We start from the raw sequence: 72,089 nt of genomic DNA, 5'->3' as shown, positions 1-72,089 counted from the left end.
CAAAACCGCTCCTTTATCATCTTCTTCCTTTTATTTGCCTCCGGGTTGAAGCCCAAATGGACTGGTTTATTAGCTAATATGCCATTTAGCTCGTAAAGGCTCAAAATATTTTAGCAGCAAGAAAGAATGAAAATGCATGTGAACATCTTTTATCGTTAGATAAGAGAAGTTGAAGAAATAGCTAAAATCACATAATTCATGTCACTAAAGGAATTATTTTTTCAGGCTTAGGCTAGACTGCTAAGGAGAGGTCCTGGACTGAAAGAAATCAATGGTCGTCTTCTCGATCGGGGTAGGTTAGAAGCAAGAAGAGGGATGAAATGAGGAAAAGTCTAGACTGTTCGGGGCCGCCCTTCCTATTTACCATCTTTAGTAGGAAGAGGAGTAGGAGAGGCTTTTATAGAATCACTGTTCTCATTTCGTAAGCTAGAACAATTCCATCAATTTTCTTTTCTCTTTTTAGAAAGAAATCCTAATTCATCAGCGGGAAGTACGAAAAGGGCACATCTGGAGTCATACTTAGTAAGAGAGTCAGCTAGATCGGTAGAAAGGAGGCCTATGAGAAAGAACTACTCTTTGACAAGGTAATTATCAGTTTCCTCATATCAGCACGTAAGGAGGCTGAATAGAAAGAGATGAGAATAATTTGAGTCCTAGGCTTTCTTTCTCTTAGTAGGTATAAGTTTCGAAAAGGTTTGAATTGAAACCCACTACGCGCAATCAATGAACAAGGGCGAGACTGGTCCTCCAGACTTGTGAATAAAGGGTGAAAAGACTATTTCAGAATAAAGTTCATTGAATTTTGATGCTTGATGGGAGTGAAGGCCTAGGGTGAGTAAGGCATAAGAAGAACCTTCCCTTGGGAGGGGAACAAGAGCTGGAAAGGGCTGCTAATACCCCGTACGCTAAGGAGCAAAAGGAGGACCGAGGAGGGACTCACCTTAGCTAGTTGGTGAGGCCTTACCAAGGCAATGATTAGTAGCTGGTTCGAGAGGCAGCCACACTGGGACTGAGACAGGGCCCAGACTGGGAGGCAGCAGTGGGAATTGCAAGCATTGCTTTCTAAGTAGTCATTTTCTAAGGATTCCAAAAGGCTACTTCTTTCTGCCCTTCTCTAGGGTTTGGCCCATTTAGGCACCCTTTACATGGTGTAGAAGGAGTCTTTATATAGGCAACTTTCGATGGAGAACTTCTCTTCTAATCATGTCAGCACCGATTGCAGCTTTGTTAAGTCACATCAACTCCAACTACAATTCTTGTCCTTTAGTAAATCGTCATTAAGCGATGACATAGCTCCTCGCCTAGAAGTTATACTTGTTAGATGGGCTCTTCTCATGTAGCTCTTGTACAAGATCCTCTGCGACTCACGAAAAACATGGTAAAACAAGTATGGAGGCTTATGTACAACGCATTTCCAAATACTTATGAATTTACAACATAACTTATGCGTTTTGACTCTTTTACTACGTATTTTGACTTTATTATTCTATCTAAAAGGTATAATAACTTGTATTTCTACAATTATCACCTGTGCATAAGACTAGACACTCGCTCCATGTATCGTGTGCATTGCTCTATGCATAAATGTTCTTGCCTACACGTGCATGGCATCCCACATGGACTAGGCGTGTGCCTCATGTCACCTATCCATGTCGTGGACACGCTCTCGTGTGCTCCAAGGCTTAAATAACCTTTCTTGTCTAATTTGCATGCCCATCCACACTGTCATCCTTGCACTCAACACACCTTAGGCCTTTGCCCAGAAACTCTACTCAATTTTGAAGCTTAATAACTTAAAATCTAGAACTAAAATTAACTTCTACAAACTTTTTTAGAAATGTCTTAACTAGCTTATCTGAAAAGTTTAGCCAAGTAATTTCAAGTATTGAGTTTCGTAGCTTCAAAATATTCAACACTGCCTAGTTTTCCTTCAAAAATGACCTTTATGGCTTTCTTCACTTCAACGTCTCCATTCCTGGCATCTTATCTTCTTAGGAATCCTTTCCTTGACACTAGACTTAATTTAAGAGATTCCAAGTGACCCAATTAGCATGAGTGGATTATGAACACCATTCATCCAAAGTTCCCTTTATATAAGGATCCTTACATGATCCTTAATTAACACCTTCTCTTTTCCTTTTACTCATCATCCCTGTCACTTTCCACCTTTTCCTCTTACCTTACACCTCCTACTTGGCAAACCCTAGGTGTCTTGCATGTCATCCACTTGTCCTTCACCTCACCTCTTGGCCCATTATGCTTGTGTCATCCTTGGCCGCCTACCCTCTATGCCTTTAGAGGTTCTTTAGTTAATTATTGTTACCGAACTCAAGTGTAGAACGCCTAGGACTTCCTTTTGCTCGCCTGACCTCTCAATCATCTCTCAATGCCTTCAGTAACCATGTCATCCAAAGATTAGCATCTGGCCGCATGGATCTTGGCCGCTCAACATCTTCTTATGTGGCCAACCTTCCTCACTTAGATACTTAGCAAGTCTTGGTTGCTTAGCCTAATGCCTAGCATGTCATGTTCAGCCGCATAGTCTCCCCCTTTAGAGGTTATCTTGACACTCCAAGCGCCTAGCTATCCTTGCCACACATGTCCTTGGTCGGCTAGCCTTGTCCTACAAAGGTTGTCTCGACACTTCTTAGCCACACCAAATTAACTTTTTGGCCATCCAACTTGTGTCCTTAAAGATTCTCGTGACCTTCTTTTGCAATCAAGAGTACTCCAAAATGTATAATCTATACTTAGCCATACTTTACACGTTCCTTGAGCCTACCTTGGCTACGATAACACTTAATCTTTGTCATTTTAACCATGATATACTAAAATAATGGCACACCTTCCATAATACTTATTCCTTTCCGATTTTTCTTGTAACACTAATTTTAAATGATTTTTTCCAACTAAACTCGACTCCTATTTCTTTAAAGTTCTTAGAAGACTTACACAAGGAATCGTTATGCATTTTAAGCTTACTCCACCAGGAGGTAGTGATGTCATCCTTATATAAGCAAATCGGCGATTGATTTGACCTTGTCGTTCAATCCAAATTCAGGATAAGAAAGTGGCATAGACACGTGACATTTTGACATTACACCAATTCTCACCGCTGACAGAAGTAATCATTCTGACATGAAAAACTTAACCGAAAAAAGCCTATAAATAGGTGAAAATCCGATCATTTTGAAGCTGCTCCTACTCTAAGCTTACTTGGGAAAGAGTTGAGAAAATTTTTAAGGTTTTTAAATATTCAAAACGAGTTAGAAGTTGGCAAGCACTACAAGAAAATGCAAGGAGCTCGTGACTAAAAAGCTAGCTAATTGTAATTGTAAGTGGTTCATATAAAATGCTCTCCAAAATCAAAAGGATTTCTAAAATGTCTTTCAATCCTCACTATATTTCTACTGAGACCATGAACAATATGATTTCTAAATGCTTTTTTATTCTTAAAAATGTATATGATTTATAAATGAGTTAGACTTATTATGGACTAAAATGATGTGATGAGATAATGTGTATTTGAGGAATGCATAAGATTTGATAAAAATTTGAAATAATGAAATGGGATGATCTTTTGTGCCATATGCGATGAGATGTCTTATCCTTTCTGTGTAACTTGGGATAAGATGCTCTATTCTTGTTGTGTGTTCTACAATAGCATGCCTTATTCATACTGTGTGATCTTGAGTAAGATGTCTCATACTTGTTGTGTGATCTAGTATGGAAAGCCCTTTGCTTGCTTATGATCGGACATTAAAAGACTCGTTATGCGTAATGAAAATGATGGAACTTACTAAATGCATTGAGATTACTCCGCACAGTTGCAACTTGGCAAAAGAGTGTGGTAAACTGTTGAACTAAGCTAAGGATATAAAAATGTAATTAAACCTACAAAATAATTCTACAACATGATTATGTTATATGTGAGATGCATACCATGGGATATGATTTATGATGAAAGAGTTGAAAAAAAATGATTTCCATATGAATTATGATTTATGAAAATTGTTGATAAAATTAGCTAATACATTGAAATGATTTGATTTATATTCAATGTCTTATTGATTAAATTGCATATTAATTATACCACATGATTTGGTGAAATGATTATAACGTGTCAAGGCAAAGTTTGTTTTATCAAAGGAGTTGATAAAAGACCCCACTCACTAGACATTTCCGTCTAACCTTTCATATGTTTTGTATCAATCTCCTCCCCCCCCCCCTCCCACCCCCCCAGATAGTGAAGGACATTCATTGCTGAACTTGTAGCCTTGAACTGCTAATGTGTCATTCGTGAAACGCATCATTTTGGTAGTGGTCACTATCAACTTGCATAGCTCGTAGAAGCTAGGCGAAAAGAGCCTAAATGTAGTTTTAAGTTGTATATAGTTCTTTTGAAAGAAACTCTGTATTAAGTACTAAATGTACTTTGTTATTTAAAATATCAATGAAGTCTTCTTATTTCAATTAAGTTCACATTCCACGTTTAAGTTTGTTGGTTGCATTTATTTTCACTTACTAGGTGTTCTGCATATCATCTCGCAGAGAGACTCGCATAGAATGTCTAAGCGGTCACATCCCCACTTAGTCGCTTAAAGTGACTTTTAAGGCAAGGCGTGACAAGTTAGTAGTTCAAGTTGTTAGTAAAGCATTTAGCTTGTGTTACTTCCTTCAAGCAAGCATTGCTGGTGTTATGACTATTAGTTGAGTCAGGATAGGTTGGTTGAGAAGTATTTCTAGAATATGGCAATGTTTGCTAACCCTCATACCATCTTTTAAGGCCATGTTTAGAGTTAGAGAAGGGGCTACAAGAGAGGTGTCACAAAAAGGGAGGGAATAATAAACAGAGGGAAAGCGCAACGAATAAGAGAAAAGGGAGAGGAAGTGGCAATAATGAATAGTTGAAGAAGAAACGAGGATTAAGCATGATAAGCATAAAGTACTATAATATCCATGAATTAACATTAAACATTAACCTAAATCCATATGTGATTCAACCAACACCCTAAAACTAATGAATCTAGCCACTCATGGCTTTCAAAGTCTTATACAAAAATGAAATCATAAAGCTAAAGAAGTGTAAAAACCAAGGAAAACACTCTCATATACTTCTCTTATGATACGAACCGTAGATCTCCACTCGAACAACACCTCGAAATCTTAAATGACTATTAAAGCAGTCTTCACACTCTCCAACTTTGTAGGGAAAAAGTACACTCTTTTAAGTCATAAAATTAGGATAAACTTCGTACCTTGAGTCTTGAAAAAGTCCTAAATATATAAAGGAGGAAACCTTGGGCAAATAAGATCTTTCCAAAATTAAAATTTTTGTAAAAAATAAAAGTTGGTGTCTTGGTACCTTAGGAAGTGTTGCAACGCTTTACTCATGAACGAGGAAATCTATCGGAGCGATGTGACACTCTAATAAGGCATTCCAACGCTTCATAATATGCATGAAATTGAAGCTCTTGGGAAAAAGCGACAGAGCAAGCTTCTACCCTTAATTTAGGATATTTCTTTTTTTCTTCACCTTTTCATCCAATTTTGACTTGGTTTGATGTTACTTCTAACAATCTTTATGAAAACGCTTTCAAAACACTAGCAAACACATCAAATCTAATAAAAATAGTCATGGCAAAATATGCACATTTCAAGTGCATATCACCACGCCAAACTTAGAATTTTACTAGTCCTGAGCAAATGAAAGAATGAAATTGTAGAAAAGTTTAAAACAATTGTGCTAGTGACTCAGGACTCAGAGAATAACTAGATAAAGACTTGAAGAGAAATATTCAAGTAAGTCTATTGTTACAACAATGTATTTCTAAACCCAATAATCTCCTATGTGTGTGGACAAGCCACATTTAATTCAAAACGTAGGTGATAACATCAATGCATTATCAGCTCTAACACATACATATCCTATCATATCATGTCATATCATGTCGTATCATCTCAATCACAATAGTGTATCGATAAAATGTAGGTGATAACATCAATGCATTATCAGCTCTAACACATAGTCATCCGCAGTCAAAATTACAATATCAGTTTCTATCTGTAAATTTAAGTTCCGTAACTAGCCATCATCAGTACATAACCATTCATACACGCGGTCTCTTTAAATTACACTCGAGGGTCTAGTAGTAGAATCTTTTACCTGGAGATTTGTTCAAACGAATTCTAGCAGTAAAATCATGCTTCCCAAGCAGCGACGTCCTAAATAGTCAAAAAACACCAATTTACGTAACTTAATCATCAAACGACCAAAGACCCAAGAATTTAGCCGAAATAATTTACCCGAGGTTGAGGTTGCAATGAATAAGCCCTTAACTGGAGAAATCTAACGCTCCAAAATCACTTGGTCCAAACTGTCTTTTAAGAGAAATAATTTAATTTAATGCAAATTAAATTATTTAGGTCCAAAAGTTTTATCTCAGTTGGGTGTACCAAAAACCCAACCAAAACTTACCAAAAAGAATAGGCGGAAAGAGATAAAAATGATCAGGTGGCTAAAATGGCTTGGAGGCTCGACTGAAAGGCAGAACGGCTCGCGGATGGGGAGATGTGACTCGGTTGTGGCGGAGACGGCTCCAGACGCGTGCGCGGGCTCGACTCGAGCGGGATGAGTGGCTCGTGGCTCCTCTTGTGCAGTTTGCAGGGACGACAAGCTTGAATGACCCACGTGCGGCTTGGCTTCTCAACGACCTTCGACACAACTCGCGACTGGTGGAGCTCCGGTAACTTAGTCTGACAACGGAAGGACGGAGGCCAATCGACCAATGACCACGAACGACTGAAGAAAATGAGTGACGTGGCGGCTTCAAGCAGCATCGCTCTCGACAAGGCTTCGACCTCGTTGCTGCGAACGGAAAACGATGCTTAGCGGCGCTCGACCTCTCCGATGATCGGTGACAAAGGACACACACGACGGACGGCGGAGTGGTGGCAGCGGCGGTTACAAGGAGGCTAAGGTTTGGAACCAAGAAATTAGGGTTAGTGATTTCTTTTTTTTTCCTTTGTGCACGGATCCCTATGCCTATTTAAACACAATTAATAAACCAATATTATTTTCTCTTTCCTTTTCCTTATTTTAAACCAACAAAATCAAATCTTCTTTCTCTTCATTTAAAACCCACAAAAACTCACTTTTTAAACCAATAATTCCACCAATCACATCAACCCCTTTTTTTCTAAATAAAATACAATTATCTTTTACCAAATAATAATTATATTTTTCATTATATAATTATTATTTTAAATTTCTTTCTCTCTCTCCACACAAAACTTCTCCAAAACAACTATCCTTACATAACAATACTATCCACATAGTATAATTACCCTAAATAATTACATTAACCTTATAATATAATTATTTTGACTTCACAATAATTAATCAATGCACAAATAAGCAACTTTCCACCAACACAATGATTGGATATTTTCCAATAAGATCCAATCTTCAAAAATTAAATTAAAATAGCAAAGTAACACCCAAAATTACAACAATTTAAACTTAAGACAATTAAAATAAATTCCTCAAATTTTGGGGCGTTACATGAGAAGTTTATATATGAAATTTACATGCAAATTGCATGCAAATTATTTCATATAATCTCAACATATAATTAATCTATTAACTCTTTAATAGAATTAGTGGCTTCTAATTCACAATAGGTTGCCACATTGCCCACTAACTTTTAATTAATTAAGTAATTAGTCAAAGAGGCATTTTGGTCATTTGACCAATTAAGTCAAAATCAAACTTTGACTTTTCTTAGTCAAAAGTCAACTTTTTGACTTTTTTGCTATTTTATCTGTCTTGACTAATTCTAACCTCCCGAGTATGAATCCATATTCATTTTTCTAAAATTCAAATCATATTTGAATATAAATCCGGTCAAAGTTCAAAGTTAAAAGTCAACATGTTGACTTTTACAACTTTGACCGTTTCAAAACTTTCCAAGCTTCTAAATATGAATCTATATTCATTAAATCATATTTAAACACAAAGCTTAAAGTTTATATCTACCAACTTATATCTTATATATTTGTCGGTTTCTCTCTCTTTTCTTAATTCAAACAATTCGAGTTACTTCAATATATTGTTCTTAGTTAAATCCATATGAGCTAGTAGGGGAACCTAATGGACCTATAGATCATGGGCTCCAACGATTCGAGATTAACTGGCTAAACTCTTTTAAACCAAGCTTAATCAACATTCGTTAACTACAGAGTCATTCCACTAAAGACTCTTAGTTGCACTCCCCTCACTCTAGATATATTTTTGTCCACCTGATATAACCATGAGGAGTAAGTTGATCCTTCACAGGTTGTTCATAATCTTGGCTGGGTCAAAATATCATTTTATCCCCGAGATTACATCTTGCTCCTTAAGACCCACGATCCATTATTGAACAATTGGTTTAAGGTCCAACCTATAATCTGAATCCTTCTCGGGCCAATGAGAAGGTGGGGCCCCTTGTTCAAGACTTGAATTCAGTTCTTAAGGGAACAACCTATCTACTATCCCAGAAGTAGGTGGGAGTGAATTCTGTTTTGTACCCTATGTCTCTAGCTATCCACTCGGTCTTATCCCTGAAATTGGAGGCTTATTGGGCCAGCGATAATGAGCTGCCCTCACCTATGCAGATCTAAGGATACTACCGAATGAACAGAAGTTCATAGTTAGCTCAGGATTAAGATCAAGTTACCTAGGCCATCATAATTGAAATAGTCAGTTTATATTTTACGGTGTTATAACTAAAAGTGACGTATTTCGTGGTTCCAGTCTTATGTAAACTATTTACATAAGACGCCCCCACTCCCATGTCTCTACATGAACGATTCAGGATTACATCATTTGTACTAACTACAGAGTGGGCCGCATCCATAGTGTTTTTCTAGAATAAGGCACCCAACCTTATTCATACACTATAAACTATTTGGGCTATTAACTCGAACTTAATCCATATTTATGTCTCTACATAAAGTTCAAGTGTATTTGACAAACTCAGTAAAATAGCCTCGGGATCTTAATTTATTGGTTTTAAGATTATAGCATTCAATAATAAATTTTATTGAATCAAATAACAAAGTACGAGTTTTAGGACACAAATTCCAACAATATTTAATCCTTTCTTTGAGAATTTCTCTGTAACTTTTCATGTAACTAGGGTTTGATTCAATCTTGATTTTGATGTAAATTTTTGTTGGAATCCTTAATTCTTTTGTATCAAGAATTAAACCCATGTTTCAATTTCAATAACTCTTGTCAAATTCACTCTTGATTTCAATTTTGATTCAATCTTTGTATGCAAGATACTTAGGTATGACAATTAATGCAAGACTAATTGGATTACTTTTCTCTACAAAAAAATTTACTTGATTCTTGATTGTTTCTCACCAATTCTTGAAATTGAATGATGTTCAATGAATTTTCCTTGTTCTTGGCATTTTTCTTTGAAATTAATTGCATATATTTTTTTAGTGCATAATTAATTCCCAATTAATTCTTGATTTGCCAAAATTGTGAAGGAAACTTCACTTTTCTTTAAAGAACAAGTTAAGAGCTTTAGTTAATATTGCAAGAATTAAACTAATTCCCTATGGAAATCATCTTTTTTCTTGTCTTGATCAAAATTCTTCCAAGATCAACGAAGTTGATCTTATGAAGAGTATTGAATCAAGAACCCCTCTTAATTAAGCATGATTCAATTCTTAATCATCTTTGATTCAATGATAAGAATAGATTAATAGCCTAAACTCATTCCTCTCTTTTCTTATTGAGTTTCAATCTTTAATTTCTTTTTCTTGTGAATTGACTTACAATTTAAAGTTTTCCTTAATTCTTGGTACTTATTGATTTTTCCAAAATTTTTTCAATGCTTTTCTTTTCTTTTTTATTACTACTCCCATCTATTTGAAGCTTTTATTCAAAAAATTTTACTTAGCCTCACTCTCTTGGGTTTGACACTCGTGTTTGCATCTATCTACGGTAAGAGTAAAGGTAAACTACAAATATTTTTTTTGTCAAAGTGAATCTAGGAAAGCACCTTTTTTCAACAATTTTCATTTCCAAATGTACTTTTGTTTAATAACGTCCTTACCTACATTGCATAATGTTTTACGCATACAAAATCACCTTTGTCAGCTTTCCATCATCTATAAAGCATGTTCTTCATCTTTTCCAGTCAGTTTGAGAGTGTAAGCTTGAGGTTTGAGTGAAGAATATCTCATTTCTCATTTCCCCCAACTTGTAATATCATTTTTATTATTTTCATTCTTTATATTCCTTTATAATGTACTTGTTCATATTGTACAGTGGCCGAAGGTCTATATTTTTAATGCATTATATATTTATACCAGTTCCAATCCTCCATCTCTTTACTGTTCATTCATCCTTGTGTTATTGGTAGCTTAAGATTTATGATAGATTTGTGATAAGAAGGTTAGCTTATATTTCTTATCGCGTTAGTTGAGTTGTTCTCATCATTTGACCAGTGTATATCGTCGACTATCCAAGATGGCAAGTAGCAAGGATATGGTTAACGCACGCAAGAAGGAGTTTAAAGACAAACTCCACCTTAGCGAGATAACTTCCATGATTTATGTCCCAAAAGGAGAACAAGTGTGGGTATTAGGCGTCGAGAGGTTGTCACCCTTAGATGCGAAGCTTTATAAGGCTTTGCTTAATGCAACTTGGTCATTTAGATCCCGAGAGGTGAGTAAGTGTGGCGTTTAAAGACACTGAGAGGTACTCGCCTTAATCATAAGCTCATTAACTAAGTTATATCACATCAGGGATATTTTGTTGCTTAGTCGCCAGGTAATGCATAGACTTTCCTTCACCCCCTTCTTTTGTACAAGTTAATTCGCAATTCCATCTCACATCCATCTTAATTCTCCTTTACAAATTCTCTAGTGTAAATAAGTAGATATAGTTTATACTTACATTCTTTCACAATGTATAGTTTATTCTTTTATACTGCCTAAATGCCTAGTGAACCCTAGAACTAAGCTTTGATATCAATTCCTTATGTTCGACGCTAGATCACCCAGATAAACCTATTTTTTCGTTTACACTTGCAAGAACAATAGAAAAACTTATACTCAACGAGGACTTAGAAGTTACATGATGGAGAGATACATAGAGAGCATCTAGTATGCAATGACAATGATCAATGATACTTCATGTAGACTTAAATATCAATGTAAGCAATAGCACTATTCCCCTAAGATCCAAAGCTAACTTAACTAGCCACAAGCAAGTTTTTTGAGCTGTTGAGTTGGCTACACAAGTAGTAACAAGAAAAAGTATAACACATAAAAGGAAGGAAATGTATACTTAGAGAAATAATTGATTCAAGAAAGAGCATGTACACAATTACAAAAAAAAGAAAATAAATAAGGTGAGATAAAAATAAAAATAAAAAACCACAAAAGGTAGAAACACCCTCAAATTTAATCTACTTGGCAGGGATCAGGATCACCAAGGTTAGCTGGTTGGATTGGTAGGTTAGATTGGTGGGTTAGATTGGTAGGAACGGTGCTTCCACGTCATGTGAAATGATAGGAGTTGGTACACGTTGAACAAACATTGCGTGGGTATATTCCATTGAGGCTTGAAACTGCCTAGCATGCCACGTAGCCATCTGTTGCACCATTTTGGATTGCACGATAACCAGTGAACTAAGGTTAAAAACTACTGAAGACATCAAATCTTGGCCCATCGACATTGCATCCAACTTCCCTTACTATTAGACCATTTTTTCTTTAAGCTCGACGTTTTCGGTTTGCAACTCTTCTATTATTTTCTTCATCGCTTCAAGTTGCTCATTGTGATGCTTTTGCACAGTCAAGACTTCTTCCATGTAGTCAAAGGTTGACTTGCAAATGTCTATGCCAATAAAGTCTAACATGTTGTCATCATCACTCTGTGTGGTGGACTCTTTTGGTTATTGGTGGCGGCGCAGAGGAGCAGGAAATGCCAGCTACTCCAAGGATAGATTGTTTTCCCTTGAAGAGTGGGTCATGAACATTAGCTCGCGTCTCTTATCTCTGTTATGGCTTGTTGATAGTGGCTGCATCCAGACGCATTTCGTCCCCTTTTGATATGACAACTTTAAGACTTTCTACGGTACTTCCTCCACTGGAAGGGGAATCACTTCAGTTGTAACAGCCTTTTAGATCAGATAAAGGCTTGTTGAGGTTAAGGTGTAATGAGGCTTGGTCATGTTTAGGTGATTGATGGGATGGCAAAATAAGGACAGGCAACGTAGTGGTTCATCGCCTTGGAGAGATGGTGGGGGGAGGTAGAGTTTAGTCTTTTTAAGGAGGAAGGGAGTTTGATGAAGATAGTGATGAAGTGTGGTGGTGGTATGGTATTTTTAAGGAAGAAAGAGAGAATTTTCTTTTCGAGGGGAGGTGAGAGGTTGTCCTTGCGAGGTGGGTGCTAGAGGACTTTCTTGCTTTTTGGAGGGAATTTAAGCGGGGTAGGGTCAAGGGTCGCATCAACCTTGGGTTTCTTCGCAAGCTGCTTTGAGGTTGATGCGACATTTCTCTTTAATGGCACAAGTGGAGGTATTTCTTCTTCATTTTCATTTCCTTCAGGGTCTTTAGCTTGCCCAATGTCTTTAGGCGACGATCTTCCTCCTTGTTTTGATATATTGTAATTACTCTATTCAGCGCCGCCTAGTTGCAAACACCACCTATGATGATTTCTTGAGGGTGTGTCGTCAAAGAAGAAATGACGCGTAGACAAATCTTCTCCACTGTTGAGGGGAAAGGCATGACACCTTTAGAACTTTCCACCCACGTGATGATGGGGCCTTGGATGATTGTGCCCAAGTTAAATACCTGTGTAGGACATGATACACGATTGTGTAGTTCTTTTTAGCGATGTAAAAAATGCTGTGTAATTTTTCTTCTAAACGATCATGATACCTGATCATGTAGGAGATGATATACATTCGTGTAGTTCTTTTTAACTATGGAAAAAATGCTTCATGTAGTTCTTCTTCTAAATAATCATGATACGTGATTGTGTAGGAAATTATACACGATCGTGTAGTTCTTTTTAACCATGAGAAAAATGCTTCATGTAGTTCTTCTTCTAAACAATCATGATATGTGATCGTGTAGGAAATGACACATGATGGTGTAGGAAATGATATATGATCGTGTAATTCATTTTAACGATTGAAAAAATGCTTTAAATCTAAACGATCGTTTAGATCATATTAAAGTGATATTTAAATGATTTTGATATTCTAGAAGAGAAGTTGTGAGAAAGAAAGAGAAGATAAAGAAAGAAAAAAAGAAAAAGAAGAATGAAAATAGAAGAAAGAAAATCTTGGAAGAAATCTGTATTTTATTTACCCAAAAAAAGATGAACGGAGAGTTGAAGAAATTTGAAATAAAAATAAAAATAGAAGAAAAAAGAGCTAAAGAAATTTGGGAGAGAAGATGAATAAATCACAAAGAAGAAGAAGAAAGATAAGTGACGAATCGTTAGCAATATCAATGACAAGCTGGGATTTATGAAAAATTTCTAACAGCTTTATGAGTATTTTGATTTTGTTACATGGATCATAAATACTTTGTGTTTTGTTATATTTATAAAAATTAACAATTTATTTATTTAGAAAATATTTTAGAATTGAGGAAATTATGAATTATATGCGAGTTTTTTTAATTTAGAAATTACTTTAGAATTTAGAAAATTAGGATTTATATGATATAACATTTTTTTAGTATATTAAGAAAACAAATTTAAAAATGAGAGAGAAAAAAAGAAGATTGGTGTGGTAGTCGATAACACAACAAATTCAATCTTTCGAACCTAATCTAATTGCTAGTAATCTTGATTACATCCCAACAAATTCTATCGTAATCTAAATCTTCTGATTACATTCCGGCCCCAAAACGACTCAAGGTTCACATCTCTACTCCTTGTTTGATTTACTAAATAACTTTGGTTCTTGTCCTAGAGGTTCATATGTCTATTGGTCCCTAAGTTTTGGGTTTAGTTTCTAGTTAAGTCTCAGGTTTCAAGATACTACACATTTGGTTCTTAAATTTTGAGTTTGATTTAAATAATAGTCCCTAGGTTTCATATAAAATTTTACAATTTTACCATTCATGAATTTTGTTTCAATTTGGACCTAGATTTCAATATTTTATATTTTTAACCTCAAATTTTTACTAAATACTTAGTTTCCATTTCTCGTGGTAGTGTAACCAATAAATTTAAAATAATTAAAATTAATTAAATTTCACTATTTCCGTCACTTTTCAAATTGAATTTGAAATTGCACTTCATAATTAATTTAAATTAACTAATAAACATTCGCTTTGCATGAGTATTTATTTTTAGTTAAAAAATGAGATTAAAAATATAAAATATTAAATTATAAGAATCAAATTGAGACACGATTTATATCTTAAAGGGTGTTTGGGGGAAGGAAAGGAATAAGGAGAAATGAGAGATTACGAAAAGGAAAGGATTATAATAATCCTTGTTTGGAGGAAGAAATAAGTGGAAAGATAACGATGGATTATTTATAATTCTTGTTTGGGAGAAAGAATAAGTGAGAAGGAATATGACAAAAATTTTTTATTATTTTATTTTTTTAAAATTAGTATAAATGTATTTTTTTTAAAAAAATTCATATTGTAAATAAAATATACAAATATTTGTATTTTATTTACCAAAATTTGAATTTTTTTATCGAAAAACATATTCCATTAGCTTCCATAAATACGATATCAATTTTGAACATTTTGTACACAAGTTTTTTGTGCAAAAAATTAATTGATGCATTACATGCAAAAGAAATTACATGTATTTTCTTTAAATTGATGTTGTCAGTGCAATATCGAAAAATTACGTATTGTTAACAATCAATTTGAAAAACTTTATTATTTTTTTAATTCTTACAAATATATATTTTTTAAATTCGTATTGTAAATCAAATACACAAATATTCATATTTTATTTACCAACATTTGAGAATTTTATTGGAAAATATGTTTCATTAACTTTTGTAAATATGGTATTAATTTTGAACGTTTTGTATGTAAGCTTTTCGTGCCAAAAAATTAATTGATGCACTACGTGCGAAAAAAATTACATGTATTTTCTTTAAATTGATGTCGTAAGTGCAATATCGAAAAATTGTGTATCGTTAACAATCGATTTAAAAAATTTAATTATTATTTTTTTAATTCATACAAATGTATTTTTTTAATTCGTATTGTAAATCCAATATACAAATATTCATATTTTATTTACCAAAATTTAGAATTTTTATTGGAAAACATATTTCATTAGTCTTTGTAAATACGATGTTAACCTTGAATGTTTTGTACGCAAGTTTTTCGTACCAAAAAATTAATTGGTGCGTTACTTGCTAAAGAAATTACATGTATTTTATTTAAATTGATGTTGTAAGTACAATATCGAAAAATTACGTACTGTTAACAATCGATTTAAAAAAACGACGACCAACATAATAACATTGAAACAAAATGAAATATAGAAAACAAATGTTTTTCTTTTCAAATGCAGTTAAACGACGAACATCAACTACATTGTACAATTTTATTTTGAAATATAGTATTAAAATAATAAAAATATTATTAATGACAATAATAATAATAAATTTCTTAATTTAAAATAATAATAATAATAAATTTCTTAATTTAAAATAATAATAATAAAATTTTTAATTTAAAATAATAGTAATAATTATTATTATTATAAATGATATCACACCTTTTTAGGAGGAAAGTGAAGAAATAAGAGAGGATTGAGAGGAGAAAAAGAAGGATCAAGAAGGTATAAGAGGATTAAATATATTTCTTCCCCTCCCCTTATTCGTTGTCCCAAACATGAAAACAACTATATAATCATTTCATTTCCTTCTCCCAAACGGGACCTTAAAGAGTAAAATTGTGAAATTTCCATATTTATGGACTAAATTGAAAAAAAAGAGTTACCTATTACATAGATTTAAGAATTTGTTTTTTTTAAATAATATGTTTTTTAAAAGTAAGGTCAAAAACAGGGTAGAAGACAAACTATTGACAAAGGGTAATTTAGACGAAGTTGTATACCAGTACTAGTGGACCCCACACTTTTTTCCTTTTAAAGATATTTAATATTTATATATTTAATATTTAATATATATATATAATCTCAAAATTACAATTTTCAAAAATATATTTCTTTTTAAATGTTTTTCCAAATTCCAATTTCTAATTTTCAAAAATACGTTTTCCTTATTAAATATCTTTCCAAATTTCAAATTCCAATTTCCAATTTTTTTTATAAAAGAGATATATATTAACAAAATATGTTGTTAAATATTTAAATCTTCAAATTCTAATTTTCAAAAATATATTTTAAAATTTCAAATTCCAATTTATAAAAACATTTTTCCAAATTCTAAATTCTGATCTCTAATTCTTTTAAAAGATATATATATATATATATATTAACAAACTATATTATTAAAAAATATATTATAAAAATATTTACAATCCACCGATATTAACAAAATATCTAATTTTTTTAGAATCAAAATGAAAAAAGTATGGCAAGAATTTTAAAATTAGATATTATATTTTTTAATAACATATTTAATAAGATATCTAATTTGGAAAAATATTTTAGAAAATTGAAAATTAGAATTCGAAAATATATTTAATAAGAAAAGATATTTTTAAAAATTGAAATTTAGAGATTTAAATATTTAATAACATATTTTGTTAATATATACAATTTTTTTTTAAATTGAGGATCGAAATTTAAAATTTGGAAAAATATTTGATAAAGAAATATATTTTTGAAAATTAGAAATTAAAATTTAAAAAGATATTTAATAAAACAGATATTTTGAAAATTAAAATTTTGAGATTTGAATATTTAATATTAAAATATAAAAAAAAATGTAGTCTATGCATTAGTCCACCACTTTTCAGATACACGACTTCATTCAAATTATTCATTATTTAAAAAAGAATTCTAGATTTAGTCCCAAAAACTTTGGATTGTAAAAGAAAAAATTTTACAACCTGAAAGCATAAAATCCCAAACTCAAAAGCCCGAGTGGAGGTTTAACCAACTCAAAAGAGAGAGAAGAGAGAATAAGAAGAAAAAAGAAAAAAATGCTTCTTTTGAATGTTGATCTCCTTCTACATCCCCGTCGATTCCTCTCCCTGTCTCTAAAATTACTGCAACAGCATCCTTAACGATTCTCTCACAGGTCTTTGGCGTTTTAGTTGTTAAGATCCTCTAATGGTTGTTGTACAGGCTACCAAGCTCAGCCTTCCCAACCCTTCTCTCTGTTCCCCACAAATTTCTTCCCTTCTCTTCGAACCCCATTCTCTCTCTCTCGCTCTAATGCACTCAGATTCTTCTTTCTCTCTCTACCCTTCTTTTTCCGCTCTCTCACTTTCCTCTCTTCCTTCCCCTCAAGTGGTTGTGCCTTCTCCATGTTCTTCTGCGGCTTTTGTTGCCCTTCAGAATTCTAATTCCAACTCCGATACTAAGGTTCTGTTTGTGGTCTCTGGCCCCCACAAGGGTGGCTCTCAGATTCTCCTTCGGTTTTATGTCTTGGAGGGTTCTAAATTGTTCAGGAGAGCTCCAGTTGTTTGCACGCAGAAGGATCTTCGATCTGATGATAAATTGGGTGTTTTGGTCAATTTTAGACATGGGATTTCGGTTCGTTTAGCTGGGTCAGTCAATTTCTTCGCCATGTACTCTGTTTCGAGCTTGAAGATTTGGGTTTTTGCGGTGAAGATGGTGGGAGACGGCGATGATGATATAGGTTTGAAATTGATGAGATGTGCTGTGATTGATTGCTGCAAACCCATTTGGTCGATTAACATTTCGTTTGGGTTTTTGCTTTTGGGGGAAGATAACGGGATTAGGGTTGTTAATTTGAGGCCTTTTGTGAGAGGGCGTGGTCGAAAAGTTAGAAATCTGAATGCAAATACATCTTCTAATGGCAAGCGTGAAGTTCAAAAGTCATTTTTGCCTCATGGAGATGTTTGTGGAACTTCTGGAGGCACTGACTTGAACGGTGGTTCTCTAGTTGTTAGCAGCAACGGATTCAATTTACAAGCCAGTAGAAGTGAAGATGCTGGAAATTCAGCTTGCAATGGATGCTTGGATGGGAAGTTTGACAAAAATTCTAGTTTTGGTAAGTTAAGAGAGTTTTATTACTTTAGTTTATTTGATACATTTTTTTTAGTTTTCACAGTAAGAGAGATACATTTAAATGTATATTATGCGCACATTTTAGTTATATTGGTTGCGTCTCCTGTAATTTAGAACTTCTGATCATAATTTTAATCCTGAAAGCCTTCTTTTAATTGCTCAAGATAGGTGTAAGCATAATTATAATACCATGCGTTTGCTGAAGTTTGAGGCGGCATGTTAGAAATTCAAGAGTTTGGAGCAATCTTTATTCAAAGTGTATGTGATGTAGCATTGTAGCTATGTAGCTTTTTGGGCAATATTGGGGTCTGTTATGAATTTGTTAGCTTGCCTTCTTTAATTCTGTTTTATAGAGCATTTTATTTAGAGCTGGCTGGTTATTGTTTGTTAGGCTTTAAGGCTGGGCGATTAGTTAGTCATTACCTTTGACTGCTTTGGTTAGGATTTTAGGGAATTAGTTATTCTCCTTCAGAGCCTTTAAATATATTGGAGTTCTCAATTGTATGCAACTGTATGCTATCAAGAATTATAATTTATAGGAGTGTCCAAGAAAGTTTGTTTTACTATAGATGGAGGAGATGAGAGAAATCTATGCTATTGTTTTTTAAGGAACAGGACAGACTCAAGAATATTCTTTCTCAGACCAAAACAGATTCCACATTTGTGGCCAGACAAATTCTTGATGGATTGCTCATTTCTAATGAGCTTGAAGGATAAAGAAAGATGTGATTGTAAACTTAGACATCAAGAAAGCATTTGACAAAGTTGTCTGAGACTTTTTTTTTTTTTGTGAAATTATAGCAGCAGAAAGTTTTGGTCTTAGATGGAGAACATGGATCTGAGTTTGCATTTCCTCTCCAAATTTCTTGATCCACCCAAGAAAAAAGATTTTGGCTTTTAGACGCCTTCACCAAGGGGACCCTCTCTCACCTTTTCTTTTCATCTTGATTGTGGATTGCCTTAGTAGGATATTGCCCCATGGTTCTAGTATGCATGTTTAGTCATGTTTTTGATTTGGGAAATGGTTTCTTGACTATTCATTACCTACAGTTGCCAATGATATCTATTACGGAAAAACAAAACAGTTTGCTTATGATACTATCCTTTTATTCATGGTTGACAAGCATGCTCTTAATAACGTTATCAACAACCGAAAAAATGATTTACAAGAGAAACCCTTGAGAGGGTTAGTACTCCAACTGAGAACATCCTTTCTTCCCAACCTGAAATTGAACTCATCAAGCAAGACCAATGTAGAGGCAACCTCTGTCATTTCCTTATTGAATAAAGGACGACAAAAACCAAAGGAGAGGGATTGAGGAAGAAGATTCAATCCCTAAACCACTTCCCTATTACTCAAAGGATTTTGAAACCTAAGGGTGTGTTTGGCCCAAGAAGTTGTGAAGTAGGAGTTGGGGAGTAGGAGTTATGAACTCTATTCCTTGTTTGGTCCAATGAGTTGGTGGGTCCCACTAGTACAAAAGTCAAAATTTTATCTTATCAAGGATAATCCAACACTGTGGGTCCCTAGAGTTCACAACTCCTTACTGTTCATATCTTCTTACTTTTCACTATTTCACTTCTTACCCCAAACACCACCTAAGAGATCAAGGAAGAAGGATATAGGAAGGTAATACTGGTTTGTAGAAAAGTTTTGGAAGTTGCTTTATAGACTCCTTTAAATGTCCCAACAATAGATCAACCAAGTTCACATCTTGAGTGTCCAAATATAAGAAATATTCCTTCTCCTCTAGAGTTGCTTTGATACCTTTCTTTCAATATTATTGTTTTTGAGGAAATGAAGCTTTTATGGAGAGAAATAAAAGAGTTGGAAATAAGATGCTAGTTGTGTGTTTATAGTTAAGGGTATTTTTGTAAATTATTGTGCCCTAGTTTTATTTCCTTGTTTGTTGGGGCTTATTGGAGCCTATTTATATTCTTCCCCCTTGTATTTATTTGATTATTCGAAAATAGTAAGAGTGCTTCTATCGTAGTTTTTCTCCCTATATTAGAGTTTTCCAGGTATATCTTTTGTTGCTTTCTTATTCTTTTTCAATAAAAAGAATGAACAAGAATATATAAAAAAATAACTGCAGAATAGAAGGTGCCCAACGAACTACTGAATGGGCCTCCAATCCAAAAGAATGAAACTTAGTTGATAATAACCAAAATCCTTGGTCACAGAGTTCAAACTGGGACATAAAACCTCATTATCTCCAACAACTCCACAGACCTGTCAACTTCACTAGAAACTTTACGGTTCCTCTCAAGCCAAATCTCCCATACAAGAATAATAATTAAAAAAGAGCCTCCCAAAGGTTTTTTTTCCTTCTCCAAGGGAAGATTCAACGAAACCTCCTCCACTCAAACACACTCCCGCATTCCTTGTTCAGTGCCAATGGGACACTGAAAGCGAAAACATCCAAAAATTTGCACCAAGCCAATTGAGTGAAATGGCTTTCCGTAAGATGTTTTCCAGGTCCTCATATGCATCTATGCAGAGAGAACATCAATGAGCCCCCCAAAGAGAAGAGGTCCCTGCACGTGGTTTAAATATTGACTTTGCCATGTAAGATTTACAAAGAAAATTTTCTTGCCCTTTTTGGAAATCTTAACCTTTTAGAGTGGGGAAAACAAACACCTCAAAAAGGATGAGGACCACACTTCCTTGTAATTACTCGACACCACAAAGCCTTTTGGCTCTTGAATGAAGCACTGTAATTACTTGGTCAACAAGCTTCTTCTAGCTAACTTGAGCAGTGGAATGAAAGCACATTAGTGGCCTTTATTTGTTCTCTATGTTTTTGATAGTTATTATGATTGTGGAACAAACCGTTATTTATATTTCCATGCTTTTATTTTGGGGTGGTTTAAATGGTAACAATATCGGAATTTGTGATTTTCTTCAAACTATTTTCAATACAATTAGAATGTGAAGCCCGATGATCAGGTCTATGAGATATGAAATAAAGCCTTCTTTCTTAGGTATGGTGGATAGACACTTCTTTCTTTTAGCTAATTGTTTTGAATGGATAGATGCAATCTTTAACTGTGTCCAGCTGCCTGATTTGCACTCAGAATACTTTTCATGACAACTTATAATTTATTTATTATCTTAGCTAACAACTTGTTTTTTAGGTTTTTCTTATATGGCCAGGAAATGGGTGCTGAAGGTGCCGTCCTTTGGTTTATTTCATAAGGATGCCTCTAGATGGTAAATTACTGATTGTTGAAGAGGTTTAACTTGGAGAGTTCACCTGTTTTCTGATTGAAATAAAATCCTTAGTTGGAGCCGTTGTCTTTGCTCTTCTATTTTTATTATATTAATCGAGTCCATAAGCTTTGTCAAGTCACTTATCAATGCTTTGCTAAAAATAGTTATTGTTAAAACTTTTTGATCTCATTGGTGCCAAAACATTTCAGTTGTGAATAAGTTGGCATATGGCTCTGATTATGTTTCTTTAATTGCAGTTAGACCAAGATGCATAAAACTGAGGCAAGATTCGAGCGAAGGACTATATTTTGTGGCACTGAAGCGCAGAGCAAATGAAGACCTGAAATCTGCAAAAATGATGTCATTAAAGGCAATATCAATTCAAGCACTGTCTCCGAAGAAAATATTGATCCTGGACTCTGTTGGTGATTTACATCTGTTGCACCTTGCTAATGCTGCTAATGGATTCGATTTTTCTTGCAACATTCGGCCATTACCTCATCTAATGAAAGTTCAAATGCTGACCAGTTTCCCTGATACATCCATAAGTATGCTTGTCCGATTCTTTGTTCTATACATTATAGATGTTCTTATGCTACAAAAGCTTTGAATAAAACATTGCGATCAAATGCTTGAACTGAGAGTAGACCATTGGAAACTTCACACGTTTATGCTCTAGATTTTTTAGTTTGGATTGAGGAGGTTATACTAACCTTGGTGAGTTTGACTATATCATTCATTTAGGAGGGGTGTGGTTTAGTAGATTTTTATTGTGATCTCTTTACTTTGTGCTTTAACTAGGATAGGGTTTCTAGGTTAAGGTAGGCGTAGTTTTCTTCATGAAGGTAATGGTCAGAACCGAAACTCCCCAGTCAAGTCCTCAGTGTGGATCTGGAGTAAGATGATAGGATGTGATGGGATTTAACAAAGTAGAATTGATGTTTTTTTCAGACAGAATACAACTTTCCATGGAAGAAAACGGTGATACAATAACAAGACAGTGATATCCAATAAAGATGCTTCCTGAAGCAGAAAGTTGTAAGCTTCTAAAAGACCAAAGGACACTTGTCAGTTGCCAGATTTTTTGGGAGCCTTCTTCCCTGACACTAATAGCCTTCTTTCTCCCCTTTACCTCGTGTAAGTGTGTTAGAGGTTAATGTCCAGCCTCCACTTGTCTCTTCTCCTCTTGAATCTGTTCCTTTGTTTTGTTGAGATGGGAGTCCTACCGGACAATGCTTTTATAAATGCCCATTTACCTCAATACTTTCTTCAGCCTTGTTAATAAACTCCTTTCATTATCTAATCTAATGATAATCCAATGGATGAATCTTGGATTTGTTGCAAAATCTCAATGATGCTTCTTTTGGAAAAGCACCATGGTTTCTTGACACTCTTCCTCGACAATTTTGTAGACATTGGGTTTACGATTTGCTCCTCCACCAGCGCCCAACTTATTTTCTTACAAAGGTCACGACGGAACCACAACAATTTATGCTTATGTTAGGTACTAGATATTACTATGGTGTTAGTTGAGGGGTATATGGCAATTTTGTTGACATTGGGTTTACGATTTGCTCCTCCACTAGCGCCCAACTTATTTGCTTATAGAGGTCATGGCGGAACCAAGTTGGGGCATAGATGTCAATCAGACCCAACTTGCTAACACATGAATCAAAACTTGGCTTGGGTAAACCCTTTAGTGAGAACATTAGCAACTTGTTGACAAGATGGAATATATGGAAAATAGATACTGCCCTTGTCCAATTTCTCTTTTATAAAGTGTTTGTCAATTTCCACATGTTTTGTTCTATCATGTGTGCAAGATTATTGGCTATGCTTATAGCTGCTTTATTATCACAATAGAGCTTCATAGGTAAAACACTGTCCTGACAAAGATCAAACAAAACTTTATTCAACGAGATTTCTTCACTAGTTTCCAAACTCATAACTCTATATTCTGCTTCAGCACTGCTTTTAGCAACAACATTTTGCTTTTTACTTCTCCAAGTAACTAGGTTACCCACACAAAGAGATAGACAATACCTAGAGGTAGATTTTCTGCTAATAACTGATCTTGCCCTATTAGCATCAATATAAGCCTCAATCTTGTCTGTTTTCTTGAATAGCATACCTTTACTTGGAGAGCTTTTCAAATATCTCAAAATCTAACCCACAACTTTCTTATGTTTTTTGTAGGGTGTCTGCATAAACTAACACTGACAACATAGGAAATATTTGGTCTAGTGTAAGATAAGTAAATTCACTTTCCCACTAGACACTGATACCTCTCTTTAATAGTAGAAACTTTTTTTTTTTGAAACGGAGACAAGTCTCTTTATTAATAATAATAAAGAGAGACAAATGCTCAAAGTACAAGAGAATTATAGAGAGATCAAAAGGCTTAAACAAATACAAACAATAACCAAATCAAACTCAACAATGACAGAGCTAATCGAAATCCTCTTATCCAGAACAATAAATGAAAACTAGAATGTAAACTAGGTACAAACTACAAAGTAATTAAAACAGATTTCCAACAGGAACCCAAAGTTAGCTGACATCTTGCCCACCATATGCTTTGAGATGAGTGAAGAGGGAATACCAAGAGAACAACAACTAGCCTTGCTGAAACTTCACTATGAAGAAACCACAAAACTGCTAAAAAGCAATAATTGTTCAACCAATTGGAAACATTTCTTGAGCCCACCCAACTTCTTCTTTGATTCTTGGGAGACTACTAGTTTTGAATTAAGTGTTTCCAGAGACTTGAATCCCAATATCTTTATATACAACCTTCAAACCACAGAAGTTTCACTATACAAATTCCAATGTAACTTATCAAACAAACAAAAAAAGACTTAAATCAGATTTTAACGGAAACTAGTTTGCATTCATCTTCTAGTGACTTTAAATGGGCTGGAATTTTGCAATGTTGAGACTGAGAGGGGTTTGATAGACCCCTATCATATTACAGTACAGTAGAAGGGGAAAGAAGAGCATGGCATGTGTGAAAGGAGATGGGAGTACGGAAGTTGTTATTAATTAGTTAATATTGAGTTTAGTAAGTAGAGGTATAAATAGCCTCTGCTGTAAAGAGGGAAGTCAGTTAGTCATTTTTGAAAGGTTGTTAGTCTCTGTTTCATCCTTGCAAGACAGGATAACAGGAGAGAACCCTAGACTACCAAATTGAGATCTTCTCAATTCATTTCATTCTTAGTTCCATGTTATACTTTATAATTCAGTATTCAGATTCATCGATAAAAATCAATTTCACTTCTCTACTATTTATTGGAACCGGGTCTGTTTTTCAACACTCAATTCCTCTTTATTCTGAAACAAATCATTGAGATCAATTTCTCGGGGGTCATTCAAAGAATGATCCTCTAGCCCATTTGACTTCCCCTAATGATCAACTTCCTCATTGCTCATACTAAAAGGAGAGTCAAAATCTGAGTCACATTTCTTTTTGGATGGAGGGCTTGGAGTTTGGGAAGGGGAGCCTCTAAAAAATGTGACTTTTGGGGAAGTAAAGAGAAAACAAAATATTTAAAGTGTGGATGAAAAGAGCTCTAATGGTCTGATCTGATTGGAAGAGAAGGAACTTGAGCCTGTGTACAATTTACCTTCAAAGAATCAGGTTTTTGATCTAAAATCAATTCTGCCCTTAAGGTACCTTTTTGGAATTCTGAATGTTTGCGGTAATTGAAGATGAAGAAGTTTGTCCTAGTATATCTTTTACCTTAAAAGATTCAGAATTTTGGGATTTTGGTTTGACATCTTTCTATTTACTTGAGCCTTTTATGAGATCTCCTTCGGCCTACTCCTTCTAACAAAATGCTTGGTGAAGGTCTTGAAGGGATGCCAGGGTTCTTTGATTTTGAATGCCTTTTGGATGCAACTCTTAAACTAGATTTGGCTGAGGATGCATGAGATGAAGAAGAAAAAGATGCACATGAAGAGGAGACGCTTGAGGTTAGAAGGAGCTGCAACGGTCACTGACTCAGCCTTAGCGAAATGGACAATCGACGCTGAAGAAACAGGAGAAAGAGACCCTCTAACGACAAAACTTGGAGTGGTAGAGTTCTGGTAATTAACTGATTGGACTGAAGCTAAATCAAACAAATTTGGTTGTATGCCTCTTGGGTTTTCGATGGGCAATAAAGTGGGAGCAGTTGAAAATCTCTCTTTCTTCTTTAAAGGCACCTCTCATCTTCTGCGTCATTGTTCCCTCCAAAAATGAAGGAATTGTTGTTTAGCTTCGTGCCTTAGTGGGATTTACAGCTATTTGAGCATTAATTACACCTTTTGGAGGGGAGGAAATAATGCTCGACTGCCCCAATGATTGATTGTCTTCCTTTGTAATGTCAGATGGTTGCACCAAAGAATGTGTTAGACCTCATCAACTTTGTTTACAAGAGAAGAAATAAATAACACATGTAAAATGAGGGAGAGATTAAAGTCGGTGAGTTGTCTAGTATAAATAGAAGTTGTTAGGCGGGAAAGTTAGTTATCAATTTTCATGTTGAGTTTGGTTGTTGCATCTTGAGAGGAAGATCAACAAAGTGAAATACTGACTTCTATCAATTCAGTTTGTAAATCTATATTGAAATAAAGAAGAATTTCATATCAAAGATAGGAGTCCTATCAAATTGGTATCAGAGCCGTCGATCTTGAAGGAAGGATGGTTCAGACGAGGATCAAAGAGCGATTGGAGATGATCGATCAGGAAATTGCAGTAATGAAGAAAGAGTTAGGAAAGATGCTGGTCATCAAATTGAGCTTAAATGATATTGTGAAGAACCAGGAACTGATGTGAGCACAGTTCGAAAAGCAGCAACAAATGTTACTGTTAATGATGGAATCGATGACGAAAGATCGAACTGCAGCAAGCGATCATACTACCGAATATGTTGCGCGTGACTCTGTGATGATCAAAGGAAAGGAGAGTGAAGCAACGTCAAGCAAATCGACGGAATCGGACCGAAATATTCGGAAGGCAGAAATGAAAAGAAAGTAGAGATCGAAGAAGTCTCGTTGGATCGGAATAAATTCAAAAAGGTTGAAATGCCAGTGTTCGTCGGAGATGATCCAGATTCATGGTTGTTTCGCGTCGAGAGGTAATTCCAAATTCATAAGCTCACTGAATCGGAAAAAATGTTGGTATCTACTATAAGTTTCGACGGGCCAGCTTTAAACTGGTATCGTTCCCAAGAGGAAAGAGACAAATTCCTCAGTTGGTCGAATCTAAAAGAGAGGTTGTTAATACGGTTTAGATCGAGTAGAGATGGAACGATCCTAGGAAAGTTTCTTCGAATTAAACAAGAAACTACGGTGGAGGAGTATTGAAATCTTTTTGATAAATTAGTCGCTCCTTTATCTGATGTTCAAGAAAAAGTGATTGAAGCTACGTTCATGAATGGTTTATTTTCGTGGATAAGAGCCGAAGTTGCTTTCTGTCGACCGAATGGATTGGCCGAAATGATGTAGGTTGCTCAACTCGTTGAAAACAGAGAGCTGATCCGAAATGAAGCCAATTTGAATGGTTTTGCGAGCGGGAAATATCCTCCACAAACTATAACGAATAGTAGAGGCGTGATTGGAAACACTGCAGTTGAAAATAAAGGAAATACTACATTTCCTATCCGTACCATCACTCTGAGAAGTTTAAATGCCAACGATGCTCGAAAAGAAACGAATTCAAGAAGATTGCCGGATGCCGAGTTTCAAGCTCGAAAAGAGAAGGGGCTCTGTTTTAGATGTAACGAAAAGTACTCAGTCGATCATAAATGCAAGATGAAGGAATTGCACGAGCTGAAGATGTTTGTTGTGGTAAATGAGGATGAAGAATACGAGATAATTGAAGAAAAAGAAACAGAGGAGAAGGGATTAGCAGTGCTGGAAGTAGAGAAAGAAAAGAAAGCATATGTAGAGTTGTCTATTAACTCTGTTGTGGGAGGCAAATGAAAGTAAGAGGGAAGCTGCGAGGCACAGAGGTGATTATTTTGATAGATTGTGGGGCCACTCACAGTTTCATATTCGAGAAGCTGGTTAAATCATTGCAAATACCAACCAAAGAAACGACTCACATGGAGTCATCTTAGGTTTTGGTACAGCAATACAAGACAAAGGTATGTACGAAAATGTAGAAATTCAATTGAAGAATTGGAGTTCAAAAGAAGAATTCTTACCTCTTGAGCTGGGAGGAGTGGATGTTATTTTAGGAATGCAATGGCTTCATTCCTTGGGAGTGACAGTAGTCGACTGGAAAAATCTAACACTTACATTCACTATGGATGGAAAACTGATTTGTGTTAAAGGATATCCTAGTTTAACTAAGGCTCGGATCAGTCTTAAAAGTATGTTTAAAACTTGGGGAGATCAAGATGAAGGATTTTTAATCGAATGTAGAGCCGTGGAAGTCTGTGAGAAATCAGAGCACAGTATGACAGAAACATTACATTTTGAAACCAGCCCTGTGCATACTGTGCTAAAGCAATTTGAAGATGTCTTTGAGTGGCTTGAGAAGCTTCCTCCGAGGAGGGAGATTGAGCACCATATCCATCTGAAAGATGTACCAAACCAATCAATGTAAGGTCGTATAGATATGGGTATCAACAAAAGGCAGAGATGGAGAAATTGGTGGAAGAGATGTTAACTTCAGGAGTTATTTGGTCAAGCAAAAGCCCTTTCTCTAGTCCAGTGCTTCTGGTTAAAAAGAAAGATGGCAGTTGGCGTTTTTGTGTAGATTATCGAGCAGTAAACAATGCTACAATACCTGATAAGTTCCCAATACCAGTGGTGGAGGAATTATTTGATGAACTTAATGGAGCTACATTGTTCTCAAAGATAGACCTCAAATCTGGGTATCGTCAAATAAGAATGGTCGATGAAGACATTCCAAAGACAACCTTTCGCACTCACGAAGGAAACTATGAGTTCCTGGTTATGCCATTCGGCTTGACCAACGCTCCAGCCACTTTTCAAGCATTGATGAACACTATTTTCAAACCGTACTTAAGAAAGTTTGTTCTAGTGTTTTTCGATGACATCTTGATCTATAGCAAGGATGAGAAAGAACATGTAGATCATATGGAGAAGGTTTTTGTTACCTTGAGAAAGCATGCCTTATATGCAAATAAGAAGAAATGCAATTTTGCTTAGCCAAAGATTGAATATCTAGGACATGTGATATGTGGAGAAGGAGTTGAAGTTGATCTAGATAAAATCAAAGCCATAGCTGATTGGCCATGTCCAACGAATGTCAGAGAAGTTAGAGGATTGCTTGGGCTGACTGGTTACTACAGGAGGTTTGTACAACATTATGGATCTATAGTTGCCCCATTAACTCAATTACTTAAGAAGGGTGGATTCAAATGGAATGATGAGGCCGAGGAAGCATTTGGAAAGCTAAAGAAAGCAATGTTATCCTTACCAGTATTAGCTCTCCCTAGTTTTGATCATCCTTTTGAAATTGAAACGGATGCTTCAGGCTATGGGGTGGGTGCTGTGTTAGTACAATCGAAAAGGCTTATTGCTTTCTACAGTCATGCCTTGGCAATGAGAGATAGGCTCGATCAGTTTATGAACAGGAACTAATGGCTGTTGTGTTGGCTGTACAACGTTGGCGGCCTTATTTGTTGGGAACAAAATTTGTTGTGAAAACATGTGATTACTTAAATTTTTGTTGGAGCAGAGAGTTGTCCAACCACAATATCAGAAATGGGTATCCAAATTGCTGGGGTATTCATTTGAAGTGGTTTATAAGCCAGGCCTTGTCCAGAAAACCACCGGATATTCAGTTGTGTGGAATTTCTGCACCAGTTTTGGTTGATTTGAAAACTATTAAAGAAGAGGTGGAGAAAGATGAGAAACTTCAGAAAATAGTTCTTGCTTTGTGTGAAGGAGGGCTGAAAGACAGCAAGTCCACATTGAAGAATGGGTTGCTGCATTACAAAAATCGGCTGGTTCTATCAAAAACTTCATCCCTAATTCGAGCAATGTTAAATACATTTCATGACTCAGTCGTGGGAGGGCATTCTTGTTTTCTAAGGACATATAAAAGAATGGCAAGCGAATTGTATTGGGAGGGCATGAAGTCTGATGTGAAAAGACATTGTGAAGAGTGGTTGATTTGTCAACGTAACAAGATTTTGGCTTTATCACTGGCTGGTCTTTTAGTACCTTTGGAAATCCCACAACAAGTCTGGAGTGATATCTCCATGGATTTTGTTGAAAGATTGCCCAAGGCGAAAGGATTTGATGTGGTATTTGTTGTAGTTGATCGTTTGAGCAAGTATGGTCGTTTCCTACCCTTAAAACATCCATACACAGCCAAGACAGTAGCAAATTTATTTGTGAAGGAAATAGTTCGTTTACATGGATTTCCTTCTTCTATTGTTTTAGACAGAGAAAGTTTTCCTCAGCCATTTTTGGAAAGAATTGTTTAGATTGGCTGGTACAAAGCTCAACAAAAGCACTGCTTACCATCCGCAATCTGATGGCCAAACGAAAGTGGTAAACAGAGGCTTGGAAACTTATCTAAGATGCTTTTGTAGTGAGAGGCCGAAGGAATGGATTTCATGGCTGCCTTGGGCCGAGTTCTGGTACAATACCGCATATTAGTGGGCGCTTGGCATGTCTCCATTTCAGGTGGTGTATGGACGCAAGCCTCCTACATTGTTGTCGTATGGAGAGGGTGGAACTTCGGATTCAACACTAGATGAGCAGCTGCGTGAACGTGATATAACATTGGCAGCATTGCATGAGCATCTCTTGTTAGCTCAGCAACAGATGAAGCAATATGCAGACCGTAAAAGGAGACATGTAGAGTTTCAGATTGGAGATTTGGTGCTCTTAAAAATTCGTCCATACAGACAGTTTACGTTAAGAAGTAAAAGAAATGAGAAGCTTTCTTCGAAATATTTTGGGCTCTATAAAATCTTGGAAAAAATTGGTGCAGTAGCTTACAAGCTGGAGTTACCAGCAAATGCAGCTATTCACCCTGTTTTCCATGTTTTCCAATTGAAGACATATGTAGGAGACCAATTGGGAGTGTTGCCAACAATACAGTTTGTTAATGAAAAGTTTGAATGGCAGACACATCCAGAGGAAGTTCAAGAGTACAGGATGGATAAATCTGGAAATTGGGAAGTGTTGGTTGCCTGGCAAGGGCTCCCTGATCATGAAGCTTCGTGGGAAAGTTATGATGAGATGCATAAACTCTATCCCAACCTTCACCTCGAGGACAAGGTGAATTTGAAAGGGGGAAGTAATGTTAGACCTCCTATCAACTTCGTTTACAAGAGAAGAAATAAATAACACATGGAGAGATTAAAGTCGGTGAGCTATCTAGTATAAATAGAAGTTGTTAGGCGGGAAAGTTAGTTATCAATTTTCACGTTGAGTTTGGTTGTTGCATCTTTAGAGGAAGATCAACAAAGTGAAATACTGAATTGATATTCTGTCAATTCAGTTTGTAAATCTATATTGAAATAAAGAAGAATTTCATATCAAAGATAGGAGTCCTATCAGAATGCAACCCCTCCTTTCGATTGCAAAGCATTGATTGGCATTCCCCATTTAATAAAACCAAAGAATCCAAAAGAACTTCCTTGTCTTCTTTGATTGCACCTTTTCGGTTTCCATCAGATAGTAAATAGTTCAAATTGACATTGAGGTTTAGCTCGTGTGCAGCCACCTTCTCCAGCTCCGGTGAAGCAAACTCTTGTTTCTGAATTTTCAACTTAACAAATTTTTCTGAATGAATTTATGGACTTCTAGTGTATTGTGCATGCATCCTTGCTGTCATTGTTCCCTCCAAAAGTGAAGGAATTGCTGATTAAACTTCGTGCCTCAGTGGGATTTACAGCTGTGTGAGCATTAATTACACTTTTTGGAAGGAAGGAATTAATGCTCAACTTCCCCGATGACTGATTATCTTCCTTAGTAATGTCAGGCGGCTGCACCAAAGGATCCAACCCTTCCTTTGGATTGTAAAGCATCGATTGGCCTTCCCCATTTAGGAAAATCGAAGAACCCTATAGAACTTTCTTTTCTTCTTTGATTGCACCTTTTTGGATTCCATCAGAGAGTTTGCATTGACCAACCTCAAGTGCTAGCCAGTAGCCACCTTCTTCGGCTTTGGTGAAGCAAACTCATGTTTATGAAGTTTTAACTGAATGAACTTTTCTGATTGAATATATGGACTTTAGGTGTTTTGTGCATGCATCCTTGCTGGTAGAAGAAACTCATGCTGATCTTTTAACAAACTTCATTATTGTTCAAAACTTGATTTAGTCTAACAACATTCACTGCATTTGAAAAATCATAAGCAAATATATCCTCTCTGACTACTAGGTGGGTTGACTGATTATTGCCGAAGTTTAAGAAAATATTTCCTCTCTTCTCATCATTGATTGCAAGTGTTGCCGGAATGAACCCACAAAGATTCTCTTTTTGTCTTCTGATACATTACAAAATTCAAAATTTCTATGGATATGTCTGATAAACCCCTAAAGTAGGCCTCGATTGTTTCAAAAGTTTGATTATTCCAGTAGTCTGGGGGTAGGTTCTTAATCGAGATCATTCTCCATAGCCTCTTGCATACAAAGGTCTGATATGTATTAACTCAATTCCTGCCATTTTCCAGGATGCTTTATCACTTCATCCGGTGACCGTTGATCAATATCAATTAAAGTATTTTATGCAAACAACGGGTTGATGATGACCTCTGATTGGAAGAGTGTTTGTAATGTTTTCTTATTCTCAACCCAACTGTTGAACTCAAATAGACGTGTAATAACCCAGAGATTGTCGAAATCTGTTTGAAAGACCTTTGGATTCTTGATAATTCAATGTTGGCGAATGCTTTGTTTTTTCATGTCCAAAACAGAGATCTTATTCTGCTTAATCTTGTATGCATAGGTATCCTTCTTCTCTTTTTGTGGTTGGCCAATATCTTCAGAGTGACTACTTTTCGGCTTGCTCTGAACTGAAAACCATGTCATATATAAGCATGCATTGATTTGAAGCTTTTCATCATTTTCAGAAATGTTCGCAGCCTTGTTTTTCCTTGCCCGATAGAGTATGTATGAATGATTCTCCTGTTCTAGGTCAAAAGTTGATCTTAAAACCCACCGTTTCTCTATTTTGAATTTTGAGACTTATGTTATGCCATTGTCGATTCTTTCTTTCTTGAAAAAGTACTGATTTTTGACATAGTTCTTCAATAGCCACTTGGAACCAATACAGTTGGGTGCTTGATGAATGTAGGATTTTTCTGCTTCCATATCTTCAACTTGGAATAAGTCATTCTCATACCAAATACAGTAGGGAGAGTCCAAAATTATGTAGTTTCCCACCTCCATTTCTAACTTACTCATTGGGAAACTGGTATTTGAAAGTGTCGGAAGGAGTAGAAGACGAGGGGAGTGAGGAGAGAGAAGAGAGAACTTACCTACTTGATGGGTACATTAAGAACTCTTTATCAACATGATCTTTGTCAACAGAAACTCCTAGTTTCACATTGAATTCAATAAGAGTGTTAGCAGGTCTACATCCAGTCATGCCTATTTCTTTTAATAGGTCAAGGGTGTATTTCCGTTGTGAGATAGAGATCCCTTCCCTTGATCTTGCCTCCTCCATTCCAGGGAAATACTTTAGATTTCCTAGATCTTTGATCTCAAACTCGTCAGACATTTTCTTTTTCAGCCTGGTGATCTCAGTCGTATCATCTTCTTAACATGACAATATCATCTACATGCACAATTAGAACAACTTTCTCAGATACTAACCTTTTTGTAAACGACGTGTGATCAGAGTGTCCCTAGGTGAAACCTTGGGACTTAACAAATGTAGTAAACCTGTCTAATGAGGTATACAAGAGAGTTCCTGTAAATAGATACTTTATCACTGAATAACGATTAAGGGATGGCAACTAAATCCTTATGTGAAATTGAATACCTTATATTGGAATTTTACAAGTTTATATAAGTGAGTTCCTGGAAATAGATATATTCCTCTCATTTTTTATTGGCCATGCTTTTCCACAGCTCAAAATGCTACACTTACAGCCCACTTTTCCAAAACAGAAAAATTTTCAGCAATAAGAGCCCTAGGGAAGAATAAAGCCGCAGGTTTGGATGGATACACAACTGAGTTTCTTGTAAAACATTGAATTTTGTGAAAGACTGTTTTCAAGCTCTTTTCCAAAATTTCATGAGAACGGAAGACTTAATGTTTGTGTTTAGGAGAATTTTATATCTTTGATTCAGAAAAAGGAGGATGTGGTGCTAGTTAAAGATTTTAGGTCAATCAATCTTATGACTCTCTTATAAGGTCATAGACAAAGTTCTTGCGGTAAGGTTGAAGAAAGTAATGAAAATTATCGACAAAGAAAAAACCAAGATGAAGAAAGTAATGAAAATTATTGACAAATAAAAACGAAGAAAGAACCAAAATCTATGTGGAAACCCTAGTATAGTGAGAAAAACCATGATATATATGTTTCTTATTATTTTATGATAATCATAAAGCTACAAAAGGGGTTAAATTTATAGACAACACGAGTCTAATTTAAAGAATAAAAAATTAGGGCAAAGTAAATCTTAACTACCCATGGACTTTCATCATGAACTAAGCCCGTTATTTCTAACAAAAACCATCATTGGCCCCTCTCAAATGCTTTCATAGGAGGAAGACAGATTCTAGATCCGATTTTGATTGCCAACGAAGCTGTGGAAGGTTTCTGTGCCAAAAAAGAAAGGTTGGGTCTTAAAGCTGGATTTGGAAAAGGCCTTTGATCATGTGGATTGGGTGTTCCTTGAAAAGTTGCTTCTTTGTAAAATGTTTGATCGGCAATGGATTTCTTGGATCATGGGTTGTATATTGAATCCAAGATTTTCTTTGTTTATTAATGATAGACCTTGTGGAAGAATTTTCACTTCTAGAGGAATTAGGCAAGGAGATCCCCTTTCTCCCTTCCTATTTCTCTAGGAAGCGAAGTGTTGGGAGCATTTTTGAATAATCTTCATGGGAACAAGCTGTTTGAAGACTTTATTGTGGGTAAAGAGAGAATTCATTTGCAATGCTTTCAATTTGTTGATGAAGATTGCTCTTTTGTCAGTATGATGAAGGTATGCTAGTGAAATTAGAGGATACTATTGCTTTATTTGAATGGTGTTCTGGGAAAAATCAGCTCTATACGGTGACAACATGGATGAGGAGGATTTGCAGTCTATGGCAGAAAAGTTGAATTGTAAAACAGTTTCTTCTTCGTTTATTTACTTAGGCTTACTGTTGGGGTTACCCGAGGCAAGTAGCTTTCTGGCAACCAGTGATTGACCAAATCCACAAGAAACTTGGCAAATGGAGGAGGTTTAACCTATCCATAGGTGGGAAAACTACTTTATGTAATATTGTGCTCGCTAATCTTCCCAAATATTATATGTCATTTTTCGCAATGCCCAATAAGGTGGTATCCTCTATTGAGAGAATCATAAGGAACCTCCTTTGGGAGGACACACGAGGAGTGAACTTAATCATTTGGTGAAGGGGACAAAGTAACTCGTTCACAGAAAGATGGAGGTGTTGGAGTGGGGGGCCTTAAGAGAAGTGGCCCTTCTTGCAAAATGGGCTTGGGGATTTTCGAAGGAAGAAGGTTTTTTGTGGAGCCAAATTATTAGAAGCATTCACGGGCAAGAAAGTTATGATTGACAAACGAAGGAAAAATTTGGAAATAGTTTGAAAAGTCCATGGATTTCCATCTCAAGAAGGTGGAGAAAAGTGGATACATGGCAACATTTAAGCTTGGAAATGGGTCCCGCATTGCGCTCTGGTCTTATTAGTGGGTTGGTGACATTCTCCTTAGTATCTGTTTCCCTAAACCCTTTAGGATTGCCCTCTCGCCAAATGTTTTGGTTGCAGATCATTGAGATCACTCAATTTTCCATGGTCTATCAATTTCCACTTATTGCTCAAAGATGACGAAATTTTGGAATTCCAAGAAAGGCTGGAGTTAATTTCGGGAAGTCAATCTCAGATAATTTCGATAAAACATTATGGCTGTTGGAACCTTCAGGTAAATTTTCAGTAAAGTCGTTAACCTCTCACCTCTCTCTTTCTTCACCAATAAATGGCAGATCATATTAAGAATTATGGAAGACTAAAAGCCAAAGGAGAGTCAACATTCTCAGCTGGATAATGATTTTTGGGGCTTTTAAACTGCTCCTCGATTATGCAGACGAAGTTTATGATTATCTGCCTTTCTCCATCTGTGTGTCCTGTATGCAAAAATGAAGGGGAGGAGTTACAACACTTGTTCTTTGTTTGCTTGTATTCTGCAATTTGTTGGAGGAAATTCTTCTCAGTTTTTTTAAACTGCTTGGGTTTTTGGAAATAACTTTAGTCTTAATGTACATCAGCTGTTATTGGGGCATAATCTGAAAAAGAAACAGTGACTCTTATGGGAGAACATGGTTAAAGCCCTGCTAGATTTGTGGTTTGAGAAGAATCAAAGGACGTTTCATGATAAAGGAGATGAGATGGTTAGACCGTTTTGAGTTGGCAGACTGTAACGCTTCAGCTTGGTGTTCCTTAACTAAAGAATTTGAAGCTTATAGCATTTAGGAGATTAGCTTAAATTCGAGGGCTTTTATTTTTCCAAATTGTCAGTTTTTCTTGTAGTTGTATTTTGGCTGTTTCTTTTGTATTTCATTTCTTTTTTCGCATTTGCTCCTTGTAGTTGTCTTTTATGGGCTGACACTGTTCTCAGAACTCTTTGTATGGGGTACAAGAGAATTATGCAGGCACACCCAGACATCTGATGAGGACGATAAGGGAGTGTCAACCTAGTTGCTCTCTGTATAATTCTCTTGTACTTTGAGTATCAGTCTTGATTTTATTAATAAAATTTGAGACTCGCCTCCTTTTCAAGGGGGAAAAAATGAAAGGAACTCCCTATTTACTGGGAAATAATATACAAAAGACAGTCAAAAAGGGGATTAATCTAGAAATTACCTAAGATTAACCTAATTTCCCTAATTCTTTCTACATCATACATTAAGAAGCAACAAACTAGACAAGTTAGTTATATTTGGTGTCAGCCAAACTCATTTTGGCTTGATTGTTTTTCAGAGGTGATTAATGGATCATTTTATATTTCACAGTTCTCACAAATAATAGAAATATGATACTTTTCAGGGAACCAAACTGTCTGGCTATCGGATGGGAATCATTCTGTGCATATAATGGTGATACCGGATGTTGATTCCGTTGTCCCAGAAAATATGGGAAATGAGAGCGAGGAAGTCCTGATGAAAAGAATATCAGGTCTCTTTACCTGCAGATTTTACTGGTTATAGCTTTTTCGACTTTAACATTTGCGCTATTAAGATATTCGAATGAATTATATGCCATGCCCCGTAATAATGTACTGAAAAAGTAAATTTCTTTGAGGTACAACACTAGTGTTTAGATCATTTTTGCATTAAAGTTAGATTTGAAACTCTTTTGGACACCATGCCAAATGGCTGTATAGCAATTTGGTTGTCTCGTTTCTCTCCTTTCAAGTTCATCTTAGTTCCAATCTTTTCATTACATTTTTCTCACTTTACATTTTGGTTGGTTTTTATTTCCAGTTATGCAAGCTATATTTTCCGGTGAAAAGATTCAAGACATAACATCCTTGGCTGCGAATGCTGTTTTAATTCTTGGACAAGGTACCTTCTTGTTATTATTATGATTATTATATTAATCAATTCATGCAATCATGTTGCTGCGAAAAAATAGACTGCTATCATCTTCCACGTGAGGATTTATGTTGGATCCTATCCTTGCTTGAGCCTTAAAGATTATGTCCCAGATAGAACTACCCATGCCCGTTACATTTAGAAGCAAGTGGATAAGGTGGTTGAAGGGCCATCTTTCCTTGGTAAATTTCTCCATCATTCCAAATAGGAGACCATGAGGGAAAATCATATGTTATGCTAATAGGGGGTGAGATGGGAATCTACAGTCTCCTTTTCTCTTCTTCATAATGGACAATTGTTTTAATATATAAACTGATTTATTATATTTGTGAAAGAAGAGTTTTAAGGGGATTATGGTGGGAAAGATGGGGTTGATAGTTACACATGTGAAGAAAATGCTTATACTAACAAGTAACATAAGCGGCAAGTCTAGGATCGAACCATGGGGAGCCTAAGATAAAGTTTCTCAAATGCTAAATCGGTCTATGAAAAGTAGTAAAAGTGGGGTCTTTTGGTTTTGTTGACAGGAAAACTAAATGCAGACATTTAAAGTGTAGGAAAACAAAATAGATTGAGAAAGAGAGTGAACACGAGATTACCTTTGTTGATTAAGAGGTCGTCAGGCTATTTATGGACAAATTCATTGATTAATCATGCAAATATATATATTCATGGGTTATCCACTTCTCAAGCCTAATCGAATGTAACGACACTCGGACAAACTCCTTAGGGAGAATCGACGAGGATGTCGGTTCCTAAATTGACTAAGTAATGTCACACAAGTCTATTTACTTAGCTAATCGCATTAAGCTCTTGGATTGATTAGGTCATTATGTTAAATTGGCCAAATCTAACCTAATGCGTTTCTTATTTTTTGCTACTGGGAGATTCTAGAACCCTAACAATCAAGCTATAGCTATAACTAAACCTATTGCTACTCAAATTGAACATGCTTTGAATTCGATTACGGATGCCTAAAACATACATAGTGTGGGAAGGAAACATATGAGTATTCAGGATTATATCGTCAATTGAGGGGCGGTTTGGGAGTGATAGTTGGAGTAGTGATTTCAAAAGAAGTGATTTTTGCCCAATTGGTTTTGTAAAAATGATTTCTTAACCATCAAATTTATGTTTGGTTTCAAACATTTAAAAGTGATTTTCAAATACTTAAAAGTGATTTTAAATTATTATGTTTGGTTTCAAGAGTGATTTTAAAATTATCAAAGTAAAATTTATATTTGGAAGTTATTTAACTAATTAATTATAATTAATATATATTTTTATCAATTTATTTTTTATTTGTTTTCAAAGTTTTTTTTTTATAAAAGTTGGCACTGGCGGTTGTTGGAAAAAAATCATTGGAGACGTTGGTCAAAGGTGATCGGTGGTGGTCGTTGAAAAACGATGATCGGATGTTGGCTACTATGGTTGCCTAAAGTTGGTTGACAAAGACCATTGGAAAATGGTTGTTGGTAGTTGGGCGACAATGGTTGCTGAAAAAATAGTCGCCCAAAGATGGCTATTGGCATTTTCAGCGACGATCGTTGAAAATGATTATTGACAATTGGCTGAGGTTGTTGAAGTTGACCAAGGATAGTTGTCGAAAAGTGATCACTTAAGTTTGGCTGGCAGCTCTTGTCAAACAATGGTCGCCGGAAGTTGGCCTTCAATGGTCGCTGGGAAACAATTGATAGTGATGTGATTAGAAGTTGGCCAACAACAGTTGCCGAAAATGGTCATCAGAAGTTGGCTGGTAGTGGTCATAAAAGAAAGTCGTCCAAAATTGGCTAGCAATGATTGTTAGAAAGTGGTCGTCGGAAACAATGTTGGTGACCAAAGGTTGTAGGCGGCGATTGCTAGGAAAATGGTCACTGGAAGTTACCTGATAGCTATCGTTGGCACCAACAGTCGTCGAAAGTTGGTCGACAACGACTGCCAAAAGCGGTCGTCGAAGGTTGGCGAACAACAGTTGTCTGGAAAATGAGAGTCGAAAGTTGAATTTCAATAAAATCTAATTTTATTAATTTTATATATATATTTTTATTACTATCGGCTGGAATCATAAATTTCAATAGTATGGGAAAAATGTTGGAGTGGTTTCGATTTAATTACAGAAAGAAAAATCACTTGGTTGGTGATTCTTCGAAAATTAAGTTAAAGTGATTTTTGAAAAATAAAAAATCAATTTTTTTTCTTGCCAAACATGATTATTTGAGAGCAAATTGATTTTGACAATGGTAAAAGTGTTTCTAGCCATGTCAAAATCACTTCCAAACACACCCTTGATTTAGTCATATATTGATTCTAGATGTTCAAACCAAGAAAGGAAGTCACGAGGAAGCTTAAAATCCCAAGAACAGTACATGATAGTCTCCTCAATCTGTAGGAAATGCTCAACAAACCTCAAAATCGATGTTTGGGCCTTCAACCGTTCATCAAGACTTGAATCCCGATGCCAAAATGAAGTACAAGTCAAAATCTAATGAAATTGCATGGGGTTTGGCCAAGAATGGCCAAAACCAAGCTTGGAGCTCTTAAATCAGCCCAAGTCTCCTCTCGCCCAACCTAGAATGAAAATATGATCTATGTACAATTGCACAAACGCCATAACACTAGAGAGGAACGTTGCGGTGATTGACAATTCTTGTTGAAACGGTGCTCGAAACGCCATGTCGCTTCAACACACGCACTTTTTCGTCAAAGTTCAGAACACTACAGTGGTTCAACAAATCCTTTGCTTTTGGATTTTGCATTGTGCAAGCGTTGCTGCGCTGTAGCACAGACATTTTCTCCATTTTGCTCCTTTGTAGTCTGGTTGCTCTTTTTAGCTCCTAATTGTTTCAAATAACCCAAACAACTCGTAATGCTCAATTTTATCTCCGTGTTTGATACTTATAAAATCATTAAACGAACACATTAAACACAGTGACGACCTTGAATTAAGCGGACCGAGATAACACATTTTCAATGCTATTAACATGCATCTACAATTTGCTGGCAGCACTATTATTTTCTACTGAGCAAAGAAGAAGATGGAAATTTGATGATTCATCATCACCCTCTTTCGCCAAAGTTCACTTAATATTGTTGGAACGTCCATAGGCATAAATGTATTTGATCAATGGTTGGTGGACTTTGGTTTTCAATATCAACTTCTAATAAACTCCCATCCAATTCTTGTTTCTTGTTGGTGCAATTTTGTGCATATGATCATCTTTTTAAATAGCTTGCTAAATAAGTTCAAAAATTTACAAATAAGGGATCAAATTTCTCTCTTCTCTCCTCTCCCTCCCTTTCTTCCTTTAGTCCCTAACCACACTTCGGCCCCTTTCCTTCTTCCGGCGTTCTCTCCTTCTTCAGTGAGCCCCTAGAGCCTGTTTCTCGTCCATCCCTATTTAATTGGCAGTTTGGTTTTGGAAATAATGGAAGTAGAAAGCTGTAAAGTAGTAAATGCCCTTTACTGTATTTGGTTCGATAAAGAATACTTTCATATTGAAGATGTGGAAGCCTGGAAGATCTTGACGTTGTCAGACTCTCAACTTAGATGGTTCTTGAAGGAGATCTCAGAATTCTTGCGTGGCCTCGAGAATGGTTTTCTTCTTTGAAACGGTTTTGAGTTTGGAAGTACAAGGCTCTTAAATTTTTTGTCTAAAGTAGGTTGGTGATGAGATGTGTAGCTTGGAAGAGGAACATAGAACAGTTTATCCATATTTGTTCAAGTGCCTCTTGATAGGGTTGGAAATCCTTTCACAAAATGTTGGAAAGTTTCTTGATGAAGCATGATTATTTGATTTGGTATAGAAAACATCTCCGGACCTCCTCCCAGCTTCCCTTCGAGTTATAGGGGCAAGTTATGCTGAAATGGCAAGGCTTAATGGATCCTCTACCTAGGAGCCGGTAAAACAGAAACACTCCTTTCCCTGTTCTAACCTTAGAATTTCAAAGTGCAACTCAATATTGGGTGGTAAAAAATCTGGAAGTTTTTAAAGAAGACTTCAATAGTCTATGGATTATTTCAAGATTATTTGTGTTTAATGATTGAAAGGAAATTAGAAAAAGAAAAACCTTGGAGGATCTTTTTCAATAAAAATTAATCATTAATCCACTGTTTGCAGAGAATGCTTTGATTAAATTGGCTAAAAGATCCTCTAGAAGAGTTCGTTGGAAAAGAAGAGTTATGGCAAGTAGTTGGTACTTTTCCGTTAAAGTTTGAGAAATAGAGTAAAAGGAAACATAGTAGAACATCGGTTATTGAAGGCCATGGAAGATGAATTAAAACAAAAAACCTCCCTCTCGATTATTGGAGCAATCGTTCAAAGACATAGGAGGTCATTTTGGAGGCCTGGAAAATATCGGTACTGAAACGCTCAATCTTCTAAATGTTTCTGAAGCAAAGATTCCAATAAAAAAACGCGTGGTTTCGTACCAGCAACAATAGAAACAACAAACTTCAATCAGAGGAATTTTTCTTACACTTTAGTGATTTTGAAATGACCAAACCTCCTCCATTAACCAAGGGCCGTTTATCATTATAATTAGAGGAATTTTCAAACCCACTTGACTTGATGAGATTAAACTAGGATTTGAAAGATGGAGTCGTTGAAGATTCATTCTTCCCGGAAGGGGGTGGAAAATCTTAGGTCAATCCAAAAACTTCCTTAAACTTCCTTCATGTACAAGAAACCCCTTTGAAGCTTTGAAACCAGATGCTCGCCTTAACTTTGCCTCGTTGGCGATGATTACCTCCATTGAACCGATAGTGGATTTAAATTTGGGATCCAAGGAAAGTAATGTGAACACATCTACGGGATTCGAAGAGCAACATTTAAGGAGGAGAGAGATTAAGAATTTTAATTTTGAAAGGAACAAGACAAGAATCTTAAGAGGTTCTTTTAATGAAGAGAAAATTTCCGCTGTGCCTTCTTTTACCACTAGAAAGTAATTTGGCTGGTATTTTTCTAAAGAAGATTTTTTACTTCCCATGTCAGCAGCATATCCTTAGCAAAGTCTTCTCAACCCTTCATCTTCAGTTTCCCTTTCCTCTTCTTCTCTTTATTCCTCATAAAAGTCAAGTCCCAAAGCAAAATGGAAAAGGAATTCGAAAAGAAGAAATGTTCTAAGTTCTTCCCTCACTTTTCGAAGTATTTCACCTAGAAGAAAAAACGAAAGAAGATTTTGGCATAACGATCCTTTAGAGCCCAGATTAATTGAAGATCAAGTACCTGATTTGCTAGAGGAAAATCATACCCATCCTCAATCATTAGTCCATTCCAGCAGATACAAGCTGTCTTTAGAGGCTAATCCAGATTTGTTGGAAGTAAGTTGCACCTAAATTCAAACACCAGCCCGTTCATCTAAGGCTCTCCGGGCAAAACCTCTCTCATCCACTCCAGCAGAAAGGGTGAATCTTCTTTCGAATCTCCTTCCAGCGTTAGTAGTGAGAAAGTGGAGCAATTGGATAGGTCAACGAACTCGAGAGATGAAATAATTATGACCCTTTAGAAACAGATTTCAATGCCCTCTAAAATCTGCTGATTTGCCTTCTGCAACTTGCTCCTGTCTCCAGTCTTGCAAAATACCAGATCATTTAAAGTTAATAGTAGCTGCTTGTGGGATTATTCTAATATAATTATTCAGCCGTTAAATGTATTATTCCAGATTTTGGTCCAACTTCAGTCTTTCCAGGTTTTCTCTTCATGTGGGTGGCAAGTAAAGCCTCTATGATGATGCTGATATTTTGAATGACTTTTTCTTGCCTCCTTTGGTTTTTGGACTTCTATGGCATGATAGTTATGAGGCTGCCGGTTGCATCTTCTTGCATGTCTTTGGATTCAAATGGTTTCCTTATGAGACAGATTTCGTTTTGCTTTTTATCTAGATTTCTTTGGTTTGGTTATGTTTAACTTAAATGTTTCTGTCGGGGTTGTAGTTGTTGACTGAATTCTTCTCTTTTCTCTTGCTTTTAGTATAGCACTCTCGTACTTTGAGTTTAAGTCTCATTTATTAATATTGAATGAAGCCTAAATATTAAATAAAGAGGCTTGTCTCTGTTTAAATAAAGTTAAAAAATTTACAACAAATGAAAGAAAAAAAAAAGAAATTTAAAAGAGAACTAAGGGAAGTCGAACATAAATTGTAAAAAGGAAGTTAGGGTAGGAAGAAACATTATGTATTGTTTAAAATTGTTTTTGTATACATTACCGTTGTGTTTTCTTCCCTTGATAACAATGTTCATTTCTGTTAATCAGGAAGCTTATATACGTATACAATTTCCTGAAATTTCCTCAGTGACTTTTTTTTTTCCGGTAAGTAGCTTGTAATCTACTTGCAAGTGCACCCCACTTCATTCATGAACACGAATTTTCATTTTATTCTTGGTTTCTGTAGGACATTTTCATTCAAGGCTCTTTGTTAGATGATCTCGTCCAAAGTGGTAGCTTATGGGCTTCACGTTCTGCTCAAGTAAGAAACTGAGCTATACAACATGTTAATTATATGGACATATCTATGCTGGAAACCTGACCTCCTTTTATTCTTCTCATCAGATCCTTGCATTGTGGTCTCTAATTATTGTGTGTCAGTAAGTCCATACCAAGAAAGTCAAGAACTGCAGTTTTCTCATACATCCATCATCCATGGTGCTTAAGGTTCAAGAGGACTCAGCTCTCAATCGGTAGTTTGTTTTTACTTTTATCCTTTTTTCTTATTATTGAAACATTGAATTTGCAGGTTTGAAATACCAAAACCTCCTCACACATCCTTTTTTACTAGTTGCCTACAAAAATAGAACTAGAACCCTGTCTAAAAGAAACACCAAAATGACCTATGTTTGCCACGAACTATCAGAATTCCTCATTTTTTTCGGTAGAGCTTAAAGGGGCGGGGCTACTTTTACTGATTGGTTAGAAGTATTGTACAATCGGAAACTCAGAATTTTGAAGCTTTTGAGTTCGTTGGTTTTAGTTTTGGCCTTTGGGGACTGGGAACAGTTTCCCTTGTCCATCTTATTAAATTTTACTTCAACTAACTCTTACAAAACTTACTTTTATATCACGGAAGGATGAGCCTACCAAATCACTTCATCAAAGTGAAATTTATGTCTTTTAGGAGTTCTTTTGAGGATTATTAAGGGGAAGAGTGAAAATTGAGGAAAGAGGGAGAATTGTGGTTCTATTTCGTTTCAACTGATTTCAGCTATCTAGAACGAGGACAGTCTATAGTGTATGCTAGATAACTCTAAATGTACTTATTTTCAAAATGAACAAGGTATAACAATTATATATTTTCATCAGATTACATATTATTGTTCGAGAAATCCTTTTCAGAGTTGTTGAAATTTTCTTTCAAGGTTTTAACTGGAGTGAAAATGTAGTATTTTCTAAGGTGGGCAAATGAAGATTTTATTATCCTTATAAAATTTCCCAGAAAATGGACACTTCTTTTCTTGAACAAGAAGCAATAAATGAAAAGAGTCGGTTTCAAAGTGTTAAAAGAATAAATGAAAAGAGCCTAATTAGCTCAAAGATACAAATTTCACGAGAGAATGAGAAAAGCTAAACAAAATACGAAAAGAACCATTACAAACCCATCAAAGCACAAATTACAGAGTTGAGTTGAGACACTTCAAACCAAAAGTTGCTTGGAAGGAAGGATCAAAATTTTCCTGTGATTTATCCTTGTGGACACCAAATTTAAATATAGAGATTAAGAAAATGTTGTTCCCTTTTTCTTTTGTCTGTGTGTGTGTTTGGGGGGGGGGGGGGGGGGGGGGTGTGGGGGCGGGGTTACTGAGGATTGAGAAGAGGTTAATCAAGTTATCGTCGATAGGAGTAAGGCTCGGAAAGACGGCTAGAGAAGAAAAATTGGATTGGGGATCAGTAAAATTATGAAGAAATTTGTGAGATGCGGAGAATAGAAAAACAATATAGCAGAAAAATTCGAAGACTGATTAAAGGAAACATTGCAAGTCTTTCCATTAATGATTTCAAGTGGGAAACAGCTAATATTCTTTTTTATAATGGTTGGTACAACATTTGGTAACCTTTTAAGAACATGACTGATGAGGATAGCATGCTGAATCTAGTATATTTCATAAATTTGTGAGCAAAGCCTGCCCCACATGGCCCTCTCTCCTCCATAGTTGCCTCATTTGCAAGTTTGGATTTGACTCATCTAGTCACCTCTTCATTCACTGTCACTTTGCAAAGAGGTTTTGGATGGAGATCTTCCTTTCTTTTGGTTGGTTCACTGCCCTCCCAAAAGACACTTATGACACCCTCGCTCATACTCTCACCAGTTATTCCTTTACAAAACAAAAGAAAATCATTTGGATGCATATGATTCGTGCTTCTTATGGATTGGTAAACCATGTCTCTTTTTTGCCACTAGGTTAACCCATGATTGTTTATCCCTTTTTTCTTATGAAAGACCGTCAAGTTGCTCATATTTTTATGCATTCAGGGAGCTCTCTATCTCTTTCATTTGGGTTCATCTAGTACGACAGGGAAACAATAGAGGTTTTGACACTTCATTCTTTACTAGAAGAGGTTTTTCTTGTAGATCGTTGTCCCACTTTTTTTATTGGATTCCTCTCCTAAGGATTTGGTTCTCTCGCTCATTTGGAAGATGGATCCTAAAATAAGGTGAAGTTCTTGTTTTGCGATAGAAGGGAGAGTTTTGTGATGGTTTTTCCCCCTCAATTAGTTCATAATCTGGTGACACAGGGGGCTGAGATACTTAACTTCAGAAGGTTATGTGGTTGGTTATGTACACATGTGGTCACTATACCCTTACATGTACCATTTATTCTTCTTCAAGAACCATTGATCAATACGGAACAGAATACAATGCTGGATATCTTGGCTGTTTTATCATTGCTCTCCCTTTTTCACCTTAGGCTCGAGAGGGGGATGTCCACCTTCAGACTTGTTCGTCCAAAAGTTCTCTTTTTTTCTAGTGTTTAGACTCTTTGGTGTCTGATTCTATGTTCTCAATATGGAATTTAAAAATTCTCGAGAACGTAAAGTTCTTTGGGTGACAAATTTTACATGGATTAGTTGGATCCAATCTTGACCAGAGAACGGTAGAGAACCTAGATCCAATCATGTGAATTTGTGAGTGTACTCTGCAGTCTGGCATGAGTTCTTTGAGGTGTTTAATTTTAGCTTTGTTAGCTCTTAAAGTTGCAGGGTGTCAGGCAAGGAGCTTATCCTCCTGCCATTTTGTGAAAAGAAAGGGATACTTTTGTGGCATGCTTGGATGTTTGCTATTTTATGGGGGTTGTGGGGTGAAGAAACAACAGAATTTTCATTGGATGTGAGGGTTCTTGGTGTGATTTTTGGTCTCTTGCTAGATTCTAGGCTTCGATTTTCAACTTTCTATTCTTTTTTTTCCTCCTTCGCTAGGTCTTATTTCTCTTATTGGAAACCTTTTTTTGTAGTTTGGCTCTCTTTTCCGAGTTAAATTTTGTAAGTCCGTGTGTTCTTTTTTTTGTTCGTCTTAATGAAAGTTAAGTTGATTATTTTGGGCTTTTTCCCCATTCTACCATGAAGATTTAAGTTTTGTGGCGGGCTAGTTTTTCTATTTTGTGGGTAGTGTGGCTTAAGCCGAATAGAAAGATTTTTAAAGGGGTTGGGAGAGGTCTTTGGTGGAGGTGTATAAGGTGAGATTTAATGCGTCCTTAGGTGTGGGTGTCCATTAGTCCTTTTTTCTCTAGTCATTATCAATTTTGTGTGGATTGAAGAACTTTTTTGTAGTTGAAGTCTCTTGTTGAAAGGTTTATTTATTTAGTTTTTGGTATGTTCTTGTATGTTCTTTCATGTTTCTCGATGAAAGTTCAATTTCTTATCCAACAAAATGTCTTTACTGAAATACCTTTTTCTTTATTTTCTTCTTTTTCACTTTTTCCATCGCAATTTACTTGTAATGCTTATTTGAACTTTATTTGTTTTATTTTCATATTAATTTTTGTTTTGGAATATGTTATGTACGGCTGTCTTTCGTGATGAATGTTCTCGCTCAGTATCCTTTGAGGGACTGGATCTAATTTGCTCTGAGAGATGCAAATTCGTATCCAAGTTAACTAACTTTTGATCCAATACAAGTTTCCAAGCTCCCTGACTTCATCACAAAACTATTATGTAATATTGTTGTTTGTGCATTGAGATTTGTGGTATATGCCATAGGACCACACTCTTGGGAATTTGCTTTAATGGAGTTCGGAAGATTGAAGTCTTTCAACAGTACAAAGCTACTGCTTTGCTGTGTTGCCTTGACCTTGCATCCATGAGCTGCAAGACAAGTTTGGGGCCAAGGAACGAGCATGCTAGCTGTTGGTTCGTCTGTTTTGTTGCATCATTGGTTCAACTTGCATAAAGAATATCGTATATTTCCGACCTGCTATCATGAAAGATACAACTCAACAGAGGCCTTCACGGTTGCAAGACGAATGTCATAATTGCATGAACCTTCAGACATTCTAGTTTAAAACTGACTTAATTCTTATTCAGGAATGTAGCTTTCTTTCACTTGAACTTAATCCTTATTCAGGAATGTAGCTTGCTTTCCCTTTAATTGTAATTGCAACTTTGGCCTAATATTGTTTTTTTCTTTTCTTTTCTTTTATTAGTTTATTTATTTATTTTGCCAAATACAGTTGCCTAACATTTTGATTAGCACTTTTCTTTCTTCATCAGTGATGAATTTTTTTTTCAGCCAGCTTATTTAGTTTATGTCGATTTTTAAAAAAATTCTTATCTTTTTAATCACTTTCTAATATATAACTGAAGTCAAAAAGAAAAAACAAGCAAACACAAATAAATCAACATTAATTTTTCTTCTAATTTCTCCCAAATTTTAAACTGGAGCAGTCAAAGGAGGTTTATACCCTTATTTGATTAAGTTGGCAGAGTACTGCTTTCCCTATATTATGCTTGGCCAGTTCATTTAGTATAACAATGATGTTTATTTAACAGAACATTTAGATATCAACCTCAAAGCAACATCATCAAATACTACCATAGGTAGGGTAAGAGTGGTCGATTGACTTGAAATGTCAAAATCGTACAAGTTGCTTGACGAGTAAAGTATTGTGAGGTCAAATGATTTGCAAGCGAAAATGGATGAATGCTTAAGGCAAAGGGTCAGTAACAAAATGAAAGTGGGGTTATTTAGAGATAAGAAAGTGACAATGCTGATAAAGGAGAATCTAGTGTGTGGAATGAGACAAAAAGAGGCATTTAATAGTGGGTTTTGGAGGGAAAGTCTTTGATTTAATGATAAGAGAAGTAGCAAAAAGAATGATATAAATAGTAAAGCAAAAGCAAAAGAAAAAAAAAAATGAAGAAAGTAGTTAGTGGTAGGAAAGGGCAATGGACCCTAAAAAAGAACCTCTTATTCATTGCAAAAATTGATGGGGATGATAAGTCCCACACGAATTGGGACCCTTCCACTCCTATAATTGGAACCCCCCAAACTCTCCCTTCACTTTCGTTACAATGCTGATAACTTCCCTCACATGTGCATACGCCATTCTTCTGTCTCTCATCCACTCCTTTTTACTCATACAACGCAAAGAAAACTACTTAACACTCCATCATATCTTATGCCTTTCTCATCTTCTTTCACCCCATATCTTTTGGAGAACAGTGATTAGACATCGTTTTTTTTTTCTTTTTGTATTACTCCTTTTCTCTTAAGGATCTTCTCGTCTACTACATAATTTAATTGAAATCCTTTAATTTGCTTGGCTATCATAGATAATTCTCCAAACGTAATGTTTTTTCCGAGTGGTAGTATATTATATTGTTGAGTTGAGTGGTTGTTATCTTGGAATATGTGTAATGTGAATTTGATTTTGTTTGGTTTAAACAATTTTGTAGAAGAGTATGCACACATATGAAGATATGTTTTGAGAAATTGGAGAAGGTATTCAATTTGCGAGCTTCGCATTAGCTAATGCGGAGCTTTTACCACATTCCTAATTAGTTTTTTTTTTTTTTTTTTTTTTTGCTTTGAGTAGTATCTTATGAATTTATGGACAAACCATAATCTTTTTCTATCATTTTCATGTCTAAATATTCTTGCCAATGAAATGTGTTATCATTTCATTTCTCATTTAATTAATTTTAGTTACATTCTACGATGAAACTCCTTGTTTTACAATGGTAATGACATACATAGTTCCATGTTACTTACATCACTATTTTTCCATTATTTTATTTAGTGGATCCCACTTTAATATAAAAATGATAGTAACATGATAACAGTTATTGATAATACTGCAAGTTCATATTTCAATACTTCTAAAAATGTTTCTATCTTCCAACTTGCATATAACGGTAAATAGAGAAACTATCTTCGATCTATGTATGAGTTTGTTTTACCTATCAAATCATCTACGAGAAAAATCAATAATTGATCATGACACCACCTCGTGACAACAAGATACTATGATTTCATTAGTGTATTCGTAAGGGTGGATCCAAAGGGGTTAGAAGACATATGCAATGTTTTATATGTTTGTGCTTTTCTAATTAAATATAAATAATATATATAGTCTTCATTTTAGATATATGATTAATAAGTTTCATTCGAAACATAACGTTTAATTGGTCGGAAAGGGATTGGACACTATTTATATCTTGAATCAAACAATCTAATATGCCGCAAGATTATCTCTTTTGATCGTACAACCTCCTCTCTCAAATCATAGCATAAAACTTGTCTTACACGTAGTCTTATAAAATTTCTGATTCTAACTCACCATGTGGAAGCAGTCGCATCGCTTAAGTCATATTTGTAATTGAATCTAAAATGATTGAAACTACGATTGTCATTTTAAAGATTATTATGAAATATGCTTTTAATGATACAGAATCTATTTGTATAAATAAAAATTGTACTTAAAAATGTACAATTTAATATTAAATCAAACTAAAAATATATTTAAAATAATTTTAAACGTGACAAAATTGATTTCAACATGCAACGCACATAGTAATTTTGCAAAGCACACATTTGTTTGATATATGTGATTGATAAAGCAAATAGGATGTGCCATATTTAGTTTCATTTTTTGTTCTTCGAAAGTGAGAAAAGAAAAAGAAAAAACAATACCGTTGATTTGCACCCATAAGGGACAAATAATTATTGCACATTTCTTTATCCTCACGAGAATCTTCATATTAATAAATAAATTTTAAAAGTAAATAGTAAAATTGTGTAAATGTTTCTTTATAGTTGAAAGAAAAAGAGAAAATAACTAAGCTTTGGTTTCATAACCTTTAAATATTTTTCTTTTTCTGTTTTTAAAGAATTTGCCTCTTTTTATGATTTATTCGTCATGATCTTTGTCTTTTCTAATTAAAGACTAGATTTTTTTCTTTTTTTTGTTTATTTTTTTTCTTTTAAGCTTTCACGTATATTAATTTCTTTGTTTAATTATTTAGTTAAATAATACAATCAATTCTAGAGTTAAAATCTAAAAAAGAATAGTTTTTAAAACTTTTCTTTTGGTTGTAGGATTTGATTAAGAAACCTAGCAATTGGTTAGAAAATATGAAAAATGCATTTGTCGACACGAGGGTCACATCTACGTTGGGTTTTGTTGTGTGTGTCTGATGGTCTTGACCTCCGATTTGCTTCTACTTGATCTTGTTTTGATATTTATTTGAGTTAACCTACGAAAGATATCCTTTAATCGGTGTAATGTTAAGTCTAATGCACTTTGATGAAAAACTAGTATGTTTAAAGAGTGGCTAGTTTAGTTAAGTACAAAAATAAACAAAGGTCAGGTATCTCCTTTGAAGATAACATAATCTCTCCTTTGTGATGGTAGAATGTGGCTTCATATGCTAGTCTCCAATACATGTCTATGTTTACATATGACGACAGTGGTGTCGTCAAAGACATTTCTGGTGCTTGAGGTTGTAAGGTGTAAGTCCAAATTCAACTCAGTTATTTCTCAATTAGTATATAAGTACCTGTATGTGATTCCCCCTCTCGATGCACTAACATTTTTCTTTCAAGATGCGCACCTTTTATGTCATCTTCTTGATATCTTGTGGACTTTGGGTTTTGCCTTAGATAACCCTCAACAATTTTCAAAAATAAAAACAAAAAAGTTGAGGTTTATTTGATAACCATTTGATAGCTTCTAGTTTTTATAAATTAAGCTATAAACATCACTTCCATGTATGTATTTTTTATTTATTTATTTGGATTTGGAAGATTTTAAAAAAGAAAGTCACATTTTGGAAACAAAAAATGTAACCAATGTTTGATAATTCATTTAGTTTTTGAAAATTAAACATATTTTCTCTCCATTTTCTTATTATGGATTTGACATGTCTGAAATAAAATAGTTAAATAATTTCTCAACCAAATTCTTAAAACAAAAAACTACATAATTTTTTTAGATTCGAAATTCAGATTTGGTTTTTGAAAACGTCGTTAAAAAATAAATAACTATGCAAAAAAAATTATAAATAAAAGAGATGTTTTGTAGATTTAATTTTCAAATAAATAAATAAATAATAAAACAAAACTACTGCCAAATTAATATCATAGTATCTTTTTTTAAAAACTTCAAATTTTCAAATATTTATATTAGAAAATATGGAAATTGTTAAGAAAATTGGAGACAATACAAACACGATTTTTGAAAAGAAAAAGAAAACTAAAACAGAATAGTTAATCAACAAAACCTTAAGTGGTTATGAAACGTGATGTAAAAACTAAGTTCGTTTTTATAAATGTAACAAAATACCCAACTATTTATAGATTCTGGGTAACAAAACAAAGTTAACCATTTTTCAAATATTTTAGGTTTATCTTTCCATCTTTTTTCTCCTCTTCGCCGTGATTTCCTTCATCGTTTTCCTCCTGGCTGCGTTTTTTTCATTGTTTTTCTTCTTTTCCTTTTCTTTTTTTCATTGCAATTTCTTTTCATCTTCTTCTTTTTTTTTTTTTTTACATCGTTTAAATTTGGGTAACCAAATCTAAACAACCGTGTACAAAAAATAGCAAAATCTAAAAGATCATATATAAAAAAATAGCAAAATCTAAAAGATCATATATAAAGAATCATGGAAAAAATCATTTATATTGGAGTACCAAATGTAAACAATCGTGTAAAAAAAATAAATCATCGTGTACACAAACCTAAATGATGACATACCAAAAGAATTAAAAAAAAATCATTTAGCCAAATCTAAACGATCGTGTAAAAACAAAATAAACAATCGTGTACCAAAAGAATTAAAAAAATCATTTGGCCAAATCTAAACGTATCAAATTTTGAAAAAAAAACATAGTTTAGATTTGGGTCCAAATTTAAATGATCCTGTAACCAAATTCAAACATAACCAAATTAAACGTAACAAAATTAAACATATAATTGAAAAAATAAATTGTAGCCAAATCTAAACGACCAAATCTAAAAGGGTTGCATACCAAACAATAGCCAAATCTAAACGATCGTGTACCAAATATATTTTGCGCGTGTTGTTGACGAAATGGTTGACAGAGCATTTTTAGTATTTTTTCTAGTAGATCTTGGACTTTTTTATTTTCGAAATTATTCTATATAGTGTAAATATTTTGCCGCTTTGTTATATTTTTGAAAATACCTATTGCGATGATTTATTCTATAATTAAAAGCTGTTATTGTTATTTTTGAAATTGGTAGGTTGGTCTGAATAATGTTTAGGGTTATTGTACTTCTATTTTGGATTTATATACTTTTTTTAATACCAAGAAAGCACCTGACATCAAGGATTAGAGAGACCCACATCTCATGTGGGTTGAAATTCCCAAATTAGCGTAAAATTTGCCTCTCATTTAATTTTGGGCACATAGTGGACCCAAAATAGTTATTCTATATGTTCCTTTGTTTTTCCATATTAATAAAACTCAAACCCATTTTTTAAATTTGGAAAATATTGAAGTTATTATAAAATATATTAAAATTCAACCTTTTTTTAAAATAGTTTTACTTTTTGTGATATCAATTTCCCTTTTCCCTTTTAAAATATAGTTATAGTTATCACATTTTAAAATTTTCATTAATATCTTTTTTTTTTAATTAGTAGTTTGGAAGTCTACTCTTACCTTTGTGTTTTTTTACTTTTTGAAAATAGTTAATATTCTTTAAAAATATCATCATTTATAAGTTTTATTGCTATTTCAAAAAACGATTAGAAAATTGTGTTTTTTTTTAAAAATAAAACAAAACATAAAAATATTTACACCGTATAAAACAATTTTTAAAAAGGAAAAAGTCCACAAGCCCACTAAGTAAAATAACAAAAATACCCCCACAATTAATCAGTCACACACGCGTAAAAAAATGATCTCGTACCCAGCCTAAGTGATCTTGTACCTAGTTTAAGTGATCTAATACCCAGTCTAAACGATCCCTTAGCAACAATCTCGTAGCAAGTTTAAACGATCTTGTATCCTTGTACCAAGTCTAAATGATCTTGTACCCTTCTACCTGATCTAAACGATGTCATAATAAGTCTAAACAATCTCATAGCAAATCTAAATGATCTTAGCTTGTACCCTTGCACCAAGTCTAATGATCTTGTACCATTCTACCTAGTCTAAACAATCTCGCAGCAACTCTAAATGATCTTGTACCCCTGTACCTAGTCTAAACGATCTAATCTTGTACTAAGATGAAAAAGAATAGAAGATAAGAAATGAAGAAGAAGAAAGGAATTCTAGAAGAGGAAATGAATAAATTGGTAAATATTTACATAAATAACCATAATATTGTAAAATGAAGAAGAAGTAATAGTATGAAGAGGAGATTAATAAATCGTAAAGAATAAGAAAAAGAAGTGAAAAAATGGTCGACATTATTCAAGGGCAAACCTGAAATTTTTTAAAATATCATGGATTTTTTTATTTTGTTACACGACCCATAAATATTTTGATGTTTTTTATATTAATGAAAATTAACCTTAGAAAAAAGTATCCTTAACGTAAGTATATAAACAAAATTTGTTAATACCTCATTTCCAAAAAAATATCTAAGACTACTCTATTCAATCAACGTCTATATAGAATATAATAAGAAGAAACACTACCAAATTTTGGACTTCATTAACACAATGAAATAAAGAAATTGGGTTTGGTGGGAGGAAAATGTGTCATAAATGTAAAAAACTTTTGATGGGAAAAGATGCAACTTTCGAGTTGCTGTTTTTTCTTGACATTTTTTAACGTCATTAAAATACAACATTTTCTAAATGTCATTGTATACCTGAAGTTTTTATTTGCGATAATTTCATTAAATAAAGAAGAGGTATTTTATAAAACAATTTCCTTCACTCGAAAACCTCAAACCCTCTCTCTCGACAAACACTTTTCTCTTTCTCCATGCTTTAGGTTACCACTGACTTTAGCTCCGATGACTCCACCACTTGTCGCCTTCACCCCTTCTATCCAACCTTGCTTTCTCACTTTCATTGATTGAATCTGATGAATCTCCAACTTCCTATTATCGTCTAATCAATCGCCATCAAATACGTTTAGGGTGGTCCAGTCGATTGGGCTTGTGTTCTGCTTGCATCACACGTTTAGTGTTGTACAATGGTTGTTTATTGTGTGTGGTAACTCTGCACACAAAACTTAGTACCAAAAACTTGGAACTTGCTGGCTCGGGATTCGTCTTGTGCAAACTTAATCGTAAGTATTTTATGCTAAGTTTTATTAATGTGACTGCCGACTAGCATCTAGGCTAGGATTATGCAATAAAGGATGCATTTCCTACCTATATGTTGCTTAATGCCCATGCGTAAGTAAAGCGAGAAGTTTCCTGGGTAAGCCATGGTCAAACATAGGGAATTTCTATAAAAACATTAGTTATAACACTTACTTCTCTACCAGACGGTATAAATTCTATACAGTATAAAGCATAAAATTATACTAATCTACTTATCTATACAGATGATTCTGTATGGGAAACGAAATGGGATGATAATGAATGCGAACTAACTTGCAATAAGAAAGATGGAAGAACGTCTCAGTAAACAAAGAAAAAACAATATAGATAATGTTATTTTGTCAAAAAAAAATTGTTTAATGATTCGTAGAATTTAATACAAAGAAGTCTTATTTTACTGGATCAACTTGTAGACTGTCTTTTATGATTAATACCAAAATAAAATAGTGTTTTTGGTCTAATTATTCTTTCTTGCTCTAGAGCGGGGAATTTTTGTAATGCATACTAAATAATAAAGAAAATTTGTAGTTTCTATATTGTCAAAAAAATTTACTTAAAAGTAACGGGTGTGTTCATTAATAGTTTCAATGGATCATCTCATCTTATTTGAACAATTGTAACTTCGTGACTTGAAATATTTGAAGTATTTGGCAAAAAATTAAGAATAGAAAAATAAAATTCTATTTCCGTTTTGGATATTTAAATTTGTTATTAACTGATCTTTTTGAAAATCCTAGGTAATCTAAGCTATGCATCACAACCTCTCGGTGCCTATACACCACACTTATTCTCCTTTTGGGACACAAATGATAAAGATGAGTCAAGCGACATAAACCTAAGCTTCCTTATTTATAAGCATCATATTTGACTCTATCTAAGACAAACAACCTCTTGATGCCTAAACACCACACTTGTTCTCCTTTCAGGACACAAATGATTAAAGTCAAAACACTAGAATGGAGTTTGTTTCTAAACTCCTTTCTGCGGATGTTTAGCTATGTCCTTGTTACTTACTCTCTCGAGTAATTGGCAATCAACGCTAGTCAAGCACATGAATTCAACTCAGCCAAACATGATAAGACTTATAACTAAAGAATTCTTATCAAATACATAACATAAACTTAAACTTCTTAAAATACCTCAAAAGTTGAATAGTAAGGAGATAGAAGATACAATGGAAAAATGAATTGTATAAATAATGTAGGCCTCTCAGCCATAAAGTAAAGAATATTCATACTATACATCATAAAAGTGCACAAATGAAAGAAGAAAAATATGTCGAGTTGTAGAATACATTTGTTTGCATTCTTTGGCTCTCTTACAAGTCAAGAAAAAATGGTGAGGGAAGCTTCTCTCTCTAATCTCTCTCCAAGCTCTCACTCAGACATTGACTAGAGAAGAAGATGGAGGAAGAATGTTATTACAAATGGTAAAAGACTTTAAAACTCGTCCTTCACCAGACAACTTAAGGGATGACCTCCTTTAAACTTTTTTTCTTCAAGGTGGAGATGGACTTCTTTTATAGGCACACTTTAGGTGGAAAATTAAATGTTCATGTTGCACATCTGTCCTTGCCTGCGTTGCCAATTGTCCCTGCCTACAAATGTCAGCGCAAAAAGTAGCTGTTTCTTGTCACATCATCCTCAACCACTATCCTGGTCTTCGAACGAATCATCTCGCGTAAAGTTGTAATGGCATCACGCCTTACGACTGGTGAATTACTAGTCTTCTTCATCTTACTAAATTAACGTGCACGATCCTCGCTTCATTCCTTCTTTTTCACCAACCTACATGGAAAATTACTTGGAAGCACAGTTAATCATGTGTGATGACTTATGTAAGGTTCATTTTCTTGATATTACAATTTTGCACTAAAAGCTACGCATTTTGATCATTTATCTTGCGTTTTGACTTTATATTGTTTTACCTAAAAGGCCACAATAACTTGTATTTTTACAAGTTATCATACAATGATTGCACTTGACTGTGACTACACCTACTCTGCTTGGAGTTTTGTTTTGAATTTGTACGGCTCATTCTATTCAGGCATATTAGGTTGTAATTAAGCTAGTAAAGAATTCGGTTGTTTGCTTGTAATAGATTAGTAAGACTCTTGAGCTATGTTTTGCATCGGTGAGACTCCGAACTTAGTTATGTCTATATAAGACTTGTTTTTACAAGTTATCCATTGGATGGATGAGCCTGAAGTTCTTTAATGAAGTTTTACATTTTCCAAGTTTGAGACAATTTCTTTTCTGCACTTTTATGTCTAAGCTTTAAAAAGAGATAGATAAAAGTTACAGGTTAAGCATGGTTGACAGGTATCGTTAGAAGAAGAACGATGTCGATCGGCTTCACGCCACATCTTAGGCCCACTGAGGAGGTGCTTAGGGGTGGGGTGTGACATTTGAGGTCGGTCTCAAAAGAATCTATATTTGGGTATGCAAATCTTGGATCGAACAATTCAAGAATTATAATGTATGGAAGGGGGGTCTTTAGTGATAATGCAAGGAAACTAAAAGAAAAAGTAAGTAAATGTTTGTGTGGAATTCAAAGAGATATTTGGGCATAAAATGTAAAAGAATTCTTTCAATCAAGTTAAAGTGGGAATGGAGTATTCTATCATTCTTTTTATCATAGAACAAATAAATTCATTGCAATCAATTTCAATCCGCAACTAATTAGTTCAAGAAAAACTAGTTAACCTTAATTAATGAACAAGAATAAAACCTAATTGATACTAAACTCAAAAAATCATTTTCATCTTAGTGATTTCCATGAATTCTTACATTCGAGAGTAAAGAAAGGCTCTATCTCAAAGAATGATTATTAGTTTAAATTCTAGTTGAAAATTAAAGAAAAGATCAAAAGGAAGACATTCTTGAGATTAATTCAACAATTCTAAATCAATCTTCATTAAAAAAATCATGCTTAGAATTGTTAAAAATTAAAGAAAATTCATACAATCATGGGTGATCAAGCCAATCAAATAAAAAATAATTACAAAAGCAAGAGTAGAATTCAACTAAAGATTGAAATTAGAAAACAAATTAGACTTGATTCTCAAGAAAGAAATGCTAGAATTTCCATTACTAAAGAAAAGTACCTTAGCTTTTCTTGACTTCCAAAGTAGCTTCAAGAAGAAATTCAAACAAACGAGATACTTCTTGAAAAACTTTGAGAGAATTTTCTTGATCTTGAAAGATAATTTACAAGAGATTTGACCCAAGCTTTTAGTAAATTTGAAAAATGAAGTGTTAATTATGAAAATACAAAAAAAAAAATGGCTTAAATAAGCCATTTAGGTCTACTAGTTTGGAAAGAGGCATACGTGCCATATGTTTGTAGCACCGCAATGCATAAGTGTTGTCATCCCGAAGTTTTAACCTAGAAAGCTTAGCTTATTTATGAAGGTATCACAAACATAAGTAATTGGTATATTGAAGGTTGGTGTTGAAAACAAATCTTTGTCTAAATCGACTAGGATCTCGAAAGTGAAGGAAAGTAGGATTTTCATTCAGTTAATGATTGCCTTTTGTAAATGTAATTTGATAATAGACTTAGCTTATATTATACTTTAATTTAGGATGAGACTTCTTGTCTACTAACAATTGGATCATAGGATAATGTTTTCGACAAGTGAACAATATTTGACTATGATAGGGAAGTTGATAAGGTGTATGTTTCAATTGATGTGGTTGTTGATGGTGATTGCTCAGTCCCTATACCCAAAAAAGAAGGCATCAACATACTTTCATAGGAAGTAGGATCACATTTATTATGGCCACGCCATTTAGTGATTCTTTAGGATGAAAAGGTAATATGATTCCAACGGATGACTTTGTTTTCCATAAAGTAAGTTATGCCTTCAAATGGCTATTAAAGTTTGTGACAGAGGAAAGTTGTTTTGGTTTCATCTAATATGTGTATAAGTCCCTTGACACCGGTTCAAAGTTTACTAGTAGTCCTTCAATGTTTGCTACGAGACTTAGAGCACTTTGAGTCAAAAAATCCAAATAAATATGTCGGCTGAAATATATGTATTTTAGCAAAGAAAAAAACATTGCATTTTCCTTGAGGTGCTGCGAGATTTTTGTTACATGCATCTAATATCAACTTTATGTATTAATGCCTACGTAATGTAAGTGACTTCGTTACCACTTAAATTGTATAATGGTCAGAAGTATACCATTTAATAATATTCATTACCACTTTATAATATTCATTCTTTCCAATATTTTTATAGGTACCTCTATAAACTCTTTGAGAAGTCAAACACATTGGGATTATATAAGTTTTTGGATATCGAATCTAGCACACAATTCTTGAATGCTAGATTGCTTGCAAAGTGCAATCAACTTTCGGTGTTTGCATACAATTCGAGGTATATTTATATGTAGCTTATTTATATGTTTATATGATACTCTAGTATATTTATTCTAACTTGACTAACATCTATCAAAATGTACCAACCACTAGTGTTTAGTTGCTCTTGACTACACGAAGGGCATTGTATGTTGGATGAACTCCTTGAAAAATCACATCCAAGAGTATATCATGGATGTGGTTTGAATGTATGTCAAATGTTAAGAATTATCTTTTGGAGTATAATGTGATTATCTACTTTTATATATTTTAATGAATTTCTTCGTTTACCTTCCTTGTATTGGTTATTAGGGCATTCAACATTGCTAAGAAAAAGAAGTTTGCTTGGAAAGTCATCGAGGTACAAGAGGTGGAACCTAAATGCAAGTGAGCAATAAATATAACTTCATTTTCATCATTATAACCATAAAATCTATTATTATTTTTTTTTTTTGTGTGCATATTGTCCCAAACAGTACAGTGTTGTGGAATGTTGGTATTATGTCATGAGTTCTTGTGTGATATAAGATTGTCAAAGAACACGTCAGTTTTAGACATTGTAAGTATTAGTTAAAGTGTTAAATTAGATTCATTTCAATTGTCATGTACTAATATATGGTTAATTGTCAATAGATGAAAGGTGCATTCCTGACCTACAGAAAAGATAGACATAAATTGTGTCTAATTTGAATGAGTTGAATTTGTAGGAGCACATGTGTTCTTTGCATAGATATAAATTACATTTTGGAGGAAAATGACACATGTGTACACACATACTTACTTTGTTGGAGCTACTGGAAGGACCAAAGTGATAAGATATCAATTTATAGGAAAGATTATTAATTTACTTCCAACGTTATATAGTATGAACTAATTAAAATACTCACATTTTACTATAGGAATTTTTGAAAGGAACATTTTTTTTTTGTCATGAGTTTAATGGTAGCCAATAGGTATGCGTATCACTTTCGTGCTATTCTACTTTAGAAATGTTTGAAGAGTGTGTTTCTTCTAAAGTGAAAGGGGTCATTATAAAACATCCCCAACGCACAAAGATCTACTACGTAACTAATACTTGCTTTACATGTATACTTTAGTTATACTAGATATGCTTATTTAGTAAACAATATCCTTAATATTTTTGTACTTCTCTTGAAGATTCTATTTGTTGTTTTTTCTCACATAACTTTTGGTTCGTCTTGTGTTCTGTTAATATGTGTTAGCCCTTTTTGGTTTCTTCTTCATTAAACTATGAATTAACTTTTGTAGGTTGTATGTATTCTTGGAACCTGTGTTGGTTACTATGATCCTTGTATAATGTATATTTTAGTTGTCAAATAATTGTCACTTAAATACCTAATTTCTTGTAGTATACTTTTAGTGGTTTTCTGTATTGATAATCAAAGTGTCACTCCACGCCCCAAGGTTACTCCATGCATCCATGTGGACACGTGATCGCCCAAACACTTAACGCATATCTCCTCCCAATATAATACGATGAACGCCTAGTAAGTGGAATACATGTAAAAATCATTCTCTAAAGGAGTAATAAGGATTTATTTAACACTATGGAAGAACTTGATTTGAAAAGCCTTGAGCAATAAACACTTCATTCAAATTTAACAAATATTACATTTGAGATAAGTACAAAGAGAGTTCTCACAAATTAAAAATATACAAGTTGTTTCGCAAAAACAAACATTTCCTCTTCTCGCCTAACTCTACATGTCATACGATATGTCTAATAATTGCTAACGAGATGATGGAACACCATTATGGCACAACAGACGATTAAGATGGCAAGTCAAATGTTGGATGTCCTTCACTACCTGGGGGGACTAAAACTTTTGAAAATTAGACAAAGGGTCTGATGAGTAAGGATTTTCATCAATACATTTAAATAAATAATAAATTCTCACCATAACGTGTTGAAAAGTTCTTTTCACAATACCACATGATATGAATAAGCATGCGTTTCAATAGAAATATAAGTTCCAATCAGAAGAGCATTTCACTGCGTTAGATGAATTACACATTCAAATCTCATTGGCAAGTATTTATAAATCTCATAGAAACCATTTGCTTGCAAAATCATTTCATCATAAATCATTTCGCATAAGAAATAATTTCCACATAACGCATTTCATATATATCATAACGCAAAATCATTTCGTATAACAAATTCCATCTTTTGTATCCTTCTCAATTAAGCGTGAATACACTCTCATAGCTGAGTTTCAATTGTACAAAGTAATCTCAACATATATATTAATTCCATCAATTTCATTACGCATAACAAGTCTTTCAGTGCTATATCACAAAGCAAGAAGAGAGCATCTTATACTAGATCACAAAGCAAGTATAAGGCAACTCATACCAGATCACAAAGCAAGTATGAGACATTCTATTCCAAATCACATAGCAAGAATAGGACATCCCACTCTAGATCACAAAGCAAGTGTGGGGTACAAATATCATTTTGCAACAATCTTTCGAATTTATTTTTCAAATATGATTCATTTGTAAGCCAAATCCATTTTAAGAATTTTAGAAACATGATAGAAATCATTGAACTTAAGAATCAAAGAGAGAAATATATGTACCAGGATTTATAATGGAAATTCATTTATTTCACTAATATTTTAAGGAAAACCACTCACAATTGGGTAACCTTCTTCTTCTGACGCCACATGACTACTGTCACCTTATTATCCTGAATGAAGTAGGTGGACGGCTCAAATCAAAATGTCGACCTTACGACATCAGCTACTTCACTGTGAAGGAAGCTCACATCGCCTCCCATCTCAACGCATAGCTCTTTCTTATCGCATAGCTAGAACGTCGTATTCAGCTTGAATCGAAACATTTATCGTCTCCAAATCTCATAACATGAACCCAACACATAGTCCAAAACATGATCAGGGTCTCACACAAAATGTCACTTAGGCACTTTTTTTGGGAACTTTTTATGTTTTTTTCAAAGCCAAAGTGTGACTTAGACATTTACAAACTTACTTGTGTTTGCTTGAATGACTTAAGTTGTTTTCAAAGCCAAAATGGGGAATGATACTTCTACATGACATGTCTATGTTGTCACCCAAGTTATTTTAACTTAATGGTACTATTCATTTTCGATAGAGAATCCTCACCTATAAGCCCTCTTAGATTGGTGAAAGGTAATAATTATAAAACATACTTTTCGAAACTTTAGTTTGAAAGGGTTGAATTAATTGTTTAAGTGCTCTGATTATGTTGAAGTTATGGTAGTCATAGATTAGTTGTATTGATAAATTGTTTAGTTGTTTGTATGTTTGATGATTATTGTATCATGAAATGGGTTGTTATGCAAGACCCACCCAACCCACACAAACTATATTTGAGCCTATTGAGTTGTTGAAATATTAGCTTTGTTCTTTTAGAACTATTGGATTTGTCTACCATATTGTGTTGACCATATTATGGAGAATCTTGTCTTGTACTATCAAAGTTGGCAATAGGTGACCCCCTTTTTCCAAACCCAAGCAAATAATCTTGTTTTATGTGGCATGTGTGTGCTATTGTGTTTACGACAATCTGTTTTTACTTAAAATAGTTTTGTGTTATTTGAGATGCATCAAGTTGTTGAAATGAGTATACTATTTTAAATTATGTGATTCAATTAGATAAATATGATGTTTATCATGGACGTATGGTCTCCATTTAATAATGGGTATGTAGTTGTAGGTTATGGTCTCCACGTTTTGTGCAAGTTTTAGTCGTTTAGAATTCATTTACTTTGTATAGGTAAAAAAAAACTTAACATTGCTACAATCTTCAATATTGGCATGAGTTGAGATGTATTTGGCACTAATTTTTTACAATCTTTCAAGTTTTAGAAGAATCCTTTGGAGCATAGAAGGCATGTCTTCATAGATATGGCTTTTTTTTCATAATTTTTTGTTAAGGATATTTGACATATATTTCATTGTAATGATATGTATAATGGATTCTTGTAAAACCTATATCAAATATTATTTATACGATGTAATTTAAATTTCAATGATCAATATATAGAGCAATTTGCATATATATGACTAATTCATTCTTTAAATTGTATGAAAAATGACAGGTTAAACACGTTTATTGACAATTAAAATTCGAATTTTATTGAAAAGAAAAAAGCATAGAAGGAAGTAATTACATGACTATATAAATCATGTTGTGATCTAAAATGTAATTGCATTGAAGTAGTGTCACATTGTATAAAAAATTATAAGACAACGATAAAACTATTATAGGAAAGTATATGTAAACAATAGTTAATTGTTATTAAATGCTAATCAATGACGATAAAAAAAAATGATTTCAATTAGGAAAACGTTATATAAACAAACCAATTTAGATTTCGGCAATGATAATTATTTTGTGTTGAAATGTAATTAAAAGTGCCAATTGCTAAATGTCAAGATAATTTCGTTATCGACATTAAATGAATGTCATATAAGCAATTTTAACAATATTTTGTCCAATGTATCGTTAATGCTCCTACCTTTACAAGGACTTCAAGAACATGAAATATGTTCCATGAAAACTGTTCGTGACATTTATTAAGTATTGTTAAATCCCAATTTTCTAGTAGTGAAAGAAAACAAATGAAGAGAAATGATCATGGATAGCAGAAAATTGAAACTATTTACAAAATATAACAAAATAAATTAAATGAATTATGAAAATGTTGATAGAATTTGTTATATTTTGTAAATAGTTTGATTTTTTTTTTTTTTTGCTATATTTTGAAAAAAAAATGAAACTACCAAAATACTTTAGAACTTAAATCACTTAACGAAAAGGTTTGTAGCTATTGGGAAAAACTTTTCACTTCTCCCGTAGGAAAAAAATGAAAAAATAATTGAGAAATTAAAAGAAATCAATTAAAACTTGAGAACACAATAATTTAGGTAGGAAACTTCCAACTCAGAAAAAAACCACAGACAAGAAAGAAATTCACTACATGAAAAACCACTACAATCACAAAGAATGATTTTCTCTTTCCTTACCCCAATTACAAAATACTCTTCCAAAGATTTTTACTAGCATTTTTTTTTTTTTGCACTCTCTAACTAGAGAACACACAAGAAATTTAATTAGAGTTAGTACACTAAGCTTAAGTGTTTCTAATTGGGATGACTTGAAACCAGAGGCTCAGGCTTCTTTTATAGGCTTGAAGTGTTAGTATTTGTGCTTTAAAGCCTTGTAATTTATTAGTTTTTTAATTAAATATTAATTATGCAATATTAATTTACCCATTAACTAAAGAAGTCCAATATTATGATATGTAGTCTTGAACGGTATGTAGTTAACATGCAAGGTAGATCATATTCAAAGGATAACTTAAACGTCTATAGTATATGGATAAGTTTGAGTGACTTAGCTTATTCTACTGACATTATGGATACTACACACTTTGTAATAGTTATAAATAGTTTGATTCAAGACGACATGTGAAGACATGCATCCTATACAAAGAGTATGTATAAGATCGAATGGCAAAATATCTAATCCATCTTTTTAAATTCATTAATCGATGAGATTAATATTTCATAGGATGATCATGAGCGACTAGGTCTTAATCCTGAATGATTTATGAACTCCTTTCTTTAAGGTTAGTCCTTTGGTTTGGATGAGTGAAAGTGACCCTAGTTGTTAACTTAATAATCCTATCATTTTAGGGACGCAAAAAAAAGTAAGTAGATCTTAAGAAAAGTGTGGGCAAAGCCTCTGTCAACGTCGTTGTAGTATGGGTAACAACGTGGCCAAAAGTCTGTCATCTTTTTTTCTGTCCACGTTTTTTGACATTGTGATATGAATTTACCAAGTATCAAATTATCAAATTATTAATTAGATTTTATTTAATGATTGTGATGTAACTTTAATATTTTCTGGATTTTTTCCTTTTTAATAACATTTAAGTAGGGTTAATTTAGTCTTTGTTAGAGTTTTATTGGGAGGTTATTTAAGTCTTGCCTTTAGGTTGTTTAAATAAGTTTTGATATTTTGAAGATTTAGGGTTTTCTATCAATGTTTTATGGTCGATGACAGAACCTCATCACCATCTTTTGCAATTCTTGATTAAGGATTGCATGCCAAGAACATTTGAGTAAGTTTAATCACTTTGCTTATGGAGTGTGCGAACTTGGAATGGAGAACTAGTTCTTCTTATCTCTTGGTCTTCAATCAAAGGATGATCCAAATCTAATCCATTTCCTCGGATCGTTGTCAAATTGATTGGGGGTTTTAGAATTTGATATTAGGGGTTCACCAATTAGGTTGTTCCTAATTTTGAAATCCTAGAGTTTTCTTATCACATTATGTTGGCAAAAATGTCCATGCAAGTAAACATGTGGGCAAAAATCGTTTTTTACGAAGTTGGGAACATAAATTCACGAGAAAAAGCATGGCCAAAATCCCGTGGTCTTTTCTCCGAAGTTGGAAACATAAATTCATAAGATGAAGTTCATTCATTCTTTACAAGGATAAGTAGATGAGTAATTTCCTTAAGTTTTAATTTTCAGTCCTTTGAATAAGGGATCCTATTTTTTCACTCGGCCAAAAGGGACTTAGTATACTTTTAGAGTGTAAACAAATTGTTTATTAAAGGAATTAGTGGGACATAAAAAAAAGATATAATTGCACATAAAACGAACATTTGAACTAGTTATAATTATGAATAACTCGTGAAAAGTTAACTTGGCTTATACTAATTATACACATGGACACAACTTGTCCTATAATGCATAAGAGCTCAACTATAGGTCTATAGTAGTTTGCCTTATAACTAATGAATATAAATTAATTTAATTAAAGAGTATAATTAAGTAGTCTTGGATAATTGGAATTTATAGTCCGTAAGTTCCTAAGATTCTCTTGATAGTTCCCCACAAACCAATAAGGATCAATTGATAACTGACAAAAATTTGAAAGGTTCAAATTTAATAAGAAAAAATGGTATTAATTGTATTGGATACGATTAAGATTCAAATTTTAACAAAGAAATAAATTATTTGACTATGATTCAAATAATTAATTACTTATTTTGATAATATTCATATAAATAAATAAATTAATTAATTTGAATAAGATTCAAATTAATTGAAGAATTAATTTGTTTGAATAAATATTTGGAAGAGATTCATATAACTAAGTTATTTAATTTAAATAAAATTTAAATTAAATAATGGAAAAATTACACTACATGACAAAAAAATTTAGAAAAGAAGTATATAGCACCTCTTTTTTGCATATTGTAAATATGACATATATGACGATTAATTAGATCTCTATATCAAAAGGCTATCAAAGAGCTATTAGAAAGATATTCATTTTTAAATTTGCTACTTTTGCAATTTAGAAAATGTAATGATATGGGCTCTGTTATCATAAATTTTTTTGTTATTTTTTGCAAACGCCTCTTAAATTATTAGAGAGAGAATTTTAATGAATTAAATTAAATTGGATTCAAATAATTAATTATCTAATTAGGATGAAATTCAAATTAAAAGATTATGTACTAGATTGTTAAGTACTTAATTTAAAAATCTATGCAAGGAGTTATGGGATAAGATTAGGAGTAACATATAGTTCTATAAATAAGATCTTTGGGAGTCTTTGAAGAACACACTCAAGAATCTATTCTCCCTACGTATTCTCACTAATACTCTCTTGAGAAAAATTCTCTTAATTCTTTAAGAAAAGTTCTAGGAAACTTTTTCCTCTCAATTCCCTATAATCTTTCAAAAGTAGTTCCCACTAACCAAATCCTCGCTAGAGTCACAGCAATGAATATCTCGTGGAGCTAGAAGAATTTAGGAAGGAGACAACTAGTTTCAAAAGGATTTTGCTACAATTGTGTTTTGGCAAAGGTATGATGCTTAACATTTTCTTAATTGTTTGTCTTTTTAATTGTTTCAATAATCAAAGAGCACGATCACACGCTTATGCAAATGTGGATGTTGTTGCTTCGTTGTGTGTGCAAAGATGAAAGGTAAGATATGCGTTGAGTGACTATAATGATTTTCGTTGGTAAAGTGTGTGGGTGATGATCATGCGATACAAGTTTTCCTAATCCAATCCAAGTGCAAACTAGACTGGTTTCTAGTAAGTCCAAGGTCGAACACAAGAAAATTTTTGTAAAAAGTGTGAAATTAAACTCTACTCTCTTGTTAAGAAATTGGTGTCAAAAATCATAAGTTTGAGGATTGGTGATGAAGTGTCCTATCTTTGCTTAACTAAGCCTCTTTGTCACTTACTCTTTTAAGTAGTTAACTACTTTTTACTTAACTTAATCTTTCGATACGTAAAGTATGGATTCACCGCACAGACCTGAAAAACAGTGTGAGATAATCAGATAAACTAGGGACAGCAGAAAAGTATAACACAAGAAACTTTGGTAACCCAGTTCAGCTAATGTTGTCTACGTCTGGGGAGCTGCGCACAGCCCTGATGAGTAATATTATTATGATTTACACATAGTCAATATTAATCAATACCGCAAATGCTTTCTAATCAACTATATAACTATCTTAACAAGCTTAATAGCTTAAGACTCCAGGCTCCCCCGAATATCCGAGTGAATCTTTCTGACGACGTCTTTATACTCCCTTTGAGTTTAAGGTGACCACTTTGATCACAACTTCATCTTTCTCATTACTCATCATAAGAATCATCACAGATCAACACGTCGAGACCATAGATAGATAATTGCACTACCTTCTTTCGCTCATAGTTATTGCAATACAAATTCGACTAATAGCTCCAAAAGCTTTCTTTGTTCGTCAGTCATACCAGAATTCACAAGGTTTGTAGTGTATATATATATTTCCTCAAGGATAATCTCAAAAAGATAATAATATAAGATTCCTAAAATAAATGAGGATCTATTATCTTTTTGGAATTAAATAACTCATTAATAAAAGATAATCTCATAAAATCTTTTTGATAAAATCCCAACAAGGTCAAATAAAATAATTACTCCTTACTCATTCCTATGGATTATCCCCTTTTCCCATAAAAGACTTAACTACTCATGCAACTAATAAAGATAAAAGACATAGATGAATAGAAAACTAGACTGCTTATATTGATGACCGGAATCATTATAATCTCCAATATCTAATATAAATAATATGAATAACAATGTGTAAATGTAAGCAAAACAAAGAAATACAAGAAATCTCAATTTCTTAGTTTACAAAAGTGATCCCTGATTGATAAAGCTCAAGACTTGTAGAATGATGAAGATATGGATTTTTGTGAAAATCTGGACTGTGTTTCCTCTCTACTTCTTCGTCTCTTTTGTCTCTTTTTCTTTTTATTTATAGGCTTCTGACACTCAATGCCTGCAATGCACATTTTGTATTTTTCAGTGTCTACTTTTACGCATTGTGGGTCTTCCGTGTTTTAGAAGTCATGCAACACCTCAAGCTTCAACGCTTTATAGTCATGCAGTGGCCAACATAAGATGTTCTAAACACCTTTGCCTTTTTATCATGTGCCAACTTGTTCAATATCTCTTCACCATTTAACTTTAGAACATGCATTGATAACCCCTTACTTTAACGTTAATCTGAGTGTTCCTTATTTTAACAAAATCTTGCAAAGAAGAATATCTCATGGTCATAATATCCAGAAATCAACGCATTGGAAGTATGTAAACGCATCATAGGAAAATTACAAAATTTCTAAGTATATTTGATGTGTTTTCTAGTCATTTTTCTGATGGAAAAAACAAAGCAAGAGACATGCAGCAGCGGATGATATAGATCATGCTTTGCTCTATATACTACTACCATGCGATGAACCTAAACGAAGAGAGAGGAAGGTAAACGATGAACTTACATTTGTAGTTCTCAACTTCTTCTTTGATCCAAAACTTCTTCTCTTCCTGAAAATCACGAGCAAGGACAACCACCAAGCTGACTTATTATGCTCAGAACCAAGAACGGAGTTGTGGGACTCGGTTATGCAAAGAGAATTTTGGAGAGAGATGGGAGTCAATCATTTAGGTATTTTTTCAAAGAAAACCTCTTCTTTTCCCATTTGGTAATGAGAAGTTTTATATGAAATTTACATGCAAATTTGCATGTAAATTATTTCATATCTTATCAACACCTAATCAATTCATTAACTCTTTAATGAAATTAGTGGCTTCAAATTCATAATAATTTATCACATTTCCCATTAACCGTTAATTAATAAAGTAATTAACCAAAGGGGCATTTTGGTCATTTGACAAACTTAAGTCAAAGTCAAACTTTGACTTTTCTTAGTCAAAAGTCAACTTGTTGACTTTTTACTATTTTTTTCCGTCTTGACTAATTCTAACCTCCCGAGTATGAATCCGTATTCATTTTTCTAAAATTCAAATCATATTTGAATATAAATCTGGTCAAAGTTCAAAATCAACATGTTGACTTTTTTCACCGTTTTTCTAAACTTTTCAAGCTTTTAAATATGAATCTATATTCATATTTATTTAAATCATATTTAAACACAAAACTTAAAATTTATTTCTACCGACTTATATCTTATATATTTATTGGTTTCTCTCTCTTATCTTTATTCGAACAATTCGAATTACTTCAACATACTTGTTCTTAGTTGAATCCATATGAGCAAGTAAGGAAACCTAATGGACCTATAGATCATGAGCTACAACGATCCGAGATTAACTGGCTAAACTCTTTTAGACCAAAGTTAATCAACATTTGTCAACTAAAGAGTCATTCCACTAAAGACTCTTAGTTGCACTCCCCTCACTATAGATATATTTCTGTCCTCCTGATATAACCATAATGGGTAAGTCAATCCTTCACAGGTTGTTCGTAATCTTGGCTGGGTCAAAATATCGTTTTACCTCCGAGATTACATCTTGCTCCTTAAGACCCACCGATCCATTATTGAACAATTGGTTTAAGGTCCAACCTGTAAACTAGAATCCTTCTCGGACCAATGAGAAGGTGGGGCCCCTTGTTCAAGACTTGGATTCAATCCTTAAGGGAATAACCTATCTACTATCTCAGAAGTGGATAGGAGTGAATTCCATCTTGCACCATATGTTCCTAGTTATCCACTCGATCTTACCCCTGAAATGAGAGGCTTATTGGGCCAGCGATGTTGAGTTGCCTTCACCTATGCAAATCTAAGGATACTACCGAATGAACAGAAGTTCATAGTTAGCTCAGGATTAAGATCAAGTTACCTAGGCTATCATAAATGAAATAGTCAGTTTATAGTTTACGGTGTTATAACTAAAAGTGACTACTTCGTGGTTCCAGTCTTATGCAAACCATTTACATAGGATGCCCCCACTCCCATGTCTCTACATGAATGATTCAGGATTACATCGTTTGTACTAACTACGGAGCGGGCCGCATCTATAATGTTTATCCAGAATAAGGCGCCCAACCTTATTCATACACTATAGACCATTTGGGCTATTAAATTGAACTTAATCCATGTTTATGTCTCCACATAAAGTTCAAGTATATATGACAAACTAGTAAATAGCCTCGGGGCCTTAAAGATTATTGGTTTTAAGATTATAGTATTCAATAATAAATGAGTTTTAGGACACAAATTCCAACATTTTCTCTATTTATCTTGAATAAAAAGGACCTTAACTTCTATTTTTACAAGTTATCACACCCTCAAATTTAAGATACTGTTTGTCCTCAACCATTTACTTATAATCTCAGGTCTAATTTTCCTCTTACTGAATACCACATTCAAACGTCTCAAAATGTACCCAACTGTAAAGATTCATTCAACCCATATATGACCTCAAAGTTAAGACATCCTATGATAGAAATATTTCATAAATTCAAACGTGAGCAAGTTTAGTCTTCCTGATTTTCTCAACATCCAGACATTCCTATGTGTTAAAAAAGACATTTCGTTCATTGCTAACTAGTAAAAACTAATTGTCAACCCTTTTTCTTTAACAAGAAAGGTGCTATGAGGAAATCATTATTATCCTATGAATCTATTTCAGTTCGTAGTTTCAATTCTTATCATCGGTTTAGGCATGAGAGTTATGCTCTTCTTTGTGACCACTTATTACCAAGTGTTGTCCATGTCTTACCAACACTAGAGTATAAATTGAATTTGCAGATAAAAACTTTTGACTTTTACATGGTTAAGGCGCTCATCAATAAATCATTCGGATTCTATAAATTTGTTCCTCTTCACAACTTCAACTCTTATGATCGCTTCAGGCATGGAACTATGCTCTTCTTTGTGACCACTTATTACCAAGTGTTGTCCATGCCTTAGCAACAACATTGAAGTTCAAATTAAAACTTTTTTTACAACTTTGGTAAACACATAGCTCAAACACTTCCACCCCAAAATTTAGAAGGCAGCAAAGTCTCTGTTTTCTTCTAACTGATGCAAAACTTTCTGCTATTACCTTTGTAGCTTTGTAATCTATTCGGCCTGATGCAACACCAGTTCCTGAAGCATTGTTTGCTCTTGGCCAACTACATTTTGTCTTTGAGTAGACACTTCGAAGACAATGTTAGAATCTGACTTAGAGCTTTTTGACAAACCTGCTCCGTTAGGACTATCCTTTTTCATGTGCTCAAATTGTTCACATTTCCAACAAAAGTGCGTCAAGAAAGGATCTCCCGATACACAACATGCAACGCTGGGAGACCATATGAAACTCTCGACGTTGTCCATATGGCATTCAAAGTTTCCTATGATCTTTCAATGTTGCATGTTGTGCATTGGGACATTCTCTATTTGTTTTAAAAAAAATAC

General features: G+C 34.1%; 1 protein-coding gene across 5 annotated transcripts; it reads left to right on the top strand.

The window, feature by feature from the left end:
• Window positions 1-17,101: 17,101 nt before the first annotated feature.
• LOC103500140 (uncharacterized) lies at window positions 17,102-47,885 on the top strand. Of its 5 annotated transcripts, XR_539984.3 has the most exons (8): window positions 17,105-18,215; window positions 21,704-21,994; window positions 36,645-36,773; window positions 37,082-37,162; window positions 43,444-43,500; window positions 43,583-43,657; window positions 43,741-43,868; window positions 47,380-47,399. XR_539984.3 is itself a non-coding variant. In XM_008463347.3 (5 exons), exons 1-5 carry the CDS (start codon window positions 17,309-17,311, stop codon window positions 47,481-47,483), a joined length of 1,512 nt encoding a protein of 503 aa, XP_008461569.2. In that variant the 5' UTR covers window positions 17,105-17,308; the 3' UTR covers window positions 47,484-47,885. The 5 variants fall into 5 exon arrangements, 3 of the variants coding, with proteins under 3 accessions (XP_050941737.1, XP_008461572.2, XP_008461569.2); XR_539983.3 differs by lacking the exon at window positions 43,444-43,500; XM_008463347.3 differs by lacking the exons at window positions 43,444-43,500; window positions 43,583-43,657; window positions 43,741-43,868 and having other exon boundaries at window positions 47,380-47,885.
• Window positions 47,886-72,089: the final 24,204 nt, after the last annotated feature.

Source organism: Cucumis melo, chromosome 6, assembly GCF_025177605.1.
Source record: "Cucumis melo cultivar AY chromosome 6, USDA_Cmelo_AY_1.0, whole genome shotgun sequence".
In the NCBI taxonomy this organism is placed as follows: domain Eukaryota; kingdom Viridiplantae; phylum Streptophyta; class Magnoliopsida; order Cucurbitales; family Cucurbitaceae; genus Cucumis; species Cucumis melo.
This window is presented reverse-complemented; position numbering and strand designations above follow the sequence as displayed.

Coding starts and splice junctions, on each gene's coding strand:
- LOC103500140 (XM_008463347.3), top strand. CDS start 17,309: ATGGTTGTTGTACAGGCTACCAAGCTCAGCCTTCCCAACCCTTCTCTC. Junction 21,995..36,644: donor TTTCCCTGATACATCCATAA/GTATGCTTGTCC, acceptor GATACTTTTCAG/GGAACCAAACTGTCTGGCTA. Junction 36,774..37,081: donor CCTGATGAAAAGAATATCAG/GTCTCTTTACCT, acceptor TTTTATTTCCAG/TTATGCAAGCTATATTTTCC.